The sequence below is a fragment of the Excalfactoria chinensis genome, chromosome 3 (assembly GCF_039878825.1).
Source record: "Excalfactoria chinensis isolate bCotChi1 chromosome 3, bCotChi1.hap2, whole genome shotgun sequence".
Lineage (NCBI taxonomy): Eukaryota > Metazoa > Chordata > Aves > Galliformes > Phasianidae > Excalfactoria > Excalfactoria chinensis.
The window spans coordinates 79,013,968-79,086,056 of NC_092827.1; the positions used below are offsets into that span (position 1 = coordinate 79,013,968).

Consider the following 72,089-nt stretch of genomic DNA (forward strand, 5'->3'; position numbering starts at 1 on the left):
CAGCTCCCATTTCTCAGGCTTCTGCTGATGGCTTCCTCATTGGTCTCCAGCAAGCCCCATTCCCATATGCCATGATCCAGCATTCAAAGACAACCAACATCCTTAGCCTCCTTTGTAAACTACGCAGGCTGCTGCAACCAGCAAGGACCACAAAGACCATAGTGAACACTACCAAGCTGTTTTCTGTTAGCTTCCAAGTTGTTGCTTTATCAAGGCTTATCATCATGTTTTACCACAAAAACTGCCCTGTTTGTCAGTAACAAGGAGGTCCAGTTTGCAGGAAAACTGAGGGATGGGAAAAATCTAATGCGACCCAAATGTACATTAGAGAGCTAGACTACAGCCCTGGGGGCCCCAGCTCACCCAGACCAAGTAGTTGACTGTACCCTGCAAAGCCCTGTGCCAGCTTTCTGCTGTACTCAGGCTTCAGCAGGGTATGTACAGCACAGCTGATATGAGTTAAGCACAGCCCTCTGCACACTTTGCACTTATGAATAAGCACAGCCTGACAGAAGCTTACAGATTAGGCTTGTGGAGACATAAGGCCACTGCATTTTGAACTACATCTAAGGGACCAGAGACGGGCACACCAAAAAGTCAAGCTGTTATGGAAGGAAGGAAGTATAAAACAACACCACAAAGAAAAGCAGCCCTGCAGAGGAGGCAGCAAGCACACCTTACAGCCCTCAGAAAACAGGCCAAGGCCAATTAACAATGAGCTACAGCTGACAGAGAGGGGAGGATTTCAGGATAAGTGAGGTGGCACAGAGCCTAGAGGAGATGGGAGCTTAGATGGAAGAGCAGAAGGGGCCTCCTGGGAATGAGCCTAAGCAGGACCACTCAGGGAATTTAAGCTGGTCTCTGTGAGGCCTTAGAAAAGGGGCCAGGACTTTAAGCAATAGCCTTATGAGAGGCTGGTTCAGATAAACTGCTAGGAGCATGAGGGCAGAGGCAGGAATTAGTTCAGGCGGATAGCAAGGGGAGGGGGATAATAGTTACTAGTACCTGAGATGGGGCTCTTAGAGCAAGATGAAGAGAAAATGGTGAGCTTGTTATGCTGCTGAGGACAGCAGAATGAACACCCTGGCTGCAAGCAAAAAGGCTGTTGAGAAACTTAGGAAAGAAAAAAAATGCATAAGACTTACAGAGGATTAAAATTATGAGCCCAAGCTCAGCTGTGGAGTCACCCACCCTTTTGTTTGTGAAATGGAAACCTCCAGCCAGATCACGTACAACCCCCATGAAATAGGCTGCTAACTCAGTAGCCAAGGGAGCTCCTTGGTGGGAGGAATGCCAGTGAAGGCTGATGTACTGCACCAGGAGCAGCTGCAGAAGGGAGATCCCTTACTTGTGGAAAAAAATAGGTATTTGTTACATAGAAGTTCTTAATAATTTGTTTCCAGAGCTATTCTCTTGGAGGCACAGCTTGTGATTTTTGGAGTGCTTGGGACTGGCTGTGATGTAACACAACTTGCTCTACTCCATCCCCTCTTATACCCCTGCCCATGGATGCCCCCAGCAGATGGAAAATGCACGAAACCTACCAGAGGTGTGAATATAGCAGCTGTTACACTTTATTTCATTATTTTTATTTTTCCTTCTGATTGAAAAAGAAAAGACAGAGAGAAAAGTTACAAAAAGTACTAAAAGGCAACAATACGGGCAGGACATCCACATTCCCATTTGTGGGGCCCCCGGGGAAGGCAGCCTGCAGCATCCACACAGGCAAGAACAGAGCTCCAGGGATGCACCTCAAAAGCACAGGTGAGGGGCCACGAGGGCTGCATTCCTCCTGCAGAACAAGTAGTGGGTTGCAGCTGTCCCTTCTCTTGAGCACGGGCACTTGGTCTGAGGAGGTGATGCATCCTGTCCTGCCCTGGTCAGCTCAATCTGGCAGCAGTTAAAAGCTGAGGTGTGCCATCCAAACGAGATAAGCAGTCTACAGGAGTGGGAAGAATCAGCAGAGGAATTGGCCTATGTCAGAAGAAGGGACTTTTGCAGGGAATCACAATGTGTGCCTGAAGCACCTCACCAGAAAACCCAAGCAGTCCTTTGGAGGCAGTGCTGGTGGGGGAGGTGGTCCAGCTGCAGTATCCCAGGGACGGGGAACAGGAAGAGCCTGGGCAGCATCAGGATGGACATCTCACTGCCTTGCCCAGCCACTCTGCTTGCCAGAGAGAGGCAACTGGGGAAGGAAGGGTAGTGGTAGGGGCTTCAGGGCCCTGGGCGCAGGTGGCCTTCAGGCTTTTCCCCAAGGGTCTCATAGCACAGACAGTACCAGCATGTGCTGCTTCAGTCTGTGGCCTCCTACTGAGAACTGTACTGACCCCTGGTCTCATCCAAAGAGTGGCATCAAAGACCTCTTCAGTGGAGCAGATTTAAAAATAAAACCAGTTTTATGTTGTTATTCACAGTTGCTCCTTTTGATCCAGACAAGTAAATTACTCATTCCCACTTGCACCCAGCCAGATGCAGATTCGAGCTGAGGAATGCAAGACAAAGAGGTTATTCTCTCCACCAGGTACTTGCAATAAAGACTTATCAGATGCAACAAGAGGAAATGCCTTATTCCTCTGCCTCACTATGACAGGTGACAGCTTCTCCCACTAGCTGCTGCCTTGTACACAAAGCACATCTGCGCCTCAAGGCCAGACTCCAGTGGTAACAAGACTTATTGTGGTTCCTAACTGCTGCAGGACTGTCAAGATAGAGAAGCTTCTTTCTTGTTTCTTCTACCAACAAAGTCTCCTTCCTCCCACTTCATGCTACATACAGGAATACCTGCTCCACTGGGACAGAACAGAAGTCTATCTGAATTTAATAGCCAGCCTAATGGGGTAGCAGACAGCTTGCTGGAGACACTTGATTTGTTGAGTCTGATGATGCCAGTTGTGTTCAGCATCACTACAGGTGCAGCACAGTACTGGGACAACGCTACAGACAAATGCTGCATATCCCAAAACAGAGGCAGCCTCAGCAGAGAGGAGACCCAGGAGCATACAGACACATTCATGTTCTTCTCCCTGATGATGCCAAGAGAGAACTGAAGGTGGGCACTCTGCTTCTTTGGATGGCTCAACACAAATCCTCCATTCTAAAATCAGAATGCTCGTGCCTCCCGTTTCAATCTCATTTCAGATGATATTACTGAGCCAGCAGACTAGCTGGTACATGGAACTATATTTTCTACTTACCCCATCCCACATCCCTCTCCCAGGGTCTTCGCTCAAGAAAGCCAGAATTTAATACAACCCTAACAGCCTCAGAGAGGGATCCTCTTCCTTTGCAGGCAGCCCAGTATAGCCTCTGTTTCCAACCCTGCCCTCCTTTTTCAGTGGAAGAATGGTCAGATCTACATCAAAGTACTGCAGACCCAAGCACTCTTGGAAAACGGTTTGGACCTGATCACTTTTCACTGCTGCCATGCAGGCTATACTAGCTCCTGAACCCCTCAGGGATATCTTCAACTATCACATCCACGTGTTCACCCCGGTGACTGTCCTCACAGTTTTGAATCTGTCATCTGTCTCGTTTTGCACTTGAAAGACAAAATCTCTCCACCTGCTAATGCTCAGATGTGGCAATGGTATGAAACCAGTCACTGCTGCAAAGCTGTATGTTTCCTGCTGCCAGGGAAACTGTATTGCAAAGATGTGTCACTGTCCCCTTCTCCCACACCCAGCCCCCCCAGCGTAGCCACGTCCCTTCCCATTGCCAGGCAGGTGGTTGGTTGATAGTTCCTGAGGTTTTTGGAGAAATTCCTTCAGTAGGCACATGACGGTTCTTCCACTGGAGCTATTGGGCTCAGCGGCTTCAAGGTGCTGAGGGAACGGAAGGCAAAGGTGGATGGATCATACACAAAGTGAGGTGGCGGGCGGCCTCCGTTGATGCTCTGCGGAGGAATACAAAGAGTGATGAAGTCAGCAGTGAAATAAGCTGCAAGCAGTGAGGTTCTTGCCTCAAACTCTTTCTCACTCCCTCTCTCATACAATCACACCTCCTTGTATGAGTGGTCATGCTTGTACTTGCAGCAAATAGCACCAGCCCAGGCTAGTTTCCTTGTTCCTACTCCTCCTGCGTAGAATATGCCACCCCGCTCAAGGCTGAAGTCTCTGGAATCTACATCACCAGGACTTACTGTGCCAGTAGCTATCCAGGTACACAGAACAAGGTGAGGATAATCAGCAATGCATTTTTCAGAGCCTCATCACTGTTGCTGCCAGAAGGCAAGATATGGATGAGTAAAATTCAGATTCACTTGTCCTTAAAGCAGGGATCTACTAAGCTTTTAGTGCACAGAGATAAACCAAGTCACTTCTGAAAACTCATTTCGGTCCTACTTTTCAACAGCTCTGCTGTAAGAAATTACAAATCACTGTTTCTCAAACTATGAAGTCCTAGACACACAGAAAGTCTCCAGAGCTTTGGTCCCAGACTTGACAATTTAGGCTTTCATCATTGTTTTTCCTCTCATCCCATTTACCACATCTCTTCTTACCTGTTGTTTTTGTTTTCTCTTCCTCTCTAACTGAGTTGACTTGATGCTCAAATTATCTCACTTCTAATCCACCTGCAGCCTCTCTGCTCTCTCCACATTGTAATAGACACACACAATGTTTGTTCCTGAAATCACTTTGCACTCAGAAGTATTTCATTAACTTTTCTGGCAACCTTCATGCTGGCAGGGCTTCTGTGAGCAGGTTTGATATTCAGAAGCTCCAGAGCTTCTTCTGAATCCTGAGAAAACTAGCCAAAGGGCCAGTGCTCAGCACTTTTGGAAATCAGGCCTTTCAGGTCTAAAGTGTAGACCAGAAGGTGGCACCTAAGCCAACTCTGTCTCAGCTGTCCAGGCCTCTCACGAGGGCATTTCCCTGAATGAGGATTGTTTATAAGTAGAGGTAAAAATAAATGAAGACAGATTCCCAGAACAGTCCTGTGTGCAACCACCTTACAGACATGTTAGGACCTGGAGGAGGTGATGTTACCTGTAGAGCACTGGGACTGTATGACCCATGGTTTAATTTCCACGTTTCCAGAACAAATCAATGAGGAATGGCTGGGAGATGCTTGGTGGGAAAAACAAGAAGGAAAAATTCCACCTGAAGTTATTCAAGCTTGGTTTGCATCTTGACCTCTAATCATAGTTTTCCCTCTTCCTCTCCTAGTGTTCAGAGCATGGTCAAAGCAGATTTAGAGTGAGGATCCAGTGTGACATGATAGAATGCTGCTCCTTACTAGGCCATCCTGCATCCATGGATCGCAGAGGAACAGTGATGCCAAATAAACAATTTGACTCTAATGCATAAGAAGCCTTTTCATATCTCAGAAACTTTGTTACGGTGAACAGAAACACCAATGGACTTCAAGCACTTCAAAATCTTTCAGAGAGCAACAACCATGTATCAGATGGCACACTGATGTTTTGATACCATCTGCCTCCAACCTGGTGGAGTTTTAACTTATCGTCAGAAAGGCACGCACATTTCTTCCCAGAAAGCTGCCCAAGTGGCCAGGGTCACCCAAAGAGTCCCACCAAATTAGACAGCTTCCAAGCCAGGCCTCAGATGTAGCAGTCATGGCAGCAGGATCTGGAAGTCTCTACCTCCCACATCCTGGTCACAACTCAGTCCCATGAAACGGCCTCTCTAAAAGCCAGCACAGACAGCGTGTTCCCGCCTGTGGGTCTCTCCTCTTCAAATTAAGATAGGCACTTGAAAATGGAAAATGCCAACATGGTGCTTGGCATCAGCCGTGACTAGAGTTCCAGTCAGCAAATCATGCCCTGCTACATCTCCCTGACACCCCGGCCAGCAACATAAGAAACAAGAGAGGCAGATTTAAGGGCCTTTACTCAATAGCCACCTGCTGTGGGGTTATATATGGTGTGTGCTCTGGCAAGCCTCAGAGACGGAGGGTAACATAGCAACCCCTATTCAAATCTAAGGGGCAGAATAAATCAGCACATTTGTCCTTCTCCAGAGCAGAGAAGGTCCCCCGCCAGTGCCAAGAGGGAACAGGAACAAAGAACCTGGCAGTCCCCTCCATTTTGAGATGCCAGACAGGATTAGGCGAGGCAGCTGAATCAGTTCATTTCTGGCGGACAGCAGATGGAATAGAGGCTGGGGAAAAATGGGTCCAGAGAACAAATGAAAATCATCCACAAAACTCACCAGGCTTTAGATAAGAAAAAGAGCACTGCAAGGGAGACGGGCACAGATCAAGTGTGGAAGCAAAATACAAGGACATAAGAAGACAACAAGATGCAGAGATTCACAGGCAATTGGGCAGCTGCAAGTAAGGTCACACTGCACCTCGCCATCATGCCTCTCAAGCAGCAACACGACGATGGTTCTTGACAGTGCAACTATCACAACTGCAGGCAAGGGCAGGAAGAACCTTCTGTCTAACTACGGGCATAGAAGAGGCAGTAATGAAATTACCTTCATAAGATGAATGTTCCACAATTGTTTATAACTTTGAGCAGTGTGGGGCTATCTTGCGCCTGCATGGCTGATGACAGAGCAACAGCTCTGCTAGGGACCTTCCTGGAAGGAAGAATGAGCACCAGCACCAAACTGGCCCGCTCTTCACAGTAGTTCGTGCCTCCTCTGGAGCTTGTATCCTGCTATGGGGATGACCGGCCCTGGTCTGGCTTAGTCCCCGACACCGTTTGGGATCTCAGCATGAGGTGGTCTGGCTTTGATGAGCAGTGCAAGGCAAAACTCCCTAGATCTGCTCTCAGAACAAGGAATAGGGCTGGCTGCCAGAGAGGGAAACACGTTCCTCCTATCCTGCTGTTTGATCCAACTGTCTCCCTGGAGTCAGTGCAAGCGTCCAGGCCATCCTGCCCTTCTCCTCACAAGTCCACCACCAGCCTGTGTTGCCAGGGATGTCACTTTGACTAAGGCAGGCTATATGAATTGCTTCTGCTACAGCAGGCCCAGGGGAGCTTGCCACAAAGCTTCCTGACAGCCCTTGCTGAGCAACCCCAGGCCAACTGCCTCAGCGGCCCCTCAGCGTACAAACACTCTGCATTTGACATTAAAGCCCAGTGTGTTCACTCTAATGGCATTCAGGCAGTTGGATAACTTGCATAAAATGGAGCCTAATATGGGCCCTGTGCTAAAGGGGATCATTAACCAAAGCCCTCAATTTGTTAAGCAATGTATTTACACAGCTGGGAAACAGCCCGAGAAATAAACCACTGCTGGCAAGAGGGCACACATGCTGGGGTGCATGCTCTGTCACACACACTTGTGCCCACTTGCACATAGTTTGTGCGCTCACTTACCTGCTCTCACACACCTCATATTTCCTCCCCCTTGTACATGTACATTTTCTCAGTCACTTGTTCACACTTCTCTCTGCGTGCACCAACTTCTGAACTACAGAGGGATCTGTCCCCACCCGTATGAACCTTGTCCACTCACACCTCAACTCAAGCCAAGCAGAGCTTTGGATGGGGCTGATCTCCCTCAGCATCCTGAGGACAGCTCAGAAGGGCACAGCTCCTCACTAGGCTTATACAACTGTCTGGAGCAGAAGTTAGTGTCAGCATCTACAAACATTTGCACACCCAATTCAAGTTAGATTAAACCGTATGGGAGCTAACTTGTGTTACCCACATTTCAGGCAACTGAGCATGTACAGCTTTGGTCACATGAGTTTGTCTGCAAGCACAGACACATGCACATTCACTCCTTCATACATACTTCCTACGTACACTCTCTTACAAACCTGTACTGTAATCAGCAATTGTATTATTACCAATAAGTACAGGTGGTAAATAAGCAACTAGGTTTGAAACACAAAACAAAACGTACTCCTAAAGATGAATTGTGAATGGATGCAGGTGCCCCAAAGATGACCACTAAGATTAAATAACACAAATGAAATGTACATCTTCAATAATATTAGCAGCTCCCAGAAAACAGAAATGGACAACTGCTCTATAAATACATTTATGACATAACTGCATATTTTGGCAAGGAAAAAGTAGACAGAAAGAAAACAAACACATTAAAGGGTAAATCTACTAATACAAAACACCACATTGCTCCCAGAAACACCCCTCTTGCCACAACAAAGTCTAGAAAAATAGTCAAGGTTCACATAGTAAAATATATTAATTTTGGACTGAAAACTCCACAGAAATGTGGTTTTCTTATTTAGACAAAGAAGAAGCAAGCACAGCTCCAAGTGCACTTTCAGATGTGGAAATGACAATTACAAAAGGAGGAGGAAAAATGAAGTTATCTAACACTACAACGTCCTAGAAGGGAGCAGTGGAGTTAGGGATGATACAGAACTACAATCTGCTCAATACTCTTTGGTTCTCTTTCATAAGAGCTCCAATATCCTGTCTGTATCCAAAAATCAGACCAGCTCGTGCACCCTGCCAACCTATTCCCTACTCAAGGCCAAGGCAGCACACCCTTCTCTCCTGCCCTTGGGCCCCAGTGGCTGCGGAATGCTGCAGAACTTCACTGAAAGGATTAAGCCTTCCAGTGGTGGACACCTCCCGGTGGTGGGTGAATGATCCCTCTGCAGTCTGTAGACTAACTTATTGTAAGTCTTTTGGGGTGAAAGGCACCATGTAATTGCAAGTTGTAAAGGCGCATCCGATTCCCACCACCACCCTGTGTGGAAAGGAATAAATCCCCAGGAGAGCCTTGGCAAAGACAGACGCCTGCCCGTGGTGCTGCCCGTTTGTGAGACAGCTGCCTTGCCCAGGGTGAGCAGAGCCAGAGGTAGTGCCCACATTCAGGCAGTGCACAGAGAGAGTAGAGACTGGATGACTATGAAGTGCAGCACGGACAGTGCTTTTAACTTCATTTTGCCCTTCTTCTTTTCACCTATGCCAAGCTGTTAGAAAAGAAACTGATGACGTTTCAGCCTTGATGTGGGAAACCATCATGATGTGAGCAAGAAGGGGGGACCCTGGGCCTGCTTCTAGTCACAGCTTTAATCTTGGACAGGGTCCTGACTAAGCAGCTTCCCGTCATCTCTGCCTCAGCTTCTCCTGTGTAAAACAGGAGCATAATGTGTTAACCACAATCAGGCAGCCAGGATGAATTAACATTTATGTGTTGTAATCTTCTAATGCGAAGTAATTTCCTTTCAATTACAGTCTTGCTTTAGGCAGTTTCCAAGACATAGTCATTGACAAGCAGGACCAGCTTCTCCAGTGGAGCAGCAATTCACATCTAACTGCTCCTTCATAAGCCTCTGACAATTTATTTAGGTCACAAGCTAGAACAGCTCAAAACATAACCTTTCGAAGACAAACTCCTTCCCATCTGTCTCCTTGCTACCTCTAGGCTAATATGCAGTTTGATTTCAGGGGACAGCCAGAAGATAGACCATGATGTAATATCAACTTAGAATTACTCTCCTCTCTTCCAAGAAGAATGATCTACTCCTAATGCTGTTCCAATGAGGAAGAGCAAAACTTTGCAGTCTGTGCTTTTTTTCTCTTTCCTCCATTACCATTCCTTAAAAACTGAAAGAAAAGCCTGTCCTTCTCCACCAACACATGGCTGCCTAACACCTACTTCCTTCTGTGCATTGCAAAGACCAGTTCAATAGTTTACAAACACACCGTTTTTCTTAGAAAGGAATATATATATATATATATATATATATATATATATATATATACGCACATACACACATAATACATTTGCAGAAGTGTGTGCAGAGTTGCCAAATGACAACTATCAGACTTAGAGAGGTGCCACCAGAAAGGCAACATAGAACTTCTTGTAAGGCACTTCAAAGGGCCAGGCAAACACTTGTTGGTCATTTGCCCAAGAGCAGAAATAGGCCAGCTCCAGGTCCTCACTGGCACCAGTGTAAAAAGTCTTCCTTCTCACCCCCACAAATCTTGAGATGTATATCTGAGAAAGCTGACTGCAAACTTTGATTTTGCTTGCCTTACAGTCTGAAGGATGGAGGGTGCACAATGAAAAGGCACAGATGGGTCATTTGGAGGGGCAGATTTTCAGCACTCACTGGCCAATTTGGGGAACTCACCATCCCAAGGTGCCAGCGAAGATCATGTTCTGAAGGCCACACAAATCTCTCGGGAACAAGCGAATGAATCCACATTTCCCCTAACTGCAAGATGTGTCTTATCCCCACCTTCTTTCCCAACTAAGAATGGCCTGTGCTTCCCTGTACACACCTGCAGCAGTTCCTGCACAATGCCCATAGTCCACGTGTTCCAGAGTACAAGGAGAAGGCACAAAAGCACTTTCGACTACACGTAAGTAGAACCCTCTCTCTCCTCCCTGGCTTCTTCTCTTCAGACTTCTCTGCATGGTAAAAACATCCTCCCTGCCTCAAGTGACTGCAGCCGGCTGCCCTCAAAGTCCCTTCAGGCCAGGAGCCCCAGGAAGGGTTCCTTCCTCAAGGCCTGCACTGGTGCACACTTGGGCATGTGTGGCCTCCAGTTTGCGTGGGGCCAGGGCAAGACTCTTCCCTCCAGCCAGGCAGGCTGGCACAGAGCAGCACACTGCTTTCAACTTAAAGGGAACCCAAATTAAAACTGCAAAGTGAGTATTAATTATCCTGGCATGAGCAGGCTGCAAACACATGCTGATGCAGTGCTCTTGCCTCTGGTCAAACCGCTCCAGCTGTGGAAGCCAAGCGCAGGAAGTGGGTGTATTATGGGAGGTATGTGTGAGAAAAGAGGATTATGGCACTGGGGACTGGGAGAAAGAACGGGTGCCAGGTTCCCACAGCCACGTAAACAAAGGGGTGCAGGGAGAAACAGTGGTGAGCCTGAATGCAATGGTAAAAGATGTGCTTGATCTACCATCTTGGACTTGAAAGTCCATTAGAGTAAGATAGTGGCAGAGCCACTGTGACCCTCCAGCTGTCTTCTACCCTTCTCTCTGTCTCTCTCTGCACCACCATACAGGTATAACAAAAAAGCTACCAAATCCATCCTTCAGTGGCATGTGACTTGCCACCTCAGGAGCCCCTTCTTAGCCATGCACCCCAGCTCCTGAACTACAGCCACCTTGTCCATTCTACATCTCCTCTCCCTTGCCCCTAAACCAGACCCACAACCCAGGCCATACTGCAAACACAAGGGCAAAACTGAAAACAGGATCATAGGACCCTGATTCACCAATCAATCACTGCTTTCCAGTGCTGTATGGATCAGGAAACTCTCAATGACTCCTGAGTATCTATTCCGCAAGCACTTACATGGCTAAATGGGTTTAGGGGCATACATGGCATGAATTTATGAAAAGCAGGAAGCAACGAAAATTCTTTTATTTAATGGAACAGAGTAAAGAGACATGGATGTCCTTCCTCAAGCTGCTATGGAAGGTCTGAAGGCTAGTTAGCCTTTGCCATAAAATCCAATAAGGGCAGTGCTAAATAAAACAATGTCTGGAGCCAGATATTTGGGATAGTTTTTAAACAGACAGAGGCATTTCCACCTCAGCTAGACTGTATCCCTCACCACACTGTCTTCTTTCACAAATTACAAGACCTTACATTCTCTAGGGCCAGCCATCAATATACAGATCATCAGTTGGCAGTTCACTGGCTTGACTGAGAAAAACATGGGAGGGGGCTGGTTTCCCCAGAAGGCCAACAGATATTCATGCCCTTACTTCACAGAGGACATTCTCCATTTTGTTCAGCAGGGAGTTGCCCATTATCTGGAGAAAAACAGCTGTCTAGGCAACTAGAGTGCTAAAAGCTCCATGAGGGGACTCTGCCCAGCAAGTAATCCAAGGATGTGACTGGCAAGGGAGGTGAGCCTCTCTTGCTGCTTCTAGAGGGCAAGATTTGGTTTAGACACTTGGACACATACTAAACACAACCAGGAGTGACAGACAAACCATCAACAAACTGCCTGGGATATCAGAGCTGTTTAGACTGCATGGTATGGTATGAACAAAGATGCAGCTGAAAGAATGTGGTCTGGAGATCAAAGCCCATTTTCTGGTTTCTCTGTTTAACTCTGAAACTGTAATCATGGTATTTTTCTTCTGCTTATTTAACAATGCTTGCAAAGCACCTTGGGAATCTACAGTGAAAGGGATAACATGTACATACACACAGAAAGAATATTCTGACTTGTGAAATCTTCACTGCTTACCATGCAGCCAGAAGCAGGCTTGCACCTAATGTTGCTTTGTCAACTTGTATGCCTCATATTTATGAATATCTCAGGTCTCTGCCATGACATCTCAGCCCAGCATATCTCCTGCTCAGCTCTAAGCTGAGAAGGCCCCCTGTTTTAGGAGGAAATCCAGCACATTACTGCGTTGGTCTTTTAGGCTGCAAACATGAGAGATAAGAGTCAGGGAAGTCATTCCAAGGATCTGGCCACTGTTCAAGCAGAGGATGTTCTGAAGAACTGATAAGATCAAGGCAAGAGTACAAGCGGTTTATATTCCAATTTAAAATTCTTATTTTATTTTTTACATAGCAGAAAACACCTCTCTGATCAGGCAGATTATCAGATTGGCCTTGATATCCTTACTTTCTGCCTGTCCCAACAAGAGCTCTCAAGACAGCCAGGGGCTCACCAGTTGTGTATTCTACCCACCTACCACACCTGAAATAAGCCCAGCTGCTGCCCCTGAGCTGAGCTCCATCCATCTCTTTCAAAGACTACATGCAGGAGTTCGTGATGGAAGAACAAGGTACATGACTAAAGTGGGAGCCTTACCCCAAGAGCGTCTGGACAACCGAAGACTTGTGATACTACACATAGATTCTGGAAGATGAGTCTCTGCATTCTGCAGAGCTGCTTGCATCTGATCAAGCGAGGTCAAGGGCTGAGGAAGTCCTATAAACACATGCTCATACAGTTATCCTCCTTCCAGAGCTAAGGACATGCCTCCACATAACACTCGACCATGCACATGTGCTCTACTTGTTAAAATATACACATGAGCTCTTCTCACTCATACCTAACACCTTGCTTCCACTTACAGCCAAGACACTGGCTGACACATCGAGATATGAGCAATCATATCTGCATACAGATGCCTGCTTCACTGCTCAACACCTCTGCAGGCCCATGTCTATCCCTCACTTTGCACCAAAGCATGCTATGTTACACATGCATCCATTATGCACAAATCCATACTTCATACACACACTGTCACCTCCAATTTATCCCCACTTGCCTGCCCACAGGGCCTGATTCTCCTGTTCCATTATCCCTTACTTAGGGCGGACAGGCAGAGGGAGAGAAGGGAAATTTAATTACTGTTTTCTCCTCACTACAGGCCCTGACCTCTCACAGCAGTTACTCTCCAAAACATTTCAAACATGACTAAGCTGCTGCTGGTTTGTCGTATCTCAGTCTCATCACCTCACTTAAGAACTGCTCAGAACGTAGAAAGGCTGTAGCCTATTACCACTGGAAACTGAGGTACAAGGAATAAGGACAAGGTGGAATCTTAGCATTCAAACAGCATGCAGAAAAGCAGGAGCCAGCCTGGGTCACTTGCTCCAGAAAGGCTCCCAAGGACTACAAGCATTTCCAAGGACTGAAAATGTTCTGGTACCAGATGGTAATGACAGTGTTTCTCTATCTAAACCTCCTCAGTGAGCCTCTTCCAGAAGAAGGAGGAACAGCATAGATGGGATGATGCATGACAGTACATCGCTTTGTGCCCAGCAAAGCCCTGAGACATCAAGATAATAAAAATATCAGCCAGGAAGAGTGTATTTTTAAGAGCACGTGTTATCTTACAACCACACGTGACACTGTCTTCAGCAAAAATAGCATGAAAATGTTTTACTGACATCACAGTGCTAAGCATGTCTACTATCTGGTTGGTCACTTTTCCCTGCAGTGTGAGGGTTACGGTGACAATAAGGCATGCATAATGTAGCAGAATACAGCAAGAAAACAGAGAGAATCTCTGATTCAAATCCTTTGCTAAGTAAATAAATAAATAAAATAAAAATTATGAGGCAGCATTGCTTCTCTGCCTGCCTGTTCCTCAAATCAGTTCATTCACTGTATCTCCATCCATTTCTACTCTGTTTGGATGTGGCTGCCTACCTAAACTGCACACTCTTTACCTGTGCTGAAACAGGAGCACTGTACACCAGGACTTCCCAGGGCTATAGCAACACAAGCAACAAACTGATTCACATGGTGATATTTCCCATTCAGACATGCAGATAGTTGTCAGGTTCTTCCTATAATTGCTCAACAACCCATTTATGAGGATATCTCTCTCCATTTCTTCAACCCCCACTACACCAGCAGAGTCATGACACCAAAACTCTGTTAGCAAACAGAGCAATAGAGAACCAGGCTTATAACCCGTCCTTCTGCTATCATCCTTTACACAAAGCCGTATTTAGTAGGGCTTCAGGTGAGCCCTCCCAAAGTGTGCTACAATCTCTGGTGTGCCTTAAGTTACTGAGTGCTAGGGAAAAAGCCAAAAATCATAGAATGAGGCTGGCAGGTGCCTGTGGAGTAGGCATCTAGTTCAAAGCCCCCATTCTGAGAGTGGTTAGTACTGACACGTTACCCAAGGCCATGTCCAGGCATGTTTTGAGTATTGTCAAAGAGACTTCACAAGCTCTCTGGGCAACATGAATTTCCTGTGTTTTAGTTAGTGCCCATTATCTCTTGACTTTTCCCAGCTCACCACTGAGAAGGAACCTTGAGCCAAGCATGTATCTCACTGGCTGAACTGAGGTTTCCCTTTGTGTGGCAAGGACAGCAACATCCTTCAGAGGTATATATCTCTCTCAGCTGTTTCCAGAGCAGAGGCACCTCAGCAAGATATTTGGCTGGGGGCCTGCTGCCTCCTCCCTAAGCTGTGTACACAAAAGTGGGCACTTGAAATCATTGAAAAACAGAAGCAAAAATGCTCCTCCACCCAGCACCTTTGTTACCACGAGGGATCAATTGGAGACTGAAGTATCATTTGCTATTGTCATGGAAACTGCACGAACAACTCAGGTAGCAACACACTGTACCAGCTCAGCAAGGCTGGCCAGAGAACGTGGATGCTGTGCCATCTGTCAGAAAGGTGTGCTCTCCATTTCTGCTGTTTATTTTAGCGTGAGCTGACAGGAGCTCAGTGGGGAGGCAAAGGGATCATTCTGTCTCTGATATTCTTCGGAGGCATACAGAAAGCAGCAATAACAAGCTCACGGTGCTGAGGGAAACAATGCTGAGGTGCCCCTGAAATCCCAGGGGCTGCAGGACTACTAGCAGCAGCAGTACTAAAGTTAACTGCAGCCTGGGGACACCCAGGAAAAGAAAAAAAAAATAACAAGGAAAGTACGAGGGACAAGTTTGAAAGGAAGGCAGTAAATACACTGGAGTAAAACACAACAGTTGCATTAGCATAGGTCTGAAGGACAGGTACCGTCTGGGGAATGCTCAGAGGACACAGGAGGAAACAGCTTGAGTGAAAACAATTCAGGCAGCTGCACCATAGAATACAAAGCAGACTGGGATCAATCATACATCAGAAGCATCAGGTTATGATGGAGCTCGATGACAGGACTGAAGTGCTATAGCTGAATGCCTATGAGGGGTGAGAGAAACACCACTCGGCTGTGTACAAGGCTCTAGGCCAGTCCTACATGCTTCTCCTCTCAATAATAGTCACCCACAAAGTGGTGACGGGCAAGGGCACCCAACTGCATGCATACAAACAGTAGCAAAATGCCAACAAAAGCATCAGTCTCTGGAGGGTCCTCATTTGCTATTCACCCCTCTTGCAAGGTATCCTTGCTAGCTATAATTACTATATAGTAGTTTCACTGCAAAATTCTTCACTCCAAGCTGGTTTTGTTCACATATCACAAATATGAGAAGGATCATGTGGAACTCTGTAGACTTAACTACTTGTTTTGGCTGCAGTGTACAAGGCCACACAACTCCCTGCAGTTCCACACAGCACTGACTGAAAAAGAGTCAAGGTAACCACAGAAGAGACAGGTTGGCTGAAGAGTCAGGGGATGCCATACTAGGGGCAAAGCCTAAGGAGGTGCAAACAGCATGACATGGAAGAAACCCAGACCTGCTTTGTTTGTGCGCACACAAGAATGGGAGATGCTCAGACACTGCAGTGTCATCCTAGCTGTAAAGCCATCCAAGCAATCTAGACTAGCACTCTCATCTGGATCTCATCACCCATCCCACATCCCGTGCAGTTCTGCTGACACCAGTGCAGCACATAACTACAGTCCTTGTCTATAGACAACCTACCAATACCTCTCATCCATGTCAAGCATCACTGGATAACCTGTATCAACAGTTTTGCTCAAGAAGGATCCAAATGACACTCTACAGGACAGCTATGAATAACTGTATGAGCTCATAGCATGAGATGAAGGGTTTCTCTCCCATGAAGCAGGAACCCATGGTCTCTAAAATGGAAAATATTATAAGCTTAATTAGCACCCAACCTAAAACTGCAGCTACCATTTATCCTCCAGATTTGTAACTTTTCTTACGCAGCTGATCAAGCCAAAGGAGCCTCCAGAGATAATCTTCTGGGCACAGGTTTTCAAGGACTATCACCACATTCAGAAATATGTGGAAAGACGAAGAAGTGCACCACAAAAGGGCAACTTACACGAATTTTAATAACTCTAGTCTTCATTCCACAATTCTTCTTCAGCAGCATCTTCTGAAAGAGAAGTAGAATCCAGGGATTAGTAGCAGTAGCATGAGGGAGCAGAGAGAGAGAGGTTGTAGTTAGTCTCTCTTTATTAATGCCTAATTACCAAACAAGATGTATAGATGGGTGGATGGTTTAAGTGAGATATGAAAGACAAGACTGTATGAATCCCAGAAGGGGCCATCAAGGAATCAGCCTAAACTGAGATTCTCTTGCCCAACTTAGACAGTCCTCCAGCAGGGGCCAATGCATCATGTTTCAAAAGAAAGTACAAGCAATGCCACAGAGAAAGAAATGAAACAACTGCTGAAAAGAAAGTTTCTTCCTAATTTCTGTTAATTAGTGGCTAGACTCTGCCCTGAAGCAGGTGAAGTTGTCTTCCTTTTATGAAGAAAAAACTAGTCCGTTTAATGTATATGTGGATGTTCCCATTATTTAACAGCAATCTTCATTATGTTTATTTATTTAGAATTACTAAATGAAGCAAAAGAACCTGCCCACAGCCCTAAATCCCTTTGCTATATACTGAAGAGCCATTAAAGCTGTCATAACATGAACCGCACAACTTAGCAAACAGGATATACCTAAAACAGTAATTACTCTGTGTAATTGCAGAAATAAACAGGTGAGATGCAGTTCTATCCCAGCTCTGAAGCAGCACTTTCAAAGCTGGCAAGTGAACAAAATCATTCCTTCCCCTCAGAAACAAACAAACAAGCACAACAAAACCCTCAAAGTGGAAAAACAAGGTTTGAAACCACATTCTCCATTAAAAGTACTTCAACTACACTGTTCATAGTTAAAATCTTATTGATGGGGATACATCAGACAAGAGATTCTCTGTCAGCTTTTGAAAGAAATAACATTTTCCTAGCTGCTGTTTTCTACCTTTCCAGTTGGAAAGCTATGTGATGTGAGGAAAACACTTCCCTCCCCAAAACACGCTTTAATAAAGCAGCGTGTTTCTCTTAATTACATTAATAAGACAGAAAACTTAGGGAAAAACACCCTCCTACTAACACTGACAGTAAATATTAAGCCCTTACTGCTTCCTTGTTCCTTTCATTTCAAGTCTTCCTGCTTTATCCAGTTAAAAGAGGGGGAAAAAAGTAACAGTAAAGGACTAGAAACTCAAGCTTAAAAAAAAAGAAACACAACAAAACACACACATAAAGCAACTCTACCTCCAAATTCAGAAGAAAACATCAAACCCAAACAAACCAACTGGCAACAGTGCCCAGAAGAACACTTTTTTTATAGTAGAAAGTACTTGTGCAGTGGGAATCCCGCTCCTCCAATAGCTTCTGCCATTCTATGCTCCACAAATGCATCTTTGCAGAGCTAATCTACACAGTTTCCCCTAAGCTGAAAAGGGGGATGGACACCCACCCACCACTGCTACTCAGATCTAAAATCCAGTCCTCAGCACACTCTGTATGTCTAGCAAGCACATCTTGCATCCTGTGGAGGTGTACTCTGAGGACTGAGGAAAGTACAAACATGCACAGGAGCAAAGGTAAGTGCTGCAAGGATATCTGCATTTTTTCTTTTGAGGCTTTTACTAGTAAATCCCAATCTCACTTCTTTTAGTCATCAAAAGGCTCACTTGTGGTCATACCTGATGCCTCTGCCCCTCAGTCTGACTCAGAAGCACAGGCTGCCATGTCAGCACAGACCCAGGGTTTCTAACCAGAAAGGACTCAACACGTCTCTGCACAAATCAGGTAAGCTAGACAACAAAAGCCACAAGCCCGCTGGTGGGATAAAACATGCAAGAGAAAGTGAAGTCAGGTAATGAACTTCATCAGAACTCATGGTGACAATCCCTGCCATTTGGGGGAAGAACTCTGTCACAGCAGGACACATCCTGTCATACCATTTAACTACAACTTGGAAACCAGTACAGTTGTGTAAACTCCACTTCTTCAGACAGCTGTAGAGCTCACCTTCACAGTACTTGGATGAACCCCCAAGGATGGAGAAGCAAGGCAGCGGCATTGCATTCTGCAGTGCCTCAGAAGCACCACAGGATCCCCTGGTGAAAGCAGAAAGGCATAATACTTTCCAATGCCTAGCAAGGTCCCATACTCAGGTCCCCTTATGACTCCATGAGGGTGCCACAAAACACACTATTTCCCAACTACACATTAGCAGAAGCATCAAGACCTTAAATATATTCACTGGGCCTCTTATCAGGACAACTAGAGAGGAACAACAGAGATAGTAATTACACCTTTTAGAAGAGATGACAAAGACTGACTGAAAAGTCTAAACGAGCTGTGGGTGGATGACAACCAGCCAGACTCTAATAGGAGGAATTTAAGTGTTCAGCTGTATCTGAAGTCCTACGCTTCTGGCAGAAAACAGAGGTGCTCCTTTCACCGATGCTGTCATGCCAAACCTTAATGGTATAAGGATCTTAACGCCATTTGCTACAGTTCAAGCATACTGCATTGTGTAGTAAGAACAAGATGCTCTACGAAACAGATAGTGTTAGTTGTAATCTCCAGTGTGCTATTTGATAGAGTTGATACTAAAATCCAAATATGACACCCCCCCTCCCCCCATCTGCAGGTTGTAAATGTGGAGCCCAAACCTCAGCAGAGGAAGCCCTCTTGAATAGTTGGGTTCTCCTGTTACTACTTAAACTGGAAGTATGGCAAGACCCCTGATGCTGCACTCTTCCAGCTTCACTGCAAGTCCAAGAGTCAGTCAGAAGTAAAAAAAAAAACAAAGCCAAAAAAAAAAAACTAAACTAAACAAACCAGCAGGAGGAACAGAAGGGACGGGGAACAAGCAAGCCACATGATCCTGCAGCTCAGAATGAATAAACAGAAGGCCAGTTACTGAATGTTATTCTATCTAACCAAATTGCTTCCACCTCACTTGCAGCCACACGCTCTCTGTGCCCAGCTTTACAAAACATAAGCAACGCATCTTTGTAGGGCTTTCCATCGCTTGGTTTTCCCTTCCCTTGCCAAATCTGAGCAGAATTTTGGAGAAGGAAGCTACAACGCTGTAGTGCCTAGCAACAGCTGGGGACTTTCCACAGCAGCCTCTCCTCATCCTCCCTCTGGAACTGGGGAACTGAGACGAAGCAACTCATTAACTCCTATTTACATAGATACAGGCAGAGCTGAAATAACATTTATTTGGCTACATGAATTGCAGTAGCCTACAGCCAAGGGGAACAGCCCATAAAAAAAGGTGACACATTCAGTTTATTAATCAGCTTAGTAACCCTGGGATTATTCCTAACTCTCAGGCCAACCTGGAAAAGCACGTTTGTTTCCCCACTTTTCAAGAGCTATGACAAGAAGAGCAGAGATTTGCCGAAGGTCATGGAGAATGTTAGTAGCAGAGCTGAGAATAAATTGTAGGCTTTGATTTCTGAGATCCTTTCTTCCACCTGCAATAAAAGAAATGGAAGAAGAAGAGAGGCAGCGCTTGTACTCAGCCTCTCTTTCAATTAAAAAGTCCCTCCCACCGGTCTCAGACAGAAGTGTTGGCATCACAGCTGAAACCTACAACCTGGGAGCACTATTATTCACATGGCAGAAAGTTTGTTTTATGATCTGCCATTGTTTCTACTTAAAAGAAGGAAATGACACGACTAAGGAAATGTGGAAAGTTTTTTTTTGAAGGCACAGGAGTTAACGCTTCACTCTAAAAACACATTTGAACTGGAACATGTTAGGGATAAAGTCACAGAAAACAGCAGAATCAGTTCAGGATAAGAACCCTCCCACCCATTCCACCTCCTGTTACACAAATGCTCTCTGCTCATAACCCAGCGACTCCCTCCCTCTTGGATCTGGATCTAAAAAGAAGCTGCAGGAATTAGAAGCAATCACTTGGAGGGTTACATGTTTACTGAAGAACACACTGTAATGAGCCCCTGAGCCGGTACGCACAGCTTTGTGGCATGTCACCACTCCATCAAAATACCACACCGACAGCAGAGACGAACCATCACCCCTGCCTCACTCAGAGCACAGCCCTCTCATTCAGTCTCATTGCAAGAAAAACTTGCAGCCAGGCAGCAGCTCTTGAAGCCCTCTAACATCAGTTTGAACAGTTACAAACCTAAGCCAGACAGCGAGTGCTGCACACACGTCCTTGCTTATACAAACTGCAGCATCACACAGATGACTGCAAGATAGATTAGCAAACAAAGCATATTGACATCATTACTGCAAGATCCTTCTAGGAACAGTGCAACCCTCAAGACGGGGGAATTTATGCCATGCTACTCAGGCTCAAAATGAATATTTATGACTCTGGCTTCCAAAAGTTCAAAATCAGGTACCACAGCTTGATTTTCAAATATTTAGGAGCCTGGTCAATTGCTGGAATCAGTGTATAGTACAAAGTATCAACCTGTATATCTGTATATTAGTAAACACCTTTCACCTCACACCTCCTTTTTATATACACACTTCTGTTTTTATAATGGTGTCATTTTTATTATCTCCACAGGACAAAGCAATGCCTCTGTTGCCTGATTCCACTTGTAGCTTTAAACCTAAGGGCCTATAAGCTGTTGGATGCAGCTTAAGTATTATTTTTCCACACCAGTTTAGTTGATTCGGTGCAAGAGTGCTTAGAAACTTTCAGTGCAAGTTAACCCGTCATTTAATCTACATTAAATCAGCTTCAAACTCCATATACTGATACACAATCACCTTGTTCCAACTTAAAGATTTTGAAGGGCTTTTCACTTCTTTAATGGAAACGATTTCAAAGCAATAACCAAATAAGACTGTTTAGCAAGTATGCTACAACTTAACTTCAAGCCAGGCTTCTGGGAGTACATTAAGCTGAAGGAACAACAAGGCAGTCAAAGCTTGAGTGTCTATCACAAAGAACACAAATATAGAAACAGACAGATGATGTGGCTTTGTTTGGAAAAAAGAACTGAAAGAGGAAAAACTACAAAGCCACAGGAAACATTACAACACACATAAACTGCACTCTCGAGCAGAAGGCTGAAGCAGGAGGAGTACAGGAAGGAAGAAACCATGTCCAGCAATGGTTTCTCCATGAAAGACCAAAACCAACAGAACCTCAACAAACCAGCTTTGTGACCCAAGAAGGGAATGGCAGGAGGTCACAATATGCTTCTTATAACAGGAAGTGAAATAGACACCAGTGCAGAAGCAACACTGCATGCGCTCCAGCCCAGTGCCACAGCAGGTGAAGGCACCAACATGGCCAGAGTAGTGCATCATGTGGCCCTTCCTCCTGGGAAGGCGTGCAAGAGCTGGAATCCTGTTTGACCTCCTCTCCAGCAGCCCCAAAGCCAAATTTTGGCTGTATTCTGCCTGCTATGCCTAGGGAAAATTAATGTGCAAAGCTGAAGTGCAGCTGCAGTGGGCAGAGGGTGTTCAGACCCTGAGCAAAGTGGATGCCACCTGCCCCAGTCCCACCACGTGGTACAGAGTGGCCAGCCCCAATAGGCCACAGGGGCAAGAGGCTTCTGAATTAAAAGAAAGGGACTGGCTACTCCCAGTGGTAACACTCCCATAAGTGAGGCATGAAACCCTACAAGCCCCAAGTTGAGCCCAGCAACAAGGCTGAAGCTTCCAACACATCCTTTCTACAACAGCTCCAGCCATCTTTTCACAAAACCACCACTGCCCAGTGCAGACATCTCCCATCCAAGCAAATGGTGCTGAGCCACTGGCCCAGATAGCAAGGGAACCAGACTACAGCTCCAGTCATTTCCCTTATACGGTAACAGTTGCCCCGCAAATACAAAGCCAGGTATTCCCTTCTGATCAGCTTAGGAAGACAGCAAGCAGAAGACTTTTTAAGTTGTTTTATAGACTGATGTCAGGCTTTCTATTTAAATTCCTTGGTACAGGAAGCTACTTGGTGCAGCTATGAGATGAGCATCACCTCTTAAGTCTGTGTTATAAAAGCAAGAAAAAAGGGTAGGTCATCAGCTGTATAGCTGTGCAGAAAAGCAACTCCAGCTGGCCGTAGACCAGAGTCAGGGGTATAGCACAGGGACTTGCAGGCACCACCAGGTGCACAAATTAGCTATCTTGCAATTGGAGTGTTCAGGCTCCCAAGCACACATGACTTTAATCAGCAGAAAAACAAGGAGGCAAGGCCTTTCTAGCTGTCACCTGAGGTTGCTCTGCATGAATATTACCACCCCCCCCACGCAGCCTTCAACCAGGGATGCCCTGTGCCAAGGCAGCACCCACATGTGCAAGACTACCACAAAGGTCCCACCCATCTCTGCAGTTGGGCAGCATTAGGAAAGCTCCATTTCATCTACAGCCTTAAATCACAACTATCATCTGTCAGAAGCTGGACACTGCTCCACCAGAAGTTAAGCAGCCTCTAAAATACAAGCAGCACTCTAAAATACAAGTCAACCCAGGCGGTTTGGCCAGCAGGCTCTTCCTACGAAAACAAACTCCAGCATCCAAAGGCTGTAAATTTTGTGGTGATACTCTGGAATATCCTGAAAAGCCTCTGAACTTTCTAGAAAGTTATTTCTATTTCATATTCCATGGAATTAGTCACTAAAACGTACTTTCTTTTTTGTCATTCTTCTCTTCAAGCTGAAACTCCTTCTAAGCATTAACACATTTACTCTGTGAACACCATTATAAAGGGCCCCCACTTCTAACAGATGGAGGAGCCCCAGTTTTCCAGGCAACACCCCTGGCCAGCAAACACTATGAACCCAACGCCTCTATTTTAGTGTAAACACTGACTGCTTAGTGCCTCTGCACAGAGAAAATGCTGATTACCAAGAGGTGGCTAAGAATAAATTCAAACTTGAAAAAAACAACACAAAACCTTACAAAAATGTGTACTATGGGGGACTTGTCAGAGATCATACACCATGAAAATCACAACAAACAAACAATAAGTGTCCACAAAATCCCCTCCAGCACGGTGCCATTAGTCACTTTATTTGGTGCATTACTGGGAGGCACTGAATTGCCACTACTAATTACAGGTCAGTTTTAACTACATGTACAGTACATCTTCCCACTCCCTAGACAAGAGCAAACCAGTCACATCTAAATTGGGATAGATGCATAAATGATTGCTACGGAGTGGCACCTAATGCTCAGGGCAATGCCTGCTGCAGAAAGATCTGAGTCAAAGCCTGGCCAGCAAGGTCTGCCACCTGGCAGCACAACTGAATTCCCACCACTCCCAAGGCCCAGGGAGCAGATAACATTATTCTGCTTACAATCTGCTCTTTGAAGCTCTCTCTCTGAATATCACACTAGAGCCACAGCTAATGCAAACACTGTTACCTACTTACACAATTATGGCCTACACAAACAAGACTTCTCGCCTGTCTGTAGATGACTCTGGTTTTCTACTGCTCCTTGGTCATCTTTGTGGCATATGGTTTCTAAATATGCTCTGGATCCATATGGAAGCCCCATCTCCCTAAACAATAAGCCAGATTTGCCCTGGCACTTCCACCACTAGCCCTTTGATTTGAATGTGGGGATAGGGGAATGGAACACTATATAGATGCTCATCTCTGGCTCAGCCGCCACTTCCCCTGCTGGTCTGGCAGAGTCTGAGTCTGCTGATCTGCAGGGTACATCAGATGGTTCATCTATTCACTCCCCGCCAATCCTAAATCCCTTGCTGAGTTTTCTTTGAGGCCTGAAAAAAAAATAAAAATAAAAATAATAAAAAAAAAAAAAAAGCAGAACTCCATTTGTTCAGGAAATGGACCTGACTGAAAACTCCAGCATCTGTGGAGTAACAAAAATAATAAGAAGGTGCAGGATTCATTAATTCCCTATCACTCACCCATACACACCAAAGCTACTGGAGCTCAAACGCTGGGCTCACCCCTCCTGCTCACTAGAGCTTAGGAGGGGAGGAAGGGTTTGGTTTCACAGCTGGCAGGCGTGGTAGTAGCTCCTGAGAAAAAGCTCACAAGGATTTAAATTCAGAGTTGCCAATGTGACCGTTTCCTTCTTTCACTCCCAGCTTTGGCTCCAAAGCTGTCCACAGGGAACATCCAGTCTAGTCTAACATATCATCTGATGTCTCTATACTTTGTCTCACTTTTGCAGCTCCAACTTGTGACCATTAACCAGAGCCTTGTCTTGGATGCGACTCCAAAGCCCTCCTTCCCCACAGACTTTTTGCCATAGGCAGAGCGAGGGCAGAAGGCACTCTGCCTCCTGCAGCACCACTGGAGGCTCAAAACAAGCAGTCTCAGCCCCTCCTGATGCTCACTGTTCAAACCCTGCCTCCTCAGTGTACCAAGAAGGGGTTAAATCATTAGCACAAGTCAAGCCATAGAATAAACAGAGTTTCCTGTGAGCAGGAAGACAGAGAGGGCTCTGAAAAATCACACAGCTGTATAGCCTGGGAAAGAAGTAAAAAGCAAGAAAAATTAGTGGAAGGTACAGACTTGTCAGATGTGACACTGCAAAGACACAAAGAGGAAGAAAACTCAGAGAGGGCCATTCCATTCCCAAGGGACATGGGCACACCAGAGAGTGTCCCTGATGCTCTACCAGCACCCTCAGCTAACTGAGAACATGACCGTGTCCTCCCTCCAATGGCTCTGTGGTTTCACAGGCCAGCCACAGGGCCCCCCCCACACCAGCCAGCCAACAGCATGAACATCTGGAGCAGCAGGTTTCAAGAATAGCGCTCACTCTCACAGGTTCTGCCCAGCAGAGAAAAGCAGAGCTAACAACTGTTTTGGGGCTCTCGACTTTTAAGCCAATTCCTTCACAATTTTACAGCCATCCTGAATGTTTTAGATGGTGATATCAAGTGCCTGTGGTTAAAAGGATATGTGACCTTGAATGCCTGCCCACCAGCCCCCAAACCTGGCTAACTACACCCTTTAAGACAAAGGCACTTTTATGGAGGCGTATGAAAAAAGTACTGTATCCACCTCTAATCCACCACAGAAGACGGCCAGCAGAGATCAGTGGGTTTGTCTGGGCAGAACCTGAAACACACACCTGTACCACTGATTCTTAGAAGACTGCTCTTAGTGGATCTCCTCAGAGCAGAGCAGCACAGGATACACTCACTGCTCTAAACTATCTCAAGTGGCACTGATGGCACACATAGCCCGTTCTTTATAATGAAACTCCAGAGGTGACCTGGAATCGTCTCCATCATCTCTGCAGCTAAGCACAGCAAAGGACGCCATTCCTTGGCAACCCTTGCCCTGAGTTCAAGCCAGTGCTGCCAACAGCACATACAAAGCCAACTTTAAACAGAAAATACACAAGATCATATCTTCAGATGAGGACTTGGTTTCGTGGACAGCAGAGACGCTCTGAACAAGCCAAACACGGACTGACTGCATAAATAGCTCTGAGAAGCCAAAACAACCCTGCCTCAAAGAAAGAAACAAGCAAACATCCCAAGCCATGGGGCTGGCTCAGGCTCCACAGAGTCTGAACATAGGATACTGAGTCCCATTTCTTCCTATTCTAACACACGTGCATGTCATGTCAACACAGCTTATTTCAGCATCAACTTTCCTCATGACCATGCTTATTTGTGAGATCCCATTTGTTTGCAAGGACATGTGAAAATAATTTTACATAAGTAAGTACTATATTAGAAATTACAGGTCAGAAGACGATGAACAGACCAGAGAGACTTTCTCTTCTTTCTTTGGTCTTCATGTAAACATCCTGGAAATTGTAGTAGTAGAACCTTAATCACTACAGAAAGAAGTGATGAAGTAACCCAATCATTCTCAAATTTTCCACCTCACCATCTACATATCCCCCTGCTCTTCTGCTCTCTGCTGAGCCTCACATAGCAGCAGTGACAATCAGCCTCACATACACAGTTAGTGACAAGCAAACACTCTGAAGTGGCTGGCTAGCTAACAGGATAAAGGCCTCTTATTCCAGGGAGTTAATCCATTTATAAAGCATGTAATTAACCACTGTGCTCACAGAACGTTCTGCCCACCTATGACGTGAGCCAGGTCCCAGTGCAGCAGTCCCAACCCACACCTGCCTTGCATGCAGCACAGCACTGTACAGCTCACGGACCTTTGGGTTTGTGGGTTGTTTGTGGGACAAAACTCTGAGCTTGTGATAGAGTTTGAGCTACTAATTCTGATAGGGCAAGCCTGCATCAATGTGGGCAGCTTGCAAGGATTTCAGTGAAGCCCACATTCCCTGCCTGGTACTTTGTCCATCCTTCTAAGTAGGTAGGTAGCTCCCTTCATTGCTGGAGATGAGCACTCATGGACTTTGATACCCCACTGCATCCCCTCTATCCACATGTCCCAGGGCTGCATGTGGCTCTAGACAACACAGAATCCTCTCTAACATGAGAAGTGTACAACCAGTTCTTACACCCACACACTTCAGTGCTCAAGAGCTTCAGTATTTCCACAGGTCTGTGAGCACCAGCACAGGAGACACTTGCCAACTGTTTGAATGCCTCCTATGGAAAGTCAGTCATAGCTCAGAACCAGAAGAAGGCTGCTACATTTACAAGCAGATGTTAGCAGAGCATGGCAACCATTAGAGCTGCATCCATTAAGAAACTGCTGGAGAACTACTGACTTGACATATGCAACTGTACTATCTGCATCAAGATCCACTTTCCAAACACTTGGCAATAAATATTCAGCTTAACATTCTGTAAGCTCTGTACCAGCGCCTGTATAACACATGCCAGTGTTCATGACATCACTTTCAACACACAGATAATTTAGGACTCCTTTATTTTTTCCTCCAGTCCTCATGCTTACAGAATGGTCACATCGTAGGAACATGAGGGTTCCTTCACCCACCACACTGGATAGCAGGAAAAGTTCAGATCATCTCATTAAAACAGGAAAGAACAGAGTAAAGAGGCAGACCTGAATGTCTCAAGGCTGGTTTGCTGTGATCCTCTGTGGAGAAAAGAAGGTTGATAATAAAAGCAAAAATTTATATGAACAGTTTTGAGGGTGCTGGAGTGAATGGAATGCTTGAACCTGAAAAGCAAATGACTTGGCTCAGCCATTACCTGACCTGTGGTGATTTCCCCTGTTGCAAACCACATCTGTAACATAACAAATATGGATTTATAGAAGCAACAAAAATCAGGCATCTGACTCTATGCTAAGGATATCTCCACCTATTACAGAACTACATAGACCCCCTTAGCTTTGCATTTTGGCAAATGTTTTGTTAAACTGTTCCTTGTTTCTTAATCCCATTATCCCCCAATACCACCATGCCAGAGCCCATAGGAGTGGCTGATGAGCCTGTGAAGCAATATTCAAGATAAAGAATTTCTAAACTCTCCACAGGTAGGTAAAAGACTCATCTACACTGCCAAAAATGAGCGCACCAACAGCACTCACAAAGTAACTTGGGAAATAATTCACAGTTTAATCGTTTCTATAACTGCTCAACCTGGTTTTCCATGCTCAGACACATGAAGGTGGAATTAACACAAGGATATGTGAGGATTTGAGAACACAAGCATATTTTTAGAAATAATTTTTCTATTTTCTGTCCTGGCATTGACATGACTCCAGCCTTATCATTTACATTAAATTCCTCATAGTTTACAGAATCTTGAGCTTTGCAAATTCATTTCTGAATGTACCTAAAGAAGTACTTTAAGTGAGCTAGAAATGTCTAAGAGATTGAAAAACAACGTTTACAAAGAGGAAAACCAGCAAACTGAATAGGGTTTCTTTGAAATATCTTCATTTAGGCATTCTTAATCTACTCGTGGTCCCTAGGACACACCAATGCTTTTGAAATCTTGCATTTAGCAAAAATGTAGTGACACGTTTTTGGCTGGGGCTTGAGGTGTTTGTCTCTGACTTATTTATCATTATTTCATCATAATCAATTGCAGCTCAACTAGAAGTGTGCATGTGGGAATAAAGCTCTAGAGAATAACAGGGAACTTTAAAGGTAAATCTGCACTGGTTTAATGCTTTTCCAATCTACATGAGAAGTAGATGCCTCTGTTGAGTGCCTCTTTCTGTGAGATGAGCTATGGACCAATGCCCAAAACTCTCATTGACATCAACCAGCTTAAAGACAGCGAGAGCAGAGCCCAGCAGCACAGTTCCTATTTGAGCCAACAATGGAGAGGCTATTCAGAGTTAAGGCAGAAAATCAGAGCTAAGCCCCAGCCCACGCTAAGGACAGCTGCACTGATGACAGCCATGCTGGCTATTCTACCGTACCAAAGCTCCTCTCAAAAACCAGTATTTCCTAGAGTGTTTACTCTAGGCACAGACTTGGCCTTAAAAGCTCAGCCAGCTTCTGCCTGCTCAACAGTAATGGCTGCTGTGTTTTTCAAGTCTCAGACGTGTTGTGGTAGAAAAACTGAAGCACAAAACAGAAGCACTGGCATTAATAAATCAATCACAAGACCTCTCTGTTTCTGCTGTTTCCAAGCCTGCACTACCCACCTCCTTTCATCTTTCTTGCTCTGCCTTCCCAGGAGGATGCAGATTACTAAGGTACCTGGGTCACCCTCTCAAGCACCATTGGTAATAACAGCTAGACAAGAAAACTGTCTTAACTTGAGATATGGGAATATACAGCACCGGGGAACAGCAGAGGGAAAAAACAAGCTCTTATGCTCCATCTCTTGCTACCATAACTTTCCTAACTTCTTATTACAGTATGATTTTTTTAAGCAGTAGCACCTCCCATTATCTTGTGGGTGCTGACTGGTCACTTGTGTAAATGCTTATGGTGGGAATTCAGTGCTACTAGTGGCAGCTGGGGAGGAAAAGAAGAAAAAGCCTAACCTATTTCTTCCACTCATTCCAAGTTCTCATGTATATAATCAAGTCAAAAAAAAGCAATCAGAAAACTGACACCAGCATCACATGCTGTCTTGGCTGCAACAGGAACAAACCCTTGGGTCCAAACAGCCACTTACCCTTTCCAATCCCTTCAAGTTCCCCTCAAACGTTCCTCTGAAGAAGGTAACTGCAAATCTTTCTGCACTTCAGAGGCTGTTACCATAAGCAAAAGATGAAACTTATCACGCCTGAAGAGAGATCCATTCATCTACAGACTGAATACAACATGGGCAGTTACAGCATATGGCAAAGCCGGCTGCTAACTCCTTTTTCTCCCCAGGCAACGATGAGATATTTGTATCACAATGAGCCACATGCTGAGGGAGGAGTGGGAAGGGAGAGGTATCTGGCCAACAAACAGCCACTCTGGGACCCAACCCAAGCACTCCTTCTAGTCCAGACATGTCAAGGAGGAGGGAGGTGAGGATAATCCTGCTCTGTTCTAGAGACCACTAGAGAGAAGGCCCTGACCTTCACTTGCAAGCAACATCTATTAAGTGGTCTTGCTGGAAAGTAAGAACAAGTTGCAGCAAAACTTCTTAATCTGCCAAGCCCTTAAATCTACTTGGCTGAATTCAGAGAGAGGGAGCACACCAGCATTATCCTTCTGCACTGTATCGTGTCAAAGCGAGACACAAAACATCCTTTGCAAAACCTTCTTCAAAAAGGGCCCACAGCAGACAACACAAAGGACACAGAATGGATATATGTCCAAAAGATGTCCACCCTTGGGTACCCAACATAGTGCCCATGCTGTGACAATCAACCATTCACTCCACTTCATTTTGACCAGCTGTGTGTCACTGCTGCAGTAACAATCTCCGGGTTTTGCTGCATGATTGTTGCTGCAGCCTGCAGGCAGCCCACCAAAAACCACTGCCAGTAGGTACAGGACACTGGGCTTTGCCTTCAGCTACTAACAGTAGGTATTACTTTCTGTGGTGCTCTGACAAGAGATAAAAAAAAGCCATACAGAGGTCAGAAGCCCATTCATGTGCAGACAGATGCTGGCACCAGAGATGGAAGCACTTTCCTTGCCTTTCACTTGCTCAACTAGTTCACCTCTTCCAGATACCCTAGGACTGCCCATTTCCTATCCCTCAGAGACACACCAGTAGATAAATCCACACATAGTGCCTCCAGCATCACCCAGAACATCTCCCTAAGTCAAATCCCAAGGACATATGCCAGTGGTGCCCATATGCCCATTTGATCTCCTCTCCCTGGTCTGCAGCTCTAGCCAGCTCTAGCCTAATACCTTCTTACCAAGCTTTGGAGCTTAGAGAAAGAAGACAGATAGTTGAGTTGGGAAGGTAGCCAGCAAGCCTGCCAATCTAAACGATAAGCCGCTGGCTTTAACCTCAGGCTCATAATTTACTACCACTGGTGCCAGGTACTATTATTGTCCCTTTGGGAATATTAATACCAAAAATAAATTTAAAAAATAAAGACTCTTAGTTGTCTCTGCTGATTTCTATCCTCCTCTTCCCCTTCCTAATTCACAGATCTCCCTCTTCCCTCCAGTACATTCTTGCATTAACTCATTCAAGCTCTCTGGTATATTCCAGACCACCCTAACCAAACCAGTTACCAACCAGATTGCCTTTCAAGATACAAAGCAGCACCTCAAGGAACCAGGTTTCAGACATTTCAGCAGATATTCTCGCTACTGGCTCATGCTTGGACACAACCAATGGTACCAAGGCTCCACAACAGTCCAAATAACGGTATTACTTAACATCTCCTGGCAAAAGAAGGCAAAGTTACATAGATAGATATATAGGGAAATAGAGATAGATGAAGATTTCCAGGCAGAAGCACCCATACACAGATGTGCAGTCTGCATCCTGGGAGATATTTAAAAGCTGTCTGGACCTGGCCCTGGACCACTGGCTCCAGATGGCCCTTATGGAACAGGACAGTTGGACAAGATGACCCTCAGAGGTTCCCTCCAACCTCATACATTATGTGAGATTGCTTAACCTCTATCATGCTGATCTGTGCTGAGAGTTCATGAGTAGAATTATTTATCTCACTCACCTTGCCCTTGATGTTCAGAAGCGGGCACCATGGCAGGAGGTGAACTTCAGCCTTACTGTCAACAAAGTAACAACAGTATTTGCCTCCCTCAGGAAACAAAAGGAAAACAATCTCCTTCCCTAAAAGCAGGTAAACTAAACTCTGCATGGCTTACTACTCTATTTATCCAGTCCTGACAGCATGCAGGCACTTCTGCTGCAGCATGTTTTTGCATGGATTAGAGAGTAAGGACCATCCAGGAAACACTTGGGATGCAGAGAAAGATACAAATATTTGCTGCCTGGCAGAACTGTAATCACCTCCTCTGAACAGCATGAGGTTCCTCATGCCTCCCCTTGTTACTGAGTCTGCTTCCCAGACCTGGGCATTCTCAGAAGGCACTCTTCCTCCCCACATCGTACTTCATCATCAGATTAGAGTTTCCCAGATTCACAAACCAGACATCAGACGGAGGGCACTGTGAGACATCAAATCAGAAGAGAACATCTTCTCACTTCTCTCAAAAAGAGAAAAAAATGAGACATCTACTGTGTTCCACGCGTCTGGAATCCCAGAGCCTCCTGCAGCAGAACTATACCCTTGCTAGAGGACCAGTTTAATACCTCTCTTTTTTTTTCCAGCCTGACTTTCCCATGCTAGGATTGTGTTGCATCAGCTATGCATAGCATTTCTTTTATTGGCTGCTTCATTGCCAAATACTGGCAGGGGTGAGATGGTCAGAGGCTTCAGTGTGGGATGAACTGCTGCCGTATTTTTTGGAGGTGAAAAATAAAAGCAAAATAGCAGAAAGTTACCAGAAGCAGAATTTCTCATTCTATCATGGTGCAACTGGTTTCTGCAATAGTTTCCTTATTATATTGCTTCAAGAAGCAAACAAATGTACTTGGGGACAAAGAACTGCTATGGCCCAGCTTTTCACACTTGTAAAAGCCACGTTCTGGACTCAGCCTGTGAAGAAGTGGTGTAAGCCATTATATTCAGCACAGACTGTTGACTCAGTCACTCTGGGGAGCGAGACCCAAGGCATAGAAAGGCAAAACCATCATCAGTGCAGGAGTGGGTTTTCTGGCATCCCTGAGCAGTGAGAAGCAAGCTCAGAAAAGACAACAGTCAATAACAATTTTCAGTAACTGACAAGGGCTGGATTCAAATGGGAGGCTGAAAGGTAAAAAGGACTTGTGAGCTCACATATTCTCTATCTGGAAGCTATTTGTCAAGTCTGGGAGAGGCAGGAAAGGGCAAAGCCCAGCTGTGTTAAGGATATGGAAATTTCACCCTGGATCCATTAGCAGCATAACCCAAGACCTCAGTGGATCAGAGTTCACACACTGAGCCTTCCTTGGTCATTTTATGGTACGTGCCCACAGCTTGCTTTCCCGAAGCTTCTGTGCAATTGGTATCAGCCCAAAAGAAAGCTTTCAAAGCTTGCCAGTCCCTGCCCAACCAAAATGCCAGCATTCAAGTATTCAGCCAAGGAACCATTGAGCTTGATCACACAGCTAAGCTCAGATCAGAGATAATGCTGCCCCAGGTCACTTCAATGCCAAGCCAAGACAAAGCCTCCATCACCCATCATGCACTGAAACTATTCACTCACCAAAACAGTGCAGTGTCTGCAACAAGAAATTCAAGTTTCAGGTGCCTTTTTCTCTTTTGTGTTGGCCCTTTTCATCCTAGAATCTCTACACATTCTAAATGAAGCATTAGGCCTCCATAAGACAATGGAAGTTTGATATTATCTACTCATACACGCAGGTAAACCGTAGCAGAAGTTTTTCACTTGTTCAAAACTAGCTAATGACTTCATAGCATAACCTAGGTATGCAGATTCTGCTTTGTACTTTTAAGCGTTGCTTTCCCTACCAACCACCTACCCACATATAAATGAAAACAGTTTGTTTTCTCATCTTGCCAACCCGAAGCTGCTCTCAGATTACGATTACCCTCCCTGCAAAGGCTGCACTCTGAAATCTACTCTCACCATCTTGAAAAATCAACGGAGCTCCAGCAAGCCCCACTAAATAGCACAGGAGGAAGGATCATCTACTTCCTCTCTGTTTACAGAGCACGTCAAGAACAATCAATCTCTTCCCCAGGAAACAAAGAGCAGTTCCAAATAGGCTGGACCTCCTTCTATCTCTGCCAAACTTTGTGGTCCTTGCTGCCTTTACCTAAAACTATCAAAAGCTCTCCAGGCTCTGCCTGACCTCAAGAATCAGCACCACCACAAAAGCCAGATCTGCTCATGCTAACAGGGCGCCAGTCTTTCTGGGACACACACAGCCTTCATTAAATGGCAAGTGGTTGGCAGCAAGGACTGCGCGTAATGAGGTTGCTATCTAAGAACCATGATCAAGGGGCAGCTAGGAGAAGGCATTCACTGCAGCAATACAGGCGTCTGCACGAGCCAGGGTATTTCAGCCCAATTAAGGGAAAGAAAAGAAGAAGTCTTCTGAGGTAATTTTCCAGTCCTTTGGAGAAGTGAAGAAAAGCGTGTATTGAATTCCTTTCTTAGCCACAATAGAGAAGAGATGAAGCGGGTAGCTAACCAGCCAGGGTGGGTAATACTCCAGCAACTGTCCAAACTGATGGCTGGGGCACAAAAGGGTAGAATCACACTGTCCTGTGAAGCTGGAAAGACATGGCTTGGCACCTATCCAGAATGGGACGTTTTAAACATGCTCTTATACAGCCTTTCCTGCTGAGAAAGGCTGAACTGAAAGGTCCAGATGGTGGAGATTTCCATTTTATCCACAGGTCATGGAGGTAGAAGCGCAGCAATACCCTAATCCCTTAAACGCACTCAGACTTCCCCCAGCCCACTTTTCTCTCTCAAATTTGTTCCCCTTGCTTACAAAAAAGCATAAACTCACTGGAGCCCAGGAAGGCATGTCTTCCTGCAAAAACTGCCTGGTTTGTTCAACCCTAAGAACAGCTTAAGCATCCTAACACAGAGTCACTCCACACCACAACTCTCTGGACTAATCTATCATCATCCAACAGAAACAGGATTTGATGCAAAGACAAAGCACTCCCCATCTCTTCACCCATGCCTGAGCAACTATAGCATGCACATAAACAAATCTTTCTGTCTCTGAACATATTTGCTTCTAGAACTAAATAATTTCACCAGATACAAGGAGCTGCATGAATGCTGCGGGACAAGTGTGGGAAACATCTGCTGTTCAGAAAAGTATCCATCTGATCAAGTCCATCAATTTCATTCTGGCAAGCAAACACATAAGATAGTAAGGATACTACTCATAAAGCAAGAGTGGCTTGATGGACAGAACCCAGGTGGAGCCCTAGTGTAGCCAGTTAATATCAACTTTGCTCATTTGCACTGTTTTGTTAACTAAAGAGGCACACTGTGCCAAATGGCCACACATTAAATAGAAGTGGCATTTTTACTGGAGAATGAAGACAGATGAAGAAGGAAATCTGTAGCTCCTGTTGGACAGCTAGGGAATAGAGACACTGAGCAAGACTTGCCCAGCTTCATATAAGGATTCTGCAGGAGAACTCAAAATCAAAACCAGATTTCACATCACTGTCCTAAGAAACAGGTAAGCAAAAGTCTGAATCTACACCACTTCTCTCATGATTTTCATAGCGGAAACAAGTACAGGTGACAAGCAAAGACATGCAGTGAATGAGACTTTCTGGATCAAGGAGGAAATGATCCTAAGGCTTCAAGAGTTTACCAGCTGAAAATAAACCAATTAAAAATATACAAATAATACAAATCATCAAAGTCCTACAAAATTCAGGCTGCATCTCACTTTGTGTTGGCTCCCCTATGCTAAGTCACCCAAAATGTGTCAGTTTACAATTAGCTTAATACCACTTCTTTAAAAGAAATTCCACAACCTAGAAGAGAATCTACAATACAAATGTTGCTACCAATAAAACAAAACCAAAAAATAAGATTTCAACATCTTTTAGGAAAATCATTGCCACAATTAACCCAGAATTATGGAGAACAGACAAACCAGGAAGCAAATCATTCTCACAGCGTTTCCCAGAAAAACCACAGTGGTTTGAAAAGCTCATTCAAATAAGCCTCTAACTTGCTTGGTTTGTCTTTCACCAGCGCATTTCCAAACACAGTGCCAAAGGGGACTAAAGGCAGAGAAGGTAGATGCTATATAACTAGAATCTAAATCACAGAAAGGACCTGAGCACAAAGAAAAAAATACAAAAAATAAGCTTTGAGTACATGAAATGCAAGACTGGACCTTTTGAATGTTCTGTAAGCAGAGACTTAGCAAGAAGGTAGAAGGAGGGGGTAAGGAAAACTGTACTGCAATCCTAAGTGTGCTGTTTGTTCATGGTATACATGCTGACAGCAGGATTGAGAAGAGGCTGCTATGTAACTGGTCCATCTCATAGGCGTAATGGGAACATTCTTAATGAGGTCAAATCTAGTACATCCAGCCAACCAGAGGCAACAAAATTCTTCCCTAATGAGAGGAAATTCAGAATTGAAAATAACTGTCTTTAAATTACTGCAATTTACCAGGGTCAGCAGATGTCTGCAGATATTCTTTCAGACTGACACTCTACCAGTGCAAGAAAAACAAATAATGAAGAGCAGTTTGCAATACTAGCTCTGCAGCAACACCTTCTTGAAGAGCTGCAACAGATGGGCAGCTGTGCAGGCCAACTCACATCCTATACCAGGCATGCCCCATGTCTCTTCCTCAGTTGACCCTGGACAAACTATACCTCAGTCCCATCCCCCTAGAGCAAAATGATGAATAACTGCAGCTAGAGCAGTTTGCTTTTGTAAGCTATTAAGGATGTAAAAAGTATAGTTTTACATTGCTGTAAAATTCATAGGAAGTCCAAAGACCGAAGTCCAAGGAGGTCAAGAAACTCACAGATACTTAGTACCTAACATCATATCTACGCCTACTTCCACTGCACAGATGCTCATTTATACACCCCTGAACAATGAGTTCCTATTGGAGTAAATGGCATGAGTCAATCCACAGCAGCAGGTGTAACCTGACTGAATTCCAGTGATTTTGTTCCTATGCCATACAATAATCCAGACTATGTGTTGCATTCCTAATATGTACCAAGATAGAGGCACAACTGCAGCAAAAGCCTTTAAAGTTGCAGAAACTTTACCTCTTAAAAGAGGTATCTAAACTATCCTAGACAGACTGCAAAAGAACTGTAGAACCAACTATGCTTCTGAAGGCACAATCACAGGCAACAACTTCATGAATTTACTGAGCCCTGCCTCAATAATCCTCCTCCACTTTAGCTTACAACACCTCCTCTCAAGTGATGCCACTTTCCTGGTATGAAGTTCTGCCTTACCTGCTGCATTTTTTCCAGGTCAAGGCTGGGCCTGCAGATCTTATCCCCATATCCTTGTCGATGTCTCTTACACGGCATGACTTGCTCAAGGCCTGCCCCAACACCTGTCAAGATTAAAGGTCTAGAGGCTGGGTTGCACACCAGAGGCTGGAGTCTCTTGGGAGGGGAGGCACTGAACAGCACAGGGCTTGGACTTGCATGAAGACCATCAGCCTGCTCTGCAACAGGCTGGAAGGACATGGCGCACAAGTTCTTCACTTCTTCGTCACTGGAGGAGGTGTTGTTGCTGTCACTGCAGCATGCAAGCCTGCTGACCTGGGACCACTTCCGCTTCTCAGCGGCAAACTCTCGGTTGATGCGCTCCAGCTCCTCTTCCGAGCTGTGGCGATCCAAGCTGGCATGGAGAAGGGCCCGGACCTTGCAGCATTGGTTCTCCTGGTTCTGGAGCTGGTTGGTGGCCAGAGGGGTCAAGGTACAATTCCGTCTTCTCTCTGGTGGGAAGAAGAGAGAAGTGACAGAGCAGATCTCTATCTCATGCCATGAAATGGGCCTCATTTCTCCTGACCCCTTTTCATTACTTCCTCACAAGAAAACTTCTGAGCTGCTTTCCACCTTTTCTTCCCAGAAGAAATGCCCCTGATGAATGCTTTCCCCAGAAGTTTCCAGATCTTTCTTAGACCATACTGCTCAAACTGTTAGCTGGAAGACTAGTCACACAACAAGAACGTGGACCTGCCGTCCACCTTAGCCGCAAAAGGCAGAGAGGACACGGTCTTACAAGTGTGCTGTCAGGCCCTTACCTTTAACTAGAAATATTAAATTCCTGTGACCAGTTCTCAGGGCAGAGGAAACACATAAGTTATGGTATAATTATATGGTATATAAGGATATTCTAGTTCTAAGAAGCACATCTGTAGCTCAAATGGCAAATTTGGTTTCCAGAGCTAAACGTCCTCATCCTATTCCAGAATTTATCATATAAAAGAGCCTGTCTTCAGCCATAAGCTCAGCATACTTTACCTGTTCTGGAGGTAAGTACATAAAGACAGCTTTCAATTTTTGGCTGGACATGCTCTATAGGTTAGGAATTTGAGTTCTCCTGCCTTTGCGTAAAAATCCACTTGAATTTGGCTGAATTGTGATAAAACATAGGGCATGTCTAAATGGCAGAGACTTACTACAGCTCAACAGATGTACTTTTTACAGATAAATAAATATCACGTCCAAAAAAAATGGCAAAACACCATTCTTCTATCCAAGATGCCTGGCTAGATTCAGTAACAGAGCTACCCAATACCAGTGGTGCAGGAGGGAACTAATTAGACAAATGAGTCCTGGAACATAGGGAAAGGATGGTCAAAACTGGAAGCAAAAAGGAAGACAAGACCTAGAACAAAGACAATGCAGACGCACAAGCATGGAACAGAAGATACGTTCTCACTTCCAGCTCTGTTACTGACCTGATAGCAAATCTCAACCACCCCACATCTACAGTACTACCAGCTTAATGTGTGGTTAATGGTATCCATCACTGATAAGAAAAGTGTGACTACAGCATCTGATATCACCAGCTTCTCTCTGTGAGGTTCCAAAGACTTCAAGGTGCCTGATTTAATGTATCACAGTGAGGACTGTGAAGGAGGTATTTGCAAGAGCAGATGTGAAAATCAAAACGCACTTCAACTGCAGTATTCCAGGACCCTCCTATCTTGTCCCTTTACCTCTGTCGATCTGAACAAGTTCCTGGTTCTCTCCCTCAGAGTCATCGCTGTCCTCATCACTTGGGGGGTAGGAGATCTAGGGAGCAAGGAGAAAGAAAAGGCTTCATCATGAGCACTGAGCATTGCCTTGCTGCTGCCCAAGCCACTTCCCCCACCCTCCCCTTCTCATATCCTGCAGGCATCCACCCCATCTAACCACACACACCCCACCATAGCACCTCCCTGTAAACACATCCTCATCTCCCAACCTCAAACTCCCATCACATCCTCTTACTTGCAGCAACACAGAACCAACAGCCTACCACTATTTCCACCTTACTGCACCACCAATTCTCTCCCAAGCACAACGAGTGTACCCTGTCCTTAGCTCCCCAGATGCACTACTTATAACCAGCATGGCCTACCACATCCACATCATGCGGACGACTGAATCTTCAAAACCCATCACTGTAGGAGGGAAGAGGAAAAAAAAAGACATCCTGTCAACAGCACTATCATCTCGCAAGGTACCCACAAGTGGATGTGGCATGTTAACTTTAGCTAACTTATGTATGTACCCGCACTTCCCCTTGAAGACACACACACACGCCACAAAAGAACAGACAACTCACTTTCCTAGAGCATGACTCTGAAGAATGTACCAGAAATAAAAGAAATAAGCTTTCACAGCACTGTGACAAACAACGTTACACTCTCCCTGTGTTACACAACACCAATACTTAGAGTTTAACTGAACACCCTTAAATGTTTGCCCCAAGAGTAATGGCAACTCATGTATTTTGTCTATCAGGAATTTTCAGAGATATTTGCATTGAGTCAGCCAATGGACTTGAGCAAGCCACTTACTGCATACCCAAATACCATTTACTCTACATGGGTCCTAACACTAAGCAAACTTGGTGGCAACGTACTGAGAAGGACTGAGATCTGAATCCAAGTTTTTGCAGGTCATATCAGAAACTCAGCAGGAGTTGGTTATATGTAGAGGAAACCCTACCCACCTTGTTCCTGACTTATGATCTGCTGCACAGAACATACCTGGAAGTTATTACACCCAATCAAACCTTTGAGCTTCACAGCTTACTATGTGTTTCTGGCAGTGCCAAGAAGAAATGAGTCAAAGAAAAATGAAATACTTCCAAAAAAGCATTCACAAGAGAGAGTTCTGGAATAACGCGATCACTACAAGATGAGCTTCATTATCCCTTACACCTTTTTATCCCAAATAACAACAAATATTTCCATCATTCTCAGCTTTCTCTGAGTCTCATAAATTACCCAACCACAACAGCATCCAGTGACAATGGGTTTCAAAAGTTACTTGCCGTGTTTCCACTTTAAAAATGTTTCATGAGCTGTGCTTGACTTTTATACAAGGTGAGGCTGCAAGCAACCATTCTACTGATACGGATTCATCTCCCCTCTGCCACTGCTCCCAGGGAAACGTCCTTGGAGTGTTTCAGCCTCCCAGACACCCAAAAGTGCAACACTCTTAATTAGGTGCCTCCAAGTGAAAGACATATACAGCTGACAAAGAGAAATAGAAGAGAAATACTGACTGATACTAAAGATGACAGATATTAGTTCAACTCACCTACTTTGTCACCATCCTCCAGAGATTTTTAACCCCTGAAGAAATCCGCTGCCAACTTCTTTTTCTTCTTTCTTTTTTTAAATAAGACTACCTTACAACCTTCCATATTTACAATGCCCTTTATGAAGCCATAAAATAACTTTCTACCTTGCTGGTCTTTTTAAGCTACTTTTCCAGCTGTCATATCATGAACAGGGAAAGTGGCCAAGATTTATCTGTACTTCTAATACTCTTGAAGTAATTGCAGGGAGTTGTTATTCTACCACAACTACAATTTACTTGCATACATTCACACATACGTGTTATTTAATAAAGGCAGTGCTGAGGAACACTGCCAAATTAACAGAGTTCTAGCTGTCCCCAGAAAAGGTATCACACTCTGTTTGTGCCCCGGGGGTGGGCAGCTGACACTGAGATACCATTGTGCTGGCTGCTGAACAGACAGACAGTGCCCTTGTCATCGGAACAAAAGCTAGGGCTCCAGTTCTAACCTGAGAGGTACTGACCTTACTTTGTTGCTCATTTACACATTAAAAATAAATAAATAAATAACAAGAGCTAAATAAATAAATAAGTTTGGACACTGCTGGATTTTCAATGAGCTTTAAGGTCACTGTGTGGGAAACCCATCAGCTCTGAGCTTTATACCATGAGAATGCCAATACGTGGCATGGTTCTGCTTCCAAGAATGACTGTGACACTTATCACATACAGGCCCACTTAGCACATACACTGTCCAATGTCACTGGCTTGAGATGATTACAGGAGTTGGATTTAAGTCAACGATCAACATTCTGAAGGTCTTTGTGTCTACTGGTTCTGCACTTCCTAAACACCCAGCCCTCCCCATACAAGTGCAATGCAGCTAGCTTGCTTCCTGCACGAGTGCAATTTAGATGACCCCTAGTTTCATCATGGATAGTCTCTAATAAGCTCATTGTCCCACAGGCAGCACAAGACTAAGTCCTTCTGAATTGCCTTGAACACTCCTCTAGAGGTTTTGTCCAGAGCACTTGAAAGAGAAGAGAGACCCTGTTTAAAACTGAGTTCATGGATTTGGTCCTGCAATTCTCCTCCAGAGAACCAGCAATCATAGCGGATGAGCATTAACCTCACAAAGTTCAAATTTCACAGCAAGGAGCTTTACGTATAACATATCACAGAGGCAAATATTAATTTAAGATTGGAAAAAAGACTGAATGTTTGCATGGATAATAGTAATTTCCAAAACTATAAAGAAATAGGAAGTCAAATACTAACGCATTCATCAGTTGGAGATTAAAGCTCTCCATTGACTCTTCCTGGGCTTCAACAGTTACATTTCCTTCTCTTCATCAGCATCTCATTAAACAGAGTGGTTTTATGTTCAAACCTCCAGCTTCTCTTCTAAAGTCTCCATCCTACCTTATCTAAAACTGTATCTTTTTCTTAGGCAGAACAGTCCTGTTTGTCTCATGAACTCTGAACAGTGACACTGTGACAACAGAAAACTTGGATTTCCATGTCAGAGATCACACTAGACCCTGCTTCATTCACAGCACATGAATTGCAGAACTGCTTAGATTGGAAGGGATCCTTTAGTCCTGCGCCCTGCTCAGGCTGGGTCAGCAGGAGCATGCAGCTCAGGACTGTATCCCACATATGCTATATTTCAACATACACAAGCAAAGAAAAGAAAACCTCCCATTTACATGGATGTGAATGTTTACAAGTCAGGGCACAAAACCACAACAACAGCTGCCCATCCACTCTCCAGTCTTTCTTGCAAAAATGCAAAGATCTATAGTTCAAAGACAGAACCCTCTTGCTGATGTGGATTTCAGCCTTACACCTGGATCCTCCAGCACCTGTCAGGCTAAGGACCACATTCATCCTGTCAGGTTAAGGACTCCCACTGTGTCAGATGGAAACACAAACTTCCCCACACATTTCATTTGGCACCAGCCTCCAGTAAGTAGAGACGGTTTTGAGTGCAATAGCCAGGTGATATGTAAGAAATGAGTGAGAAATGAGTGAACGTTTAATTTCAAGAGAGATTTATCATAAAGGACAAACAAGCAGATGTAATAAAAAGCTAGAGACAAAATTCTGTCTCTTCCCCATCGCTGCTTGTCAGATGTGTAACGACAACTAGCTGCAGCTAGAATTGCCCAGGTACTTTAAAAGCCCAACCACCCTTAGAGTCAAAAGCCCTGAAATACTGTTGTATTTGCACAATGAAAGAAATCCTATTAATCTGCAGCTCCTCCCGGTCTTTGCTTACAGAGGAGAAATTAAACTATCATATGATCAAAATTAGCTACATTAATAATCAGCCTTATTACTACAGCAGAACAAATCTTTCCCAGCAGTTCTCACTTACTGGCTGTACTGCCCTAAAAAAGTAAGGTATGAGTGGAGTTGTTTGGTGCAGTGGAGGCTGCGTGCACGAGGAGCAGCAAGATAAGCATCCAGCTAACCACATGCAACCTGGAAGAGCTGAAAGTGTGCAATGAGCACCTGCGAGAGCAGAACATCTTACAGCATGTGGGAATGAGTGCAGAAGCATTTGCCTAGCCATCTCAATAAGCAATAATCTGGACATGCAAAATATTTAAGCAAAGATGTTTCCATGCAGCCGGGGAAGAGACAGTTCCTTCCCTGTGCTGACTGTAGTCTGTTCCAATGCTTTGCAAGATCTTCACAGTGCAATTGTTGAACAGATCTATGACAAGCCATGAAAAAGGAGCAGTGAAGGGAACTGCACTAGAAACCTCTCCACTTACTCACTTGTTCCCTTCAAGCTGGAAGAAATCCTGTTTTTCCATAACTAAGGTGCTGACTTGGACTCAGTTAAAAACATTTTACTTAAATTTCCCCACTGTTATTTTTCCAGGTCAATAGTAGCAGCAGTTGCCACGGGACGCTGCCTGATCTTGAATGAAGGAGGTGCCATCATTCCACGTCTGAAGAAAATCTGAATTAGAGTGAGAAAACAAGGGAGATGATGAGATGCTGAAAGGCAGTTACGAGCCATGGAACAGCACAAGGAATAGGGAAGGAGTGAGTCAAACAGACCTTCAAATTAACTAACTTCCTTTTTCTCCCAAGTTCTTCTTCAATTTTTATTTTAGAGATACTCACGCTAGCAAACCAAGCTGTAAATACTTGCTCTCTCCTCAATAAAAGCAGTGGAGTTTGAAATGAAAGGCTCAGTTCAGTCTTCAAACATCTACAAGACTGTCCAAACTAGACATGGACTTTACAGCTGCAGTCCATCAATAGCTAGGCTTTCAACCAGCACAGTCCTACTTCAGAAAATCTGAATTCTTTCTTGACTTTGTTATTAATTTTTCATCATAGCTCTGCCTCCAAACTTCTTTCCCCACTTTCCTGCAAATGGCTAGGATTCAAACCTAGGGTCTGTAACCCTCCAACACTTCCTTGCTTGACAGAGCAGCCATCTGGCTGAGTCACTGAAACTGGCGATGGGCTGGTAAGACACAGCACTCCCCACAGCCTTTGTTTCCCTGGTCTGTCCCATGTTGAAGACAGAAAAGCCATTCTTGTTTTTTTTTGTTTGGGTTTTTTTGTTTGGGGGGGTTGTTTGTTTGTTTGGGTTTTAGTTTTTCCATGGGAATGTGCAGTACAGTCAGACACACAATCTGCACAGGCCTGGGATCTACTTATCTTCAGAGGTTTCACAGATCTGAGGCAGAGAGACACTGCAGAGACCACAAGTCACAAAGTCTTGCCAATAGAGAGGACAGTTATTGCTCATTTTACGATTATTAACTTTTTACATCACTAGCTTAAGAGCCTGGTTGAAATTTAGAGAATTTACTGCAGTACCAGAAACCAGACACAGTGCAAAACACACAGCACAGCCCTGTCTCTGACAGCAGGCACCTGCATGCAATGGAGCCATGCAGTGTTTCTCACCTTCTGCATTACTTTGTTCATGCCTTTGCTGATGTGATAAAGAGATTTATGGCTAAACCATATCCAAGTTTCACATAATTCTCCTGGAACGCTAGTATCTACCTGTCATCCTTCTTATCCAATGCACAGAGACAGCATTTTAGGTCAATAGCTCAGAAAGGAATTAGAAAAGAAAGCAGTGTCAAAATAACACCTCAGGAACATGTCAGAAAGAAGCAACCTACAAAACAGTTGTGCTACAAAGAGATGCCCTAGCAAGAAGGTCAGCTCCTGACAACTCACAGCACGAAGCCCTAGCATTCCCTTGGCTTCCATCTTGCAGGATCACTGCTATTTAGCAGCACTGACACCACAAAGCACAGCAGTCAGGAAGACAAGAAGGAGCCTGAAGGTTTAGAGACCGAAGCTTTCCTTCCACTGCAGGGCCTCATCCGCCCTGCACATAGATACAGTGACTGAGTTCCATCTGCAATTTACAGCCCACGTGCTGCAGAACCTCATCTCCAAACAGACTAAGAGCAGCACTACTTATCACAGGCTGACAGCTCTCTCAGACAGGAGGGGAGGACAGTACAAGGAATACCAAGAACCAGAGGGAACTTCGGCACTGACTCATCTGCCTCGTACCTACAGACAGGGTAGGTTGGGTGATGGCTGCTCACACTGCTGCTAACTATCCTGCTTAGCCTCCAGGGATTTCAATACACTCCTCCCAACTCCCACCCCACTCCAAGAGGCCTAAGCGCAGTAACTACATGGCTGTGCTGAGAAGAGCTGCCTTCACACAGGCCAGCTTCTCTGACAGCTTACAGCAGCTCTCCAGCATCACATGGGTCTCTTCAGCCTGTGCAGCCTGACAGGAGCTGGCATATACAACACATCTGGTAACAGTTTTTCCATTTTCTCCTCTGCAGACCCAGAGGGCAACTGCCATTGCCATGAGATACTTCACTAGCTAAAGAGAAGTTGCTTGTGTTGGGAGACCTCACTCGACACTCACCTCTGCTCAGCCATAAAGAACTACATTAGCCAGATTTGCAAACACAAGGAACAAAGCCTTACAGTCTGGAAAATGCATTTGGAGCACATGAGACATTTCAGGCTTCTCCTCCTCTAAAAATCCCACATTAACCCTTTTGAGTGCAAGTAGATGCGAGATGCTTCATTTCCATGGATTTACACCAAAATTACATTGTTTTACCACATAGCAACCCAGTAATACAGAGAACTGTAGGTGTAACATGAGATGGATGCACTTGAGCCCGATCCATAGGAGCACGAGGTGTTACAGCACAAGTGGATGCACAAAACAAAACCCAGTGTTGTTCTTGCAGAACTGACTCACTTCATGCACCATGGAGAGGAGAGCAACCAAGCATACTAAACTGGCACCTCCACAGACCATTTCAGGTAGGAAACAGGGGAAGTTGCATTGCACTGCAGTTCTCTGCAAAGCCAAAGGGTTTCCCAAGAATAGCTTGCTCCATCAAAGCCAGAATAAAAGGTCTTCTATGAAAAACAAATATATATATATGTATACATATATATATATATAGTGCATGTGTGTATATACACATACAAGTTGATTTTTTAAGATTTTTTTTTAATATTGTTGTTCTCTCTTGATAATTACCCCTTGGCCACAAAACTTTCAGTTCTTATTAGCCAATTCTCAGAAATGAAGTAAATACATAAATGCACACAAAAACAATCTGGCTGCAGACAACTGTCTGAAACAACCACTTGGCTCTGTGTGTACTAACTGGGTAACATGACATGGAAGGATGATTTTATGTTTTCCCATTTTATAACAAGACCCATTCTAAGCAAAATGGAGAACCTAGCTGTCTCTCAGGCAGCTTTCCTCAAGATAGGAAATTCCCCATTCGATCAAGTTTTCTTCTCATTGTGCCAATAAAGAGTACAAAACTGACTTCTGATGACAAGAGGTAAGGACAACAGATCAAAATAAGAAAGAAAAAAAAGAAAAAAGAATGAAATAAAAGAAACAAAGCACCTACATCAGAGAAATAGCATGACCCTGTTAGAAATATAGCGTGACCTGTTTCTGAACAACAGCAGTGGGAGGGGACAAGACCTCATTGTCATTAGCAATTTCACTCTCCACTCTTCTTGAAACCACTGGCTCAAAACCAGGCCTGCAGCCCGGTCAAACTGATTAATCAGCTGCCCAGAGCCAATCAATACGTTTTGTTCCCTACACGTGTCAGATACCGAGGTCTGTCTATTCTCACTGCAGATCTGGATGAGTTTTGGGGTATCTGGGTGTACTTTACACAGAGATCTCATGTCCTTTCATAATTCTAAATTCAGATGAGGATCATTTGCCTTGCAGTCAGGCAAGAAACTTCATCCACTCCCAAAATGAGTTTCATTCATTCCCAAAGTGGAAGAGAAACATTACTAAGCAAAACCTCCTTAGGGCACCTATACTCAGGCACTGGCTACATATTCCCTCAAAGATATTTCCAAATCTGAATTCTTAATTTTTGTCATATGAGCTGATTTTGGAGCAAAGATTGGGAGCTGATTCCAGGAAAGGCTGCAAAGGGCTTTTCCCAGGTGTGTTTGCTGGGGACAGTGACGAGCCAACCCAGTCTCCTTAGCATTTGAGGAACACAAGCCATGGCCCCCACAGTCTACCAAGCCTGAGGAACTACTCCCCAGGTTTTGTCACATCACAATGACAACATTACTTTGAAAGAAGCATGTCAGTAGGGAACAAGTGTTGATCTCTGTGCTCAGTACCACAGCCCAAACCTTGGCAAACTAAAGGGGCTTTACTCTACTACTATGAGGCTGGGTAATAGGCCAGCTTCCTAAATTTAAGAGTACTAAAGGAGGAGAGGGCTGTTGACAGGCTGGGTTGCACAAGCTGCTTGCAGAGCTGCCAGTTGCTCTTAGAACTGTCTTCAGGCTCTTAGCCCTTTTTGCCCCAGCTGATACAGAGCAACTAGGAAGATCCATGAGTGAAATTACTGCAAAGCAGTTCACAGCAGCTTTGCCATAAATCTTCCTGTTAAAATACTTTCTTATGTCTGTATCCTCCAGGAACTTTAAGTATCCACAGTGTTTCACTCTCCATCAGGCTATCAAGGCTACCATGTGATCTTTACACATGATACACTCACACAAAGATGCTCTGTTATTGCAGTTCCATTCTTCTGGGATGGTATCAAAAACATTAAAAAAAGTCCATCTTGCCCATAAGATCTGCGCTCTCTGTCTCAGCCAGCTTCCAAGATGCCCCAACCTCAATGCACCTGCCCCACAAGAACCAGAGTGCATACTGAGGTACACATGGAGTCATGGTCAATGCCCAGACAGACTAGCCCACAATAGAAAGGTTACAATGGGCATGAGAGGTTAAAATAAAAAAGAACAGCAAGAGAGTACAGGAGGGCCCAGCAGCACTATGAGCAACCAAGCAGGTGCAGAAGAAAACGGACCTCTTTGAATCATGCTCCACATGCATGCCATGGCCCTACGGCTTGGGCAAGCCTGTGTTTGGGCTGGCAAAGAGACAGCTCTGCATGGGTCAGATTGGGCCACGCATTCTTTACATAGACCTTTAGGCCTGGGCCACAAAGGAGAGAGGTTGCGTCCACACAGAGTCCAAACTTTATATGGAGAATGCTTTCTGTACAAACCATGGCCACAACTAATCGACTTCTCTAAACTCTTGCCTGGGTGTTCACATGGAGCAGCTGTGGGTGGTGCTGGTTCCTTTTCAAAAACAGCTCTGTTGGCTGACTGTGCTGGTCAATGACGGTGAAAGGACACGTGGGCTCTGCCCACAGCCATGTACAACAGCCACTGCAGCAGAAAACAGGCCTGAGTGCATACATAGCTGTGATGTTGGTTGCTAGGAACAGTTGGGTCACCCAGCAACCCACATCCCTCTGAATAGGGGCTCCAGATAAATGTGGGGAGACAGAAGGGCTGGCGCTGCCTACACTGTGGGTGGGAGTGTGTTTCCCAATGAAAAATGAACACAGCCCTTGGTTCCCATACCGAGACATCTCAATAACACTCCTGTGACCCCAGACACGTTCCAGGAGCAGCCAGAGATTTTGACGCTATGGCAGAGTGGTCCCCTGCCCAATTACCACTCCACAGAGATGTCCTAAGTGAAGGGAAGCTTTGCTTTGCACTTCAAAACAAATACAAATAAAAAATAAATTAAAAAAAAAAAACAAACACCGCTGTTTTGCGAAAGCCATAAAAATAAATGATGACCTGAGTCCACTTTCTATTTTCACTTCAAATATAAGCTATGTTTCTGCTCAAGAAAACATCCCAAACAGAGCAATTCAGGAGCTTAAGATGGGGCATGACAGCAGGAATTTAAGACCAGCACTGTCTAGCAAAGCAAAATGAACTCATCTGTTTTCATTGAAATGCAGAAATACACAGGATTACACTTTCAAAAACTGAATTTTCAGAATTCATTTCTTCATTCAAACAAAAACAAGAACTGGGAAATACATTGGAAAAGAATGAGATATCTTTGTGGCAGTGTATGTGTGGAGTTCTCACTTATTTGAATCTAGCCTACATTAATTTATAAATGAGGGCAGCCCAAAGGATATCTCACTGAATCATCCCGATTTCCATGAACTTCCCTTTATGCTGTATTCACAATACCTGAAACCTGCCTGAAGTCCCACTCTCTGGAATCCCGTTCTTACAGGATTTTATTGGTGCTGGATGACTGCACAGAGAAGATGACAAACCTTGAAGATTCAGAACTTAGAAGCTGAGTAGAAAGAATTGCAGACCTTTTATTTTACAAGGCCTCAGGCAGGAGTCATAAAAACCTGAGCTCTCTGAGTGGCAGGGATCGGCCGTTGTGCTCTACCTCGGCTGGGTATTTGTCACAATATTTTAGACTCACTGATGTCATTTTAGTCCAAATTATCAGCAGTCTAACTTTAGGCCTCTCAGCCAAAACTGTACTTCGCACCTCCATGTAACTGCTTGTCCTCCTCCTGAGTGAGAACAGCCAGAAGCATCTGGTGCTACCAGGTGTTAATAGGTGGAATGGTAAAGCCTTGGTTTAAAGCAAACTCCTAGAGCCCTGAAGCGATGAACTTGTTCAGTGGGATGTGCTGAAAATCCATAAAGCAGAGAACAGCTTCACACACCACAGGAGACAGACGAAGCTAAGATCTCATTGTGCCAAGCTGCCATCAGCCAGCCTGAAGGCCAGTGGCTGGCCGAGCACGTGACAGGCAGTCAGCTCAGAGACAGACGGAAATTAATCTGCCCTCATTCATACAAAGCATGAGCCTTAAACGGATCTTTCAGAGTGCACCCACTGTGCATCAATAATAAGGGAGCTACTTGGCTCTATTTGGATTCAAGAAGAAAAAGTTTAATAGCCCTCCTGCTCTGCAGAGTAGCCGGCTCCCACTGGGACAGGGTCTCACAAGTCACCTCCTGCAGCCTCAAGGCTCACTGTGCATGGCCAACCAAGGCCCTCTAATATAGACAGGGCCAGGATGATGCCCAGTTACTCTTCAGGGCTGGTCAGCCCCAAGCCTCACAGCTGACTCCAGATGCATATGCAGGTCCCCATCACTGCACAGGCACATGCACAAGCTGCAAGGATTAGCGAAGAAAGCTGACATGGTAGCTTTGTTAGTGCCCAGTCTACAGTTCCCTTTTAAGCAGGCATGGGGCTAGAATTACATGGAACAGAATTCAGTTCTCTGTGACTAGGACAGACTTGCATGTGACTTCATTTCATTGATTAAGGAAATGACAAATATGTCTTAAGTAACTCTACCCCTTCAAAAAGAAGCATGCCCAATTTGCAGGTAATTCAACAGCTTTTTGAGATTAAAGCATCATCTGCATCGTCTCCAAAGCCATTTGAATTGACAGAGAAGCTGGAGCGGAATTGCCACCCTTCAAGTGCCGAGCTCTGTTCAGTTGCATGTTCCAGCCAGTTAATTTTATACACCACAACCCAACTGCTTCATTCTGATAACACCTAGGGCCACTAATTAAGGATTTAGTTTGACTGGCAATGCACAGACTTGTACCAAGCAGATGCTCCCTGCCCCAAGGAGCTTGCCTGCAAGCAAAGCTTACAAAACTGACACCTACACTTTACCCTCTACACAAATACACAGGGGCACAAGAGTTGAAGAGGGATTCGGAAGAAACTCATTTGTGCCAGAAAATTCTGCCCCAAACTGTGGGGATGAGCATTTTGTTTGTAGCAAGCCCTATGAGCTGGGCAAAGAAAACGTCTCAAGGGCTCAGGACTCTCTCACAACCCACATGCAAACCCAGGATACCCATCTCAAAAACCACCTTAAACAATATTTGACTTGTATTTCAGTATGGGCTCTCGGGGATATCAGTCCAAAGCTGTGAAAAAAAAAATAAACAAATAAAATAGAAACTCTATTAGATTGAAATACAGGAAAACCAGCTAGAAATTCTGATCTTGAGTTATGGGCTTCTCTCATCACCCTATTTGGAACATTTCACCATGATGTGGCACAACTCCTTTTTCTCACTCCTCCTTGCTGTCCCACAGACTGCTCTGGAACAGACCCAGTTGCCAGCTGTTACCAGAGATGATCCCTAACCCGTACATTCAGAGCTGTTGCTGGCTCTACGTTTCTAGCCAAAAAGCGTAGGTTTTAAATCTGGCCTAATCTGTAGTCAAGAACACCAGGTGACCAAAACAAGAGGTCTGAGGAATAAGATGCCTATTTACATCCTTTCTTGGGCTTGACTGAGGCAGCTGAAGAACTCCAAGCCAAAGGACTGGACTGTGAGCCACAACAGCTCAGAAGCTGCCACTGAGCTGCCTCCACTGCAAAGGAGTGAATGTCCAGCAAGGAGGCAGCAGGGGCACCAGGACCAAACACTAATCCTAAGTATCAAGCTTCACAGCTGCAGTCACTGTGACTAGGAATTGCTGGCTGAATGCACTACCCCAGTGGCAGGTGAAACATCAGTCAGCCGGTCCTTCCTTTCATATCATGCTGACTTCTGGTGAAAGGACAGCAAAGGAACAAGGAGTTTCTCAGTAACACCAGCACATCTCTTTAAGTCAAAGCCCTCCAAGCAGCTTTAGTGGTCAACTACCTAAAGAGCAACACTGCAAAGAAAGAAGGAAAGTCCATTAACATAGCAGCTGACGCATGTAGAATCCTGGATTCAATACATGAGGCCACTCAGCTTCTCCAGGGAGAGAAGTCTAGAAACACTTATCACGGCCACACTTTGCCAATTCAGGACATGCTGCCAAAATGAGATCTTCACAGTGGGCAGAAATTTCACCCTGAAAAAGTTCCCAGAGCTGGGATGGCAACTGGAGGTCAGTCAGCTCTCCCAAGTTTACAAAAATGAGTTGACAATTCACCCAAGGACAGTCTCCCAGGACTTTGCCTGATTGCAGTACTGCTGCAAGCCTGAAACACAGCAGCGGTTTGTTTTCTCTTGAATTTGGGAACTTCCAACAAAGGTCATGAAGTGCAAAAGCAAGTGGGTAGTGAAGGAGAACAGCTGCTAACCATAATGCCTTTAAAGCTCAGAAAGCTCTTGGTATGGGTGGTGGATGGAGATCAGTACTTAATCCTGCTCACATTGGTTGCTCATTGAATGTAGATTCACGCTACTATAGGCCTGGCTTGATGCTCACACTTCACTAACTTTCCACCAGGTTTCAGTGACAGCAGGACTGGGTCTTTTAAACAACACATGTACCACGCGAGCCAAGAAATGCACACCCTACACAGATCACATACACAGACTCATGCAAGGCAGCTGAGGACACACAAGCCCAGTCACTGTCTGACAGCCCCACAGACTGAGGCAGGAGATGGAGATGGTGTGGGTCAGCTGGACTTACTGTAGGGCCCACGCACAGCACAGCCACAGGAAACCATCTCTTCACCTGCAGAGATCCGGCCCTGCACTGAGACAGAGTGTGCATGCTCTAATTAAGTGGTTCATGCGCTGCTACAAGGCTCAAGTAAAAGCAGGCTGCTGCACGTGGTCCCCAAAGACCTACAAAACATATATAAACCCACAGTTTGCAAGTCTGGCTTTCTGCCCGTACACATGTATACCAGTCATTGTACCAGTCCCCAAAGCAGCCTGCAGTGCTACCTCTGAGGGTCTATGCTTGCAAGGAACAGCATAAGCTTGAGTCTGCTTTCTCCACTGAGCATGCAAAAATGCAGACCACCTGTTGGCAGCACACAACCTTGGCACTAGTACAGGCAAAATGGCTGCAGGTACCCCATCCTGTGGTTTCCCTGCATGCACTCCAGCATCCTGAACGCTGTATACCCCAACAGATCTGTCATAGGGGTCTTATGGCTTCACAACTTCAGACCCTAAGAGGCAAACAATGAAGCTAAAGGAGGTGATCACAGCCACTAGGTCCAGAAGCACCATGTTCAAAAGAAATCTCCCATTCCCTCTGCACAGAGGTATTCTGCACACACAAACTAATGCTGCTATTTTGTTTCCAAAACCAAAATCTAATCCTGCCTCCCACAAGACCGGCAGGAAATAGTACAGAGACAGAAAACTTTGAGGCAACATGAGTTCCCTTTCTAACAAAGTTGTCATCAGCCTGTCCAGAGTGACTGTGCAGAAGTGCAGCCACACTGCAATTGGCCTCTGTGTAACACATACAAAAGGCTCCACTGGAGCCTGGTGTGCAGATTCCCCAGCCCCCATCCCAGGCACTGAGGGCTGCTGCTTTTCCCACATCCCTTCTTTATTTGGGGCCAGAGGCTACACTGTAAGCCGCATGGATGCGGGTCCTGAATAACTGCTGATTTGAGTGGGTACCCCTCAGTTCACAATGCTTTTGCCACCTCAGAACCTGTTAATTCTTCTAACTGATCGTGACTCCATTTTCATCCTAACGCATACAGTTGAGAGATTCCTCCTTGCGTTTAGCAGGAAGGGTTTAGCTTTCCTTGTCCCGAATCTGATCCCAGCTTTTCTTTTGAACGCTAAAGAAAAACATGAGCAGAGTTTGAAAAACCATGGGTCAACGCAGGGAGCCAGGCTGCAAACTGCAGCTCAGATTGCAGCCTTCTGAAGCAGAAGGGAGAGAAATGCAAATACCGAGCTGAAAGGCATTTCAGGCAAACCGTGTTTGCACAGCACCTAGTGTGGCAGGGTTCTAGTCCGGAGAGGGCTGGAAGGCTGTAGATTAAGTGCATACAAAGGTACCCAGAGAGAGCGGCGATTGCACACGCAGCTGAACGGCAACGCCGTTACAAGTACTTCTAGACTGCAAAACACATAAACCGTTCACGTGCCGCCTGTGTAACCTACCGTGTGCAAAGAACACGACCTCAGTAGCAGGGAGACAGCCCAGGCCGGCTCCTGCCTAGCGCGCTGTCTCAAAGGAAATCGGCCCAGCATAATAAATAGCACAAGTTACTGCTCCTGGTCCTCGTTACCTAGATGGCCCCAAAGCATCCCAGACGACACCGTTCATCCTTACCTTTAGCTGGAAAGGCTGAATTTCGTTCAAAGTCTGGTTCCTGAGCTTTTTGGTGAGGACCTTCAGCATGGTACAAGTCCGCGGAGCCAAGAAGGGGTTAAGCACACGCGCACACCTCCAAACGCCCAGCCGCCGCCGCCGGGCTCGCGGCAGCGCGGCCGGGCTGGCATCCAGCGCCCAGCACGGCGCGGGGCGAAGCCGAGGCCAGCCGTGCCCCGGGTCCTGCCCCTCGCCGGGGGCTGCGGGGCGGAGCGAGGCCCCACAGAAATAAATACCGCACTTCCCCTGCCTTTCTCTCCGCTACGCTTTAGGAAGAAGGGAGGCACCGCGCTGTCGGGCGCTCACTGAGAGCCGGCGAAGCCCCCCGCCGGCCGAGGCCCCGGGCCCCGCTCGCGGCAGTAGCAGCGTCGCCTGCCCCCCGCCTTCCCGCGGCCCCAGCCGGGCATGGCGCCCCCCCTCCCAACCGCCCCGGGCCCCGCACGGCCGCGGCCGCCCCGCGCTCAGCCCGCAGCGGGGAGCGCCCAGGCAGCGGCGCGGCAGCCGCGGCGCCCATTGGCCGGTCGGAGCGGGCCGGGGCAGGGCCTCTGCTTAAAGGGCCCCGCGCCCAGCCCCCTCCCGGCGGCGGGGCAGCGTCGTGGCCGCTCTCCGGTGGGGTGACGCTGTGCGAGGCCGGGGGCTGTGCCCCATAGCGGTTGACAGCTGCAGGGCCCTCCTGGCCGCCGGGATGGAGGAGTGTTTAGACTAGAAAGGGAAGCTCGGGATAATCTCATCTGTGTGTATGAACACCTGAAGGGGATGCATTGAAACCAAAACCAGGCTCTTATCAGTGGTGTCCAGCGCCAGGACAAGAGGCCATAAACACAAACTGGAACACGGGAGGTTTGCTCTGAACATCAGATATCAGTTCTTTGCTGTGCAGGTGACAGAGCTCCGGCATGGCCTGTCCAGATGCTGTGGAGTCTCCCTGGAGATCTCCAGAAACTGCCTGTCCATGTTCCCGAGCAGCCCTGCTCTAGGTGCCACCATCAGAGCTAGAGTGGGAGCAGATGGACACAGAGCTCCCTGCCAGCCTCAGCCATGCTGTGACCCTGTGAAGTGGTCCTACGTGCTCACCCATGGGCTGCTCGCAGCAGGAAGATAACACGATAGATGCCATGCACTGCCTGTCCTGTCCCCTGATTCAAAGCACTGATACACAGGCAAGAGTTGTGTATGTCACCTCAAGTCCCTTGAGCCGCCCAGACAGCTTCCAAAAGGTGAGAAGTAGCAGGGAAACTCACCAGACCCTCTTCTAACAGCAAGTGCAAGCACGGGGCCAGGAACACACATAGGTTCTTATTGCACCACCTGCCCTATTTGACTGCAACAACTGCTTTTTCAGGCACAGCGAAGTGCTCCATTTCCATGGCTAGTTCTCCAGCACCTCCCTGACAAAACACTCAAAAAAGCTATCAGGGACCGACCAACATGCTCCCAACCCCTCTGAATTCACAGGAAGCCACCAAAACATTTCCAGAAGTGCTGGCCAACAGGCCATCAGTAATACTAACAGGCTTTTAGGCACTGCCAGCTCCACACCAGAGCACCCACTCTTTGGGGCCACCAGAGCCTTTCATCCATGTACTTTTCCTGGACAAAATAATCTGGAGCCTTGAATTCTCTTTCAGTTTGCGTGCAAATTCTGGAGCAGCACAGGTTGGTTTGCATATCAGTTCCCTGTTCTCAGACAGCACGCCTGTAACAAGATAAGCAAAGAGCATTTGTAAACTACTGACTGCGGGGGGAAAAAAGGGAAGGAGGGGGAAAAAAATTGTCTGTTTTAAGGGAAAAGAACTCAGCTCAGCTCCGGGAAAAGTATTTTTCTTTAAGGTCTGCGACAAACATAAAGTCTGAGCCAGAATCTTTCTGCCTTTTAGGACAGTGCTGCCTTTGAAGAAGTCTGCAATAGTAGTAACTCATTTGTTGCATCGTATCTGCTTTGTGAATTCTGCATTCATACTGAGGATTTACTTTCACCTATTTCACCCCCATTTCACACCAAATTGAAATCCCCATCCAACCTTAAAACCTTAGGTCACCATACACTGCTCTATATACTTCTGGTTTCCTTACTGCCTGGATACAGGCTAACAGGTAGCAAGCAGTACGTTATCACACCATAGCCTAGCATCCTGCTTCTGACAGCACAGAATAAAATGCCAGTTGAAAGGAGAAGCCCTCTGTATCAATATGCAATAACACATTTATTGTTAGGTAAGAATTACTCCTGACTGGATAATCAAGGTGCATTTTTCTTGCCCTGATGAATATCACTTAAGAAGATTCTTTTTTCTGTCTCTTTTATTTCTTTATTCCCCCTCATATAATAATATGATAATATAATTCCCTGGAGCATTGTTTGTTTCTCATTCAGGCCCTGGAGCCACTGGCTCTGCTTGTAATGGTCTGTGAGCTATGACCCTACTAGGGGTCCAGTCAACTTAAGCTACTGGATATGAGAGCTTTCCTATATTTGAGCTCTCTGCATTCAAGCGCTGAGTCAGGCACTCTGCGAGGCCCAGCTGTGTGTCTCAGGGCAGAGGAGAAGCTGCCTAAAGCAGAACAGCAGAACTTTCCATCTCACCCACAAACAGCTCACAGTCTCTCCCTGACCCCACACCATGCCGCTAAGACACAGAACACAGCACTGACCACAGGCTGGTGAGTTTGGTAGCAGGATGCTTAACTTGTTCCCAGGCCAGAGCTGCTACGGACAAGCAGCAAAACCAGATGTCAGTGAGGCTGTGCCACAGCACTTGTGATGCAAAAGAACCTAATACTGTAATTCCTTGTGTTAAATCTGCTTCTGCAAACTTTGCCCAGCTATGCTTCAGCAGACGTCTGCAGAGCAGCTATTTCTTTCTTGCTTTTTTACATAACCAAAATAGCCAGAAGCACCAACTTCAGGCACGCTTCAGCACTTTAGGGCTGAATTATACACACTCCTCCCAATGGTTTTTTGTTTGTTCCATAAACATTTATGAGTTCCAGCAGGCTCAAGAAAAGCTTGCACTCTCAGCTTCCTCCTCAGCTAACCCCACACCTCACACTGGTAAAGTACCCCGGCTGTCTCTCATCCACAACCACAATGCCAGGAGTATCTGACTGACAGATCACAAGCTCCTCATTGACCAGCAGCACCCAGCATCTCCTCTGAATGAGGCACAGCAATGTGCTGCTGCAGCGAGCAGCTTGCAATTTAGTAGTGGTCCACTGTAAAAGCCCTTGCAAAGAGAAGAACTGCAACCTACTGCCTCTTCCCCCTTGATTTGTCCTTTCCCCAGAGACAAGGCTTGACACATACAGATGGAGACAGGTCATGCTGTTGCATCACACATCAGAAAGCAAGCTTTGTGAGAGGTCTGGAGGTTGTGTTCCTCCCTGCATACACGGGCTGCAGAATATTACCAAGTAACTTACATCCAAGGATAACAACATATTTTCCAGGTGTAAGTAGTAGGACCATCCCTAATGGAGAAAACGAAGACCATGGAAGATTATTTGACTTTCTGAAGGTCATAGGAAAGCTGTGGAACATCCAGGAATAGAAGCTGTATCTCCTGGACACCAGCTGTGTGCTCCCAGTCTATCTTAGACTGTAACCTAGTCTGTCACTAGATCATGCTACTGGAGCTATGCAAAATTCAGTGGTTTTGTTTCTCAGGCATTTCATGTGATCAGTTTGCTTGGGTTCTGGTTCCTGTGGGTTTCTCACTCTTGGATTTTTATTTTTTTTATCTGAATACTGGGTTCAAACCAAATCTCAAACCCATTCAGAAAGGCCAGGTTTCCTCTGGCCACTTGATAAAAACATGACTAAGCCATTGCATAACATTTATGACAAGCCCACATGCCAACTCCATCATTGCTCAAAGATCTATTCAAGTTCTTGATGGCCAGGCCAGGAGCCAAAGGGAGGCAAATGGTAAGCATCCTCCGCAAGAATGCTTCGCACTGTGGTGAAGGAGAAGGTAAGCTGTGTGCTGAGCCTAGATCCTGGTTCACTCCCCTGATATGTATATATCACTGCCTGCTGCTGTCAGAAGATACTTCTGGAGAACTGCCTTGCTCTTGCTGTGCCACATCTTTCCCCCCACCTTGGAGACATTCCTCCGTAGGAATCATGACCAGGCAATATGGACCAGACACAAGGCAGAAGGGGTGAAGACAACACAGCAGGGATTAGTTTAATGCATAGATTCCCTCCGAGCTGAGCTGCGTTTCCCATTGTGCCTGGGGGACAACCCTTCTGCAGCTTATATCCTGACTGCCTACCATTGACACTGTGAGATGCAAGAACAGAAACGTGTCTTAAGTGCAGAAGACCTCATTAGGCCTGGCCAGGCCTTCTCTTAAGGGATGCTGGCTTTATCCTTGGAAATCACCTGAGGATTTGCTTGGCCCTCAATTCACTTTTCAGCCTCCCTTTCCCCGTGCTGTGACACGACCGTGCTCCGACAGTGCAGAGCCGGACTGAACATCTCCACGCGAACAGCAAAAACCTGCCTGGGAAAAGGCTCAAGCGCCATCTACTGGGGATCTCCCCTTATCACACCAAGGGAGAAGGATGAGCTGGAAAAACGAAACGAAAAAAAAAAAAACATGATCATCCATTCATTCCTTTCAATTTATGCCTTAGCTGGGTGATGTCCGAGACAAAGGCTAGAGCTACAGCCAGCTCTGGGCATGGAAAGGGCATCTCTTTGCTAAGGGTAGTGCTAAGAGAGAAGAGCAAGGCAGAATCAGAACGAAAGCTGAGCCTAAGGCTAGGTTGGAAAGAGACATGGGACCAAAGCCAGGCGCATCTTGAATGGTTGCACAGAGCAGGGCCATCCACCAGCTGCCTCAGTCACAGTCCAGTGTGTGTCAGCAGAAAGCGGGAAAGTTCACAAAAATCATGAGAATTGTTCCCACAACAGCACTACCAATGAAAAAGGGGCAGCTACAGCTTTCAGCACAGCAAAGAGCACTGAGCTCCGTCCCTGAGCTAACCACCATGGCATTTCTCCTCTTAGTATATGAACTGCTTGGCCTGGAGTCTCCTCCAGAAGGGACTGTCTCTGACTTTGCCTTTGAGCAACATTTTTGCCTTACAGAGTCTTAATGAAGTCAAATCTCCACCTCACAAACACCACTTACTCTGCTGCAGGGACAAGTGCTCTCTGAGCTCTGTCACTGTGGTCTTCAAACTATGAGCATGGGACAAGCAATTGAGAAAGATCCCACAGGCAGTCACACGGGACTCCCTTTGCTAAGGCTTACAGGCACCCAAGAGTGGAAACTGGCCACTGCTATCTAACAGCTACAAACCTGATAGCAAATCTATCCCCAGACTGAGCTGGCTGTTGTCATGCAAAAACTTTGGACATTCAGGGAGTGTTAGGAAAGACTGGTGATGCTAGTAGGTATCTGGTCCCTCGGTCCCTTTCACATGTCTGATGCATGCAAGAATTTAGGATGCATGCTTTTGTAGAAGCCACTTTTATCTAGTACAACAGGTGAAAAAAAAAAAAAAAAGCGGAAGAGAAACTGAAGAGAAAGGTGTTCAGAAATTACTGATCTCCACTATTAGGTATAGTAACAGTGACCATGCCAGCACAGGTCACATGACTGCAGTAAGAAAAAGAGACTATCTTCTTAACAGTGCTGCTGGGCAGCCTCATCCCTGTTAGAACTCCTTTGGTGCCTGCTCTCACCCTGCACATCATCAGTGCCAATTGGAGTCAGAATTGTGATTGCAGTTTACACTGAGCATCTCTGTCTGGTGCTACAAACATTTGATTCTCTGTGAATGGGCCTGGAAGGGACTTCATAATACTTTTGTGACAGTGGAAAGCATGGGCAGCACTCACAGAGGCAGCAGTTCATCCTGGCCAGCTTAAAGCATCAGGATAGGAGGGCAGCCTGGCTCCTCAGAAATGCAAGCAAAAAGAAGTGATGACTTCTGCTTTAGATAGCTTCCTTTAACCCCTGGAGGAGAAGAATCATCATCTGACTAAAGGATCTCTGACCTTTTCTCCAAATACACCCACTGCAACTCACTGATGTCTCTTTCTTTTCAAGCACCTTAATAATAAGTCCCCAGCTGGGATCATATAGTGGTACTGAGCCCTGCCACGCAGCTAGCAAGGAGCAGTCAGTCTAAAGACAAATGAAATATTCTATAGGGATACACCTCACCCCCACAGAGAGGGCCAACCAACTCATCAGCTGCCTCAGCCTTGAAGTCTTTAGGTCAAAAGCAAGAAATATCAAGCTACAGAACTTAGAAGGGCAGCATCAGAGAGAAAGGGCTTATGTTCCTGCAGAAGCAGGAAATCTCTTAAGCAAAAGCACACACAGCCTCTGCAAAGGAAGGGAGAAAATATTATGGTTTCTAGCTTGATGTGGGGGGAAATTCCTTTCTGGAACTTCCTGACTGCCCAGACAGCCTCTGGGCTCATCCCAAGTGAATAAACAAGACACATCTTTCAACATCAAAGAGGTTTCCCAGTTCCTCTAGCTGGGCACACCATCCAGATCTGCATTTTTGCACAGCTCTAGCACTCCCAAGAAAAGTTTAAAGGAAAAGTTTAGTATCAGCAGAGAAAGGAATTCCAGTAAGTATTTCCAGGAGGAACAAGTCTAGCCTGCTGCCTCGCAGTTCATATGAGCACGATCAGGGTGCTTTGATGAGGAGAGCAACAGTCCAGCTGCACCCATATGGACCAGCTTGTGGGACTGCTGGCCACAGGCCTCGTGGCAAGCCTGGCCTCTCAGATTGCTGTCAGATGATCAGAAAACACCAGCCAGACACCAGCAAGGCTTCATTGAACTGTCAGGGCTGCTTTGCAGCCTGCATGCACCCTATCTCCAGCTGCTGCCAGGCTCCATGGGAGGTGGGGAAGACAGCACTGTGTCCACTGAACTCATTATGTAACGCTGTGCTGTGGGATGCTCTCAGCACAGCAGGGAAGGCTGGGGTGAGGCATACAAGTACTGCTTGAGGCCACTGCAGCTGTGACAAGACAGCAGAACCTTCAGAGGAAGGCACAGAAGTAAAACATCAGCCCTTAAAATAACTGTAGAAATGAAAAGTACTTTCATGACTTGGGGCATGTGGACACAAACCATCCAGAAGCCAACAGAAGGGGTCCAAGCATCCAGGAAAAATGGAACTTTGAGAAACAGAACAAGATAACCTGTCCTCAGAGTCTCTGCCTCAAAAGCTTTGATCATTGAACTCAGTAAGGCAGGAGAGCACTATGGACTTTTAGAAGCTTTTTGCAATGAGAATAAATCACAAGCATGTCACCTACCCTTTGCTTTTTGAACTCTATGACTGCACACTGCATATTCCCCAGGCTTCCCTGGAAGCCAAGGCCAAATGCTGAAACCTTATCAGTTTGTACAACTAAGGATGGCTTTTGGCACGCTGTCCATCAGAAATCCCTGTTAGAACAGTTCTCTAGGCAGCATGGCTGTATAAACAAGGATGAACATGGCCTTGGGAGGGAGGAAATGAGTCTGGGATCAAAAACAGCAAGCTCTGCATGCAGGCATGCTAGCACTAAAAACGGTAGGAAAAGGAGGGCAAAGACTAAGGCCAGAAAAGGGGTCAAAAGTGGGACGTCATTGTGGAAATTTTACTGCAGGTTCCTCCCTTAAATCTCCCTGTTCCTAAGCTACAAACTTTCAGCTAAAGGCACTATCATGACAGAAGCGGGAGCTGGATGCTCAGTGTCTGCAGCTGTCTCACAAACCTCATCTACGGAGAGACCAGCTAGGAAAAACTCACTAAAAGCCCCAAGTACTTCTTCTCCCTGTATTACACACCTACCGCCCGCAGAGGGCACATGAGACCACGTATTTGCCGTTAAACCAGCTCACGCTTGAAATAGAGCCCCTTTAGGAATCGAGAGACACCTAAGCCAGGGCCTCAGTTGCTTTTGGGGTTTTCCCAGGTCTTCCTCTATGCTCACGTGGGCTGAGAGCAGGAACTGGGATTACCACATAGCAGTAAGGAGCTGCTTTGTGTTGATGTGCACATATACAAGCATCTAGCAGGAAGTTCTGCTTCATTAGCCAAAGGTCTGGGTGTCTCCCACACAGCCAGCCAGGGAAACGGTCCCAGGCTTCACACACTCCCTCCTCAGTGCTTAAGCTCAAGGATAGCACAAGAGCCACCAAATCCCACTCTAGCATGAGCTCTCATTGTTCAGCTGTGTGAGAGAGGCACTACAGCCACATACTTTTCACACTCTGCCACCACATTCCTGGCCCTCTAGGAGAAAAATAATTATCACATACACATCCTGATTGCATTCAGATGAGGCAATGCAGAAACAAATTCCCTCCATTGTAGCTTCTACACCATGGCCAGCATTCCGGAGGGAATTAATGAGTAATTTTATGAAGCTTGCTTTTGAAAAACTTTTTCTTTGGTGGGTGTTGTGCCCAGATGCATTACATTGGATCCTCCAAACCAGTCTATTTGCACACCATGAAGAAGCACAAATAGCAGGTACATAGTTAGTATTCAGCCTCTGGAAGACCCACACAGCAAATCACACACACAAAAGAAGAGACAGATTCAGTCCAAAAGATCAGATGTTTACCTCAGTCACTTCTCAGCCCTTCACCTTCCTCCAAAGGCCTTCTGAAGATGCAGCTAAGTTTTCACCCTGTATGGCAGATACCCCCTAGACCTGCAGATAAACAGGCTTTCAATATAATTCTGCTCCGTTCCTTGCTTCAATCACAGCAAATCATCACCATGGTATCAGAGCCATCCCAACGCATGTTCACACATTGGGCTGGCTGTGGTTGGGATGGACAGGTACACACAGCATAGCGGCAATCCCACCAGACTCACTCAGAGAACAATACTGTTAATGTTCATCACTGTGCCCTGGCCTATGTATCTTAATGCTAATGTGGTGGATATACTGATAAAAATAATGTTCAAGTTACTGTGAGAGTCAGGATAAGAGGTTTACATCCAGAAAGAGTTATGAGAAAAGTGCTATGACTAGACCAGACAGATCAGTCAGGATCCCAGGACTTAGAGCACTGTAACAAGCATCCTTAGCAAAGAAGTTGCACTTCTCCATATTAACACAGGTTTTCTGCTATCAGTCCTAAGCTCTTCTGTGTCATTCTTCAGGGAACACAGAAACACTAACAATCTCAAGTCTGTTCATACAGTGAAAATTCAACAGCACAATTCCCAAGAGAGATTATACCACAAGGATCAGCCTAGATTAGTATAACTGGATACACTTGCAGTGCTGTTCCTTCACAAAATCTAGTTAGTCCCTCTGATTTCACGTAGCAAAATTAGCATTATCTCATACTACGCAGAGTGTACCTGAAGGCAGAGGAAGCTGTTTCTTACAATATCTGATGAAGATTAGCCACCCTTTGAAAAACTGCTGTTTCATATGTTGTTATTTTTTCCTCATGTGTTGGGTACCTTTGTTCCTAAATATACATATATAAAAGAGTTCATTAAACAGAGTTCACTGTTGCTATATACCGCTGTCATGATAGCAGCGATATCACTTTTTAATTATAACCTACTTCACCTTCCACGGAGCGTCTGCTATTTAGGAAAGAAATAAAAACAACCAACAAAAAAACACAGTAGAAGACCACTATCTCCAGAAGGACTGGATTTTCAGCTAAGGTGGTGGATGACTTAAAAGAATTAATGCCTATGTCCACTAAACAAAGCGGAAAAAAACCAACACCCACAACGTCCCATAATCTTGATCTTGGGAGAAATCAAGCATCTAAGTCCAGGCACGCAACCCTTAAAACCCTGCCTAATCCCTTGGGCTCCTAGACTACGTCTATACCGCTAATTTAAACATGCCCAGGACTGTTCTTTGGCAATGAGGTCCCTGGCACAAGATGGCTTGCACTCACAACATTAAATTCTTTTATCCTTCGAGCAAGGCATTTGGATCCAATGTGGTTATTGGGAACGGCCCCTGGCCCATGCTAACTCCCTGAGCCTTGTCTGGGATTTGTTTTGAAGTGTGTAAACTGGCACAGGCCAAAACTATGAGAGAATAAATTCATAGGAATCAGCTTATAATTTTATAGACGATCACAATGTAGCCCCCCAGTCCCTGTCAAATGCACATACAGTATGTATATATACGGTTATATACTACCTACATATACTTCTGTGGAATTTTGTGCACTTAAACTGTATACTCAAAGGCACCAAGTTTTGCCTACATAGGAAGGATTTCTTGGCAAGAGTGAATCAGAGAGGCATCCACATTGCCGGCTGACTAGCAGTCTCAACTTCCAAGTGTCTTCATTCCTCCCTTCTACATTAGCCTTGAGTTTCTACCTTTCCAGACACTACCATTTTATTCTGAATAACTGGAAACGTGGGAGGAACGTTCACCCTCATTTTCACAACCTGGAGCACGCACTCCTCCATGCTTACAGGTGTTTGCTTGGAGAGCGCTTCTGACATTTGCTGTGGACTTCTCCAGCACAGTTTTACATGCACGCTGTGCACAAGTTAGCAGATCCCAGGAGCAGCAAGGAGCCTAGAGCTCTCCTGTGAGCAGCAAGGAGCCTAGAGCTCTCCTGTGATCAGCAAGGAGCCTAGAGCTCTCCTGTGAGCAGCAAGGAGCCTAGAGCTCTCCTGTGAGCAGCAAGGAGCCTAGAGCTCTCCTGTGAGCAGCAAGGAGCCTAGAGCTCTCCTGTGAGCAGCAAGGAGCCTAGAGCTCTCCTGTGAGCAGCAAGGAGCCTAGAGCTCTCCTGTGAGCGAGCACCTCAGGAGAGAACGTCCTCGCAGCCAAGAGCCTGAGTCTAAAGCCAGAGCAATGCACTCCACGACCGATGTAGCTGAGTCAGAAGGAAATGACCTACTCCACGGTAGAGCAGCAGGAACTGCTGCAAGGACTCAGTCATACACGGTCACACGCTGGCAGGGCAGCCTGTAACTGAAAACATGTATAAATGTACTTCTCAGCCGGGTTTTGGCAAGCCCATGTCCTGACATGGCACCGAGGACGGCTCATGGAGCCACGGAACCTCCGCTGCCGGCCGGTGTGGGCGGCCTTGCTCAGCCCCGAACCCAGCCGCATCTCCTCCCGTCACAAAATCCCTCCCGGCGCCTCCGGCCGTCGGCCGCCGCCCTCCCGTCCCGTCGACGGGCTTTCTCGCCTCGCCGTGAGGTGGCGCCCGCCAGGGGGCAGCAGCAGCGCGTACCAACGGCGTCCGGGACCCGAGCAACGGCTCCAACGGCCGCCGGGGCGCGGCATCCCGCCACGGCCGCTGCCAGCCCGTTTTGGAGCCTGCAGCTCCCCAGCAAAGCCGGGTCCCCGTCCCGGTGGTGGGGAGAAGGCATCTCTAGGTTCTCTCTCATGACAGCAGGGTGGTGGCACTGAGCACGGCCTCGGCTGCCTTCCCACCAACAAAGCACACGATCCGAGGTGTAGGTACATCCTGTTACAGACTTCCTCTGCTGTGGTGCAACCCCTTCTTGTAAAAGTTGAGACATCGAGGCCGCTTGCAAGACTGCGTATGCGAGTGCCTGCCAAGATTTTCCCAGAGTCAGGGCTCGCCGAGTTCCTTCCCCTTCCTCCACCCACCGAATCCTGCTGGGTTACTGGAATCACAACAGTTTCCATCTACCAGAGTCTTCAGGCCACCTATGGCAGAAAGGGATTTTTCCAGGAAAGACACATTAGAACTATTGCTCAGTACAGAATCAGTCCCAGCTTTTGTTTTCCTACTAAAACTGCTTCATTTCCCTTACTGAAAAGGGACTTCAGAGTCCCAGTGCTGTCACTTGACAGCATGAACCACCAGAGAGGAAAAAAGTCAGCTGAATCAGTGTTTTCCAAACTCCTGGACACAGCCTGGTCTGTGTAAAACTCACACGGTAACTAAGCTGACACTTCCACAGTGACCAACAAGCCTGCAGAGCGTCTCCTCCTTCCAAACACTAGGAAGCTTGAGAGAAGAAAACAAATGAGTGTGATGTTCTCTAAAACAAGGAAGGAGTAAAAACAATAAATCTGGATTACAGAGCAAGATGTCGTTTGCCAAATCTTTGGTCACCTTTCTTCATCTCTGAGCCTTGTTATTTGCAATAGGGCAGCACCTGACCCACCTGCTCAGGGGTCGGAACATTCTGATGAAGGTCACTATGTTGGCAGGCATTTTAATTACACGTGTTTAAAATGACAGTTGGATCTTTTAATGATAACAGCCTCAAGTAAAATCAGAATGCCCATTAACTAGAGGTGGAGAACACACCATCAACTAAGGCAATGAAGGTAAAGTCATGGCTGAGTGTTTCTTGCTGTCTTTCTTAGTGCTGGTTTATGCTGTAGTTTTGCTACTTAGATTCTAACTGCCTCGGCTCCTCAAAACACAAAATGGAGGAAAATGCTTTTTGCACAGCAGCAATGTGAGATTTATTTAAATAAATAGCACTGGCAAGGTTCTTGGAAATAGTCAGATAACACACGTCACCTATGAACAGAGTACAAATAAATACAGCTGATAGCTTAGTCGTAAGGGATACAGCAGATACCTTTGTCTTTATGATGCTGAGAAACGTGAAGAATGAACTGATCCCTTTTACATTATACCTTGCATTTACTTGCTGAACATTCCCTACGAGATGTTTTATTTGCTACTGGGTAAGACTCAGAAAGACTAATGCATTATTTTCCTAGCACATTAGACACAGTACTACAGTGAGTGAAACACGAACTGAGGAACATCTGGAGGCTTTCTTGTACCATCAAAGATGTAGGAAAGGAGCAAGGAAAGGTGGCAAACCACAAAGTTTGCCCAACCGAGAGACCAAAAGAGGAGAGAGAACTATCAAAAGCAGCCACAGGCGTCTGAAAGGAAAGCACAAGGGAGTGGGAGGAAAACAACACATAACAGAAATAAAGCCCCTGCTCCCTTTAGGCACATTCACATTAAAGGGCGAGGGACAGATAAACTGACAGTTATCTTGGTGTTCTTCCCTAGGGAGCAAGGCATCAGGAGCACTATGCATGTGATAGAATGGTTTTAAGCACTTCTGTACCTGCCAGCACTCTTTGCTACTTGTTTCTCAAACAGTTAGAATCTGCCTCCCAGGATGGCTTTCTCCAGCAACCTTACCTGAAACTTTAAGGTAAGCTCATCTTTATCCTGTCAGCAACAGTGGTAAAAGACTGCATCTAGAGCCACCATTGCCCACTCCAGCAGATCTACCAAGGTAGATTTACTAGAGCAACTTGTTAAAGACTTCCTAGTTTGGGCCCTTCTGAAAGCACAAGTCACAAGGCTTTAATTATGTCTCAGGTGCTCCTTTTACTGCAAATCCCAGCAACCCCACCCTGTGTCCTGATGTGTGATTATCATTAAGTGATGCTGGCCAGCTGTGCTCTGTCTTCACAACCATAACAGCACATAGTGAGCTAGGTCTGCATAATACTATAGCATGGTGCAGGCTGGAAAGGCAGGTAGGAAAATTTCTTGCTATACACACATAGAAATACTTTGACATGCTTTGTAATGGCTTTTATATTAAGTTTCTGGCCTACAATTTAGGTCCCTATGCATTCCAGTAACATACTGCATGCAGTGTGATGTAGGTGGACTTAAAGTCCTTAATTCTCATCTAAAACTCTGTTTTACTGGGGGAGAAAAAAAAACTCATCCTCAAAGCCCCACTAAGTATATTCTCCAGTTTTGGGTGCTGGGACCTCAGGATTCTTCCTTGTTTCAAAAAGACCTTTGGTTTCCTTAAGAGTTTGCACCTGCAGTATAAGAGCAGACCTGTAGTTGCCTTTCTCTCCAGTATATTCACAAGATATGGAGAACTGGACTGGTGGGAACTTTTGGATGCTACGCTCTGATGAATGGGAGATGTACAGCAACCCACAAAACATGAGAGAAGCTGATAGCAATGTAGGCTCCTTGTTATCTCCAGGTAGTTAGGGTGTGATCCAGCCCCTTCCAGCTTTAAGAACCTCCAGCCAAACTACTTGCTGTTTTTCAGCAAGATGCATAAGGCAGAAAGAGCACAGCCTGATTCCTACCACAGGCTTGGCTTGCCAGGTTGATGGCAGAGTGCTTTAGGTGTAAAATGATGAGAAAAGCATTAGCATCAGAGCTGTCATTCCTTCCAACTCAAAAATTTGCTAGGGAAAGCTGGTCTCTTGCTTTCTTAGATCAGAGAAGCTTGGTTTGACTCCAGAGAGATTAAAGGTGCTGAACTGGGAGGGAGGAGAGTATCAGATCCTGTCATTAATAAAGGACTGGTTGCAAGTCTGAGGAAGGAGTCTACTCCATTATTAAGATATCTATCTCTCTACCCTCTGGGAAGCTTTGACCTGGAGGAAGGGTCTGAGGGTTCGGTGTAATTCTTGAGGTAGGTCATTAAGCAGGAGACTGGTAGAAGAAGCAAGTTTTTCAGTATCTTTTTCCTGCTTCCGTCTCCACAGACTTCTTGTATCAAGACAGAAGTCTTACCCATGTAAAACCTAGCTAGTTGCCAAATGTTGGGAAAGTTGTGACTTCAAGAACTATTATGAAAAGCCCACAGCTGCTGAATTCTGATTGCATTTCCATCCAATGTGACAGCATCCAAGCTCTCTGCATCTCCTTTCACCACTACAATAAAAAGTGAGTAGTCCAGCAGTCAATGCTTGCAACTCAGAGCAACTGGAATTGCACAGGGCCTACTTCCAATCCTGCCATTGTGCAAGTCTGGGAAAGGCACCAAATTCTCCCTGTGTCCCCAACCCCTCCCCCCCAAGTGAAACAAAACACCCATCAAGCAGCAGGCTGGCTTGTCTGAATGATTTAATAGCTACTAAACAATCTGTGTTCCACACGACTCTGTCAGAGCCATTATCAAGAATCTGACATGGGTTATCACCTGCTCCTTCAGAAGCAATGGCCACAAAGAGGCTACATCAGGACCTGCAGAATGACCCAGCCTCTGGGAAAGATTTGACATCATGCAAATATCTAACAGTAACATTTATCCATCATGACTGACATAAACTAGACTTGAACCAGGCAGTCTGCAGCTTTGTAGTCACTTAAAGCCTTCAAAGATTTAAGCATTCAAATAATGTCAGCTGCCTGAAATCTAAATAGTTTGAAGAGCAGGGCCTCAGGATAAGCCTGCTAACCTGCCTAAACTTATGCTGTTGAGAATGCCAGCCCTGATGTCTCACCTGATACCTGTGGAGAAGCAACTGTGAATTGAAAACCCATCTGGTTAATGAACACAGCACAGTACCTTGCTTCTTAATTGGGAGGTATAATCAGTGTTAATCTTCTGGGTGTGCTACTAACTATCCATCCAAAGGGGATGTTTGTTTTGCAGTTTCCCTCTTCCTTAATGGCAGCTTTTTCCCACTCTGCACAGTCACTCTGCAGTTCATGGCTATAAATATTTTTGCTTGATAGCTGTAGTGTTTCAGCATCTTCCACCTTAAGCTTCACCTCATCCATTATCCACAGCTCCTTTGTAACAGATGTTTTGAGCTGATCTGCTCTTGTTAAGTTATGCAAGCTGATCCATACCAGGTACCTGAAGGAGCAGTATCAAAGGAGAACAAGCTCCTGCCTTAGGCAAGTCAGAGAGGATGCAAGCTGTTTGCTTGAACCACCAGAGACAGCAGAGATGTCCATCTCACACTGAAGAAGATGAATTAGACTGGGAGACAAGAAGACAGAGAGAAAAGAACAGAGAAGGGGTAGGAAGGATAGTGATAAGAATGGGATGCACAATCACATGCTGGGGAAAGGTGAAGCAACACAGCAATGGGGAAGAGGTAGGATGCCTGGGAAGAAATAGGGATGAAATAAAGGAGTGGGGTCCCAGACAGCTGATACAGCTTAAGAGAGACAAAGCTGAGGAGACAGTGTGTGCATAGGAGGGGAGATTTCATGGAAGATGAACATAGTTGTAGGTATAAATGGAAAATCTAGTTGCAGATACACTTAGGTCCCTACCTGTGAAGTCTGAGCTGTGGAAAAAGTTCTGGAGTTGCTATATAGTTAACTTAGCAAGAGCAAAAAAAATCCAACTGGTTTTGTTTGCTTGTTTGTGTGTTTATACTGGGGTTTGAGTAATGCCTAACATGATGTCTGTGAGAACAAAGAATGAAACATTGTGACCTGGAGATTCTTCTCAGGCAGAAAGCTTGGGAAGTGTGGGGGTAGCTGGTAAGTAAACAGCAGAAGAAGGTAGCATTATGGAGAAAGAGGAGCAGGAAAGGTGTGCAAGGCATATGAATGGATTGAAGGAAACACACTATTGGTACCACTGTTCCTAGCTTCTTGGGCAGTCATGCCCGCAAGTGCCCTACATGAAGCTGGCTTTGCTGCAGGCTTTACAGCTAATGTCGTTTTAATTTCTGACATGCCACTAATGGAGAAAGATTTAACATGTATTTATTCAACGTCACTAAAAATACTCTGGCAGCTGAGGGGGATGGAGAATAAGGATGATCAGTAAGTGAGGCATGGAGAGGACCTACGCTTCTGTAAGGACTCAGATGTGATGCTTACAAATGGGGCTTGGAAAAGCTCTCTCCCAGTAACCTCTGCCATGAAAACCTGCTGTCAAGTGTCATGCCAGATTAGGGATACTGCGCAGAAGAAGAAAGACCCTTCTCCTAAGAGCAGCCTATTGAAGTGAAGCTAATCGCATTGCAACAGCAGTGCCCATACCTGGCAGGTTCTCATTAGAAATAAATACCGTTTCCCTGGTAATGAAGGAAAGGTTTAATCCAGTTTCATTCCAGATGAGTATGTTCTGTATAGTGAGTCCCTTCACCACTGTTAGCACTTGCTGTGTTAGCAGTGAGTGGCAATCTGGCAGGTCTTGATCTGTTTCACAAAATTTGCAGGTGTGCGGCAGTAGGTCAGCTGAGATACAGCTGGATACAACACTCTCCTTCTCCTACCTCATGGAAAGCCGGCTTTCTGGCTCCTGCCCTGTGCTCGCTTCTTGCCTCTGCATGGGAAGGCTTGGCCCTTCAAGAGAGGTGGCAGGGGGCCTTCTGTCTCCATGCCACAGAGTTGGATCCAGCCTTGATATGCAGATGAGCAGGCACATGATGCACAGCCTGTATAGCTATGCAGCTACCTCTATCTGGTGTGGCCTATATAGCATTTGACATGCTGGGCAGGGTACGTGGCACCCTTCCCTCGCTTGGTAAGCCTTCCCCTGTCCTCCCTGAAGTAGTGGGAAGAGGATTAAATCCTTCCTGGGCCAGGAGCAACCGTGATGTTGTGAATCCTCCAGCCACTGGAATTTTGGTCAGTGAATAACAAAGATCTCAACAGCAAAAGGAAGCGTGTTTGCCCACATTAAACAGCTCTGTCCCTATGCTTGCTAATGAGTGATAGACTCACATAAAATGCAAAGATTCTAGCCTACATGAGCACCAATGGATCTGGATTAGACAGTGCTTGGATGATTTGGTGATTGGCACCTTAGAAATTACTTAGATAGACAGAGCAGAGCAGAAATAGATGGGTCTCTGCAGCTTTGGCTCTTCTCTGCTAGTTATAATTATTTGAGATGATGTTTCACATCACATTCAAACTGCTCTGCAGATAGCAGCAGCAGAGAACAAGAGATCTTAGCCACCTAGGAGAGGATTATGTGCATATGACAATGTTCAAACCCACTGGGTTCTGCCATGCTGCATTATTTAAGCCCAGTAACCAAATTTAGTAACCAGCCCCTGAGGCGCTGAGAGAAAAACACAGCTTCCAGAGCTCCCTTCCCTCGTGGTCCTTTCAGCTTCTTCCCTTAAAGGAGCCACCAGCTTTTCTCTCCCTGTCTTGGCCCCACAAGCCAGGCCTGATTTCCCACTGCTGGGAACAGTGAAGTCCTTTGCTCAGCTGTAACTTGTGGCTCTGCTACCCACAACCATGTGCATTGTGAAGCCATGAGAATCCAACACAAAGTCATCCTCACAGGAAGCCAGAGCCATCCCAGCCTCAGGCCTTCAGGATGCAGGGCATGAAGGCTACATCTGTGCAATGAATAATGTGCTCAGGTGCAGGCAAGACTGCCCTGCAGACAGCACGCTTCCTGTCTGCGCTGTGGCCATAGTTCTGCTCAGGCTGTTAATACTGCCCTCTTTGCCCAGATCATGAGAAACTTACCGGGCTCTCATTGCCTGGAAGCTTTGCAGCTCCAGCTAAACCTGTGTCTGAATGTACCTGCTGGTAAGTGTGTGGAAAACAGCAATCCTGGACATGTGGACAGGCTCAGGCTTGTGCCTGGGTGAGATTGCTCCTTGTCTCCTTTGCCTACTGAAGCTGCAGTTGGTGAAAAGAGGTGGGCCCAGATCCAGCTCCACCAGGTCAGGCCAGTCCTCAGCAGCAGGGCTTTGTCACTGCTCCACAAAGTCACAGTGCCATAAGATGGCAATTGATGGCAAATAATTGACCAGTTTTCCAAAGGACTGGGTCA

At 45.7% G+C, this 72,089-nt stretch overlaps 1 protein-coding gene across 3 annotated transcripts; it reads right to left on the bottom strand.

The window, feature by feature from the left end:
• Positions 1 to 1,550: 1,550 nt before the first annotated feature.
• Positions 1,551 to 53,794, bottom strand: LOC140250674 (uncharacterized). 3 transcript variants are annotated; one of them, XM_072333574.1, is made up of 5 exons: positions 53,585 to 53,794; positions 38,553 to 38,628; positions 36,832 to 37,322; positions 16,596 to 16,646; positions 1,551 to 3,892 (listed from the first exon to the last, which is right to left on the bottom strand). In XM_072333574.1, exons 1-5 carry the CDS (start codon positions 53,651 to 53,653, stop codon positions 3,764 to 3,766), a joined length of 816 nt encoding a protein of 271 aa, XP_072189675.1. In that variant the 5' UTR covers positions 53,654 to 53,794; the 3' UTR covers positions 1,551 to 3,763. The 3 variants fall into 3 exon arrangements, with proteins under 3 accessions (XP_072189675.1, XP_072189674.1, XP_072189676.1); XM_072333573.1 differs by having other exon boundaries at positions 16,596 to 16,649; XM_072333575.1 differs by lacking the exon at positions 16,596 to 16,646 and having other exon boundaries at positions 1,552 to 3,892.
• Positions 53,795 to 72,089: the final 18,295 nt, after the last annotated feature.

Bases quoted from the DNA above. Each gene is read 5' to 3' on its own strand.
- LOC140250674 (XM_072333573.1), bottom strand. From the start codon at position 53,653: ATGCTGAAGGTCCTCACCAAAAAGCTCAGGAACCAGACTTTGAACGAA. The intron at 38,629-53,584 runs GTAAGGATGAAC...CTTGCTCCCTAG, and splicing joins TTCAGCCTTTCCAGCTAAAG to ATCTCCTACCCCCCAAGTGA. The intron at 37,323-38,552 runs GTAAAGGGACAA...TCTTCCCACCAG, and splicing joins ACTTGTTCAGATCGACAGAG to AGAGAAGACGGAATTGTACC.